The sequence below is a fragment of the Chroicocephalus ridibundus genome, chromosome 3 (genome assembly GCF_963924245.1).
Source record: "Chroicocephalus ridibundus chromosome 3, bChrRid1.1, whole genome shotgun sequence".
NCBI lineage: Eukaryota > Metazoa > Chordata > Aves > Charadriiformes > Laridae > Chroicocephalus > Chroicocephalus ridibundus.
The window spans coordinates 118,501,241-118,572,126 of NC_086286.1; the positions used below are offsets into that span (position 1 = coordinate 118,501,241).

The 70,886-nt window shown below is 48.6% G+C and overlaps 2 protein-coding genes across 3 annotated transcripts; one reads left to right on the forward strand and one right to left on the reverse strand.

Moving 5' to 3' along the window:
• Window positions 1-1,649: 1,649 nt before the first annotated feature.
• LOC134513594 (ras-like GTP-binding protein rhoA) lies at window positions 1,650-5,403 on the reverse strand. 2 transcript variants are annotated; one of them, XM_063330549.1, is made up of 3 exons: window positions 5,280-5,403; window positions 4,016-4,656; window positions 1,650-3,229 (listed from the first exon to the last, which is right to left on the reverse strand). In XM_063330549.1, the coding sequence occupies exon 2, from the start codon at window positions 4,652-4,654 to the stop codon at window positions 4,061-4,063; it is 594 nt and encodes a 197-aa protein (XP_063186619.1). In that variant the 5' UTR covers window positions 4,655-4,656; window positions 5,280-5,403; the 3' UTR covers window positions 1,650-3,229; window positions 4,016-4,060. The 2 variants fall into 2 exon arrangements, with proteins under 2 accessions (XP_063186619.1, XP_063186618.1); XM_063330548.1 differs by lacking the exon at window positions 5,280-5,403 and having other exon boundaries at window positions 4,016-4,917.
• Window positions 5,404-11,143: 5,740 nt separating this feature from the next.
• Window positions 11,144-13,590, forward strand: LOC134513596 (rho-related GTP-binding protein RhoB). The gene has a single exon (XM_063330550.1). It carries the CDS (start codon window positions 11,448-11,450, stop codon window positions 12,036-12,038), a length of 591 nt encoding a protein of 196 aa, XP_063186620.1. The 5' UTR covers window positions 11,144-11,447; the 3' UTR covers window positions 12,039-13,590.
• The last annotated feature ends 57,296 nt before the right edge of the window (window positions 13,591-70,886 follow it).

The window sequence follows — 70,886 nt, forward strand, 5'->3', positions numbered from 1 at the left end:
GCAAGAAATACACGAACTATCTTTGCACTGGAAATGGAGAATTGCTCTCACATATTGCCTTATTATTGTTATGTACTGTTTTTCTTTCTTTTAATTCTACTGAAAGACATCAATATCATTTATTTGCATATTTGCTTCATTGAAATCGCAAAGAAGCTCTTATATAATTGCAACGCATATCACCACGTTCACCTAATATGGTATAAGTGCCCCTGCTGTTTCAATTGGACATCTGTCTCAAACTGTCGTGGCGGGGTGTAAACAGCGTATTTCATCTTAGAAACGGCCCTGCTGAAGGATACGTGAATGCTCAGTTAATTCCCATCTTCCCTTCCACAGTACTTCTTTCCTTTGCTTTTTATTTTCCTTAATAAAAAGTCATATTTAATATTTAAATTCATAGAAGTTAAAAAAAAAAAAGGCTAATAAAACAGTTTGTGATTTTCCTTTCCCTCTCGCTCTCCTTCTTCTCCCCTCCCCTCCAACACTGGAAGAAAGACTTGCATTAGAGGACGGCGCTCCTGGCTCAGGGCTAGCCTGGGGATTGACTGCTGGCAGTTTGCTTCTACGGGGATTCATCACTATTGATTGTTGTTCCGGGTTGAAAATATGGGCATGTATCGCCTTCCCAGCGGCAGTCTCACACAGACTTTCTAGCTCTCCCACAGCTAATAGCTGCGCTCTTCGCAGGAGCACAACCACCATCCCAGCAGGCCTGGGGGTAGGAAGCCTACATCAGCTGGGGGGGGTGCGTGTGTGTGCTGCGGGCTGCAGAGGCTCCCGAAGGCACCGTTTTAAATGGGAAGGATGAACTAGCACCCGCCAAGCTCCAAGCTGCTATTCCTTCTTTTTTTTTTTTTTTTTTTTTTTTGCTATTTATTCCTATTCCGTCCTAAGGATTGCTTCCTTCCAGCCACTTTGCAGTGCAGACATGCAGAGTCTCGTCTGTACGGTCATACAGACCAGAGCTCGTGGTGGAATAGAGACGCAACCCCAGGTACAAATGTCTTAGGCTAATATCGTGACTACTGGGCTATATAGCATGAGGGGTAACTGTTTTAAACTGAAAGAGGGGAGATTTAGATTAGATGTTAAGAAGAAATTCTTTACTCTGAGGGTGGTGAGACACTGGAACAGGTTGCCCAGAGAAGTTGTGGGTGCCCCATCCCTGGAGGTGTTCAAGCCTTTGAGCAGCCTGGTCTAGTGGGAGGTGTCCCTGCCCATGGCAGGGACTTGGAACGAGATGATCTTTAAGGCCTCCTCCAACCCAAATCATTCTATGATTCTACAATTCTATGATATCCCCTTCTTTCTGAATTACAGGCCAATGCTAGAATACAAAAAAAGAGGAAACCATCCAGCCTGTGGATTTTTTATGGGAGGCAGATACCTTAAAATACGGATAGCTGTCCAACAGATTTCTTGAACAGCCACCTAGTAACCTGCTCTTGCAAAAGTGCTCTGAGACAGATAAAAAGGAAGAGCATTTGGATTTTCTGACAAAAGTGGCAAAAAGAGAATTTATACAGCTTTAGCAAAAGGATGATGAAAAACCTCCCACGGATTTCTCTTTCCCAGTTGCAGAGGAGTACACAGTAGAAACATATTGCCAACTTTTTTATTTCACATAAAAACAATAAAAAGGTTAACGTCAAGAAATAGAAACCAAGATGAGTGTAACAACAGTTTGTTTCAGACGTACGTATAGTGAATTCTGGGAATGAAACCATTTACCCTTATCTGGAACAAAGCACCCTTCTGGAGGAAAATACTTGTTTATCTAGGCTGAAGACAGACACCAGTCGATACGCTGAGCAGCGTCCTACTAAGCAAGGGGCAGTGTAAGCTCAGATTCGCCAAAGTGGTCTAAACTTCCCAAGCAGTGGGAGCATTAGGTGCTTAGCATCTTTGCAAAACTGCCTCCCTCCGATCCAACACCCCACATCAGAGGCACCTGAGACACCTGTGTTCTTGAACTTATCTGCAGTCTAACCCTCCCCACCCACACATACACATATAAAATGGAAATAACAATTCAAACCTATCTACATAAATACAGCTCTTTGAAATGCACTAATGTATGTTATTACCTGAACGAGGAGAGCACTTACGCGCAGCACACATTCACATCCAAGTTCCACGGGGAGAAGAGTTTTAAAGTTTGGGTACAATATCAGATTGCGTCGAGGGGATTATTATGGACTGAGAGGAGAGGAAATTTAAGTTAAGAATGGTCCGGGAGGGAAAAGGAAAAGGTCACGGAAAACAAGTTAAGAAAAGGAAAGCAGCAAGAAGTAGATGGTTCACAGTTACTTTAGGCAGCAGTTTAAGTTTCTCAGTTTTGAAAATGGAAATAACACCTACTTATCACCAAGAGATGGATTGGTAATTCATGTTGAAAAGTCCTCAGAGATTCTTGGAAGAAAGGTACTGTTGGAAATGTAAAGTGTCAGCCTCGAAGCATTTGTTATTATGCCATAGTGTGACTGTGGACCTCAAAATTGCTACTAAAAAGTGATGTAGAGGGAAAGCAGCAATAATGAACAATGCAATAATGAATACTTGGCCAACCCCAGTATTTCTACCAGTGATACCATCAATAGACAAATACTGGTGGGAAGAATGGGTAAGAAAAAAATCTTAAGTGTGTGTTTTATTAGGTCTCTCACCTGGAAAAGCTAGTTTGCTAAGTGTACAGCTCCAGGTGGCATAATCAGTTTAGAAATTTGTGTTTAGTCTTGTTTTGTTTTCCCCAGGGAAACTGTAACCAAGCTGCCAGAGTGATGAAACCACCACCGAGGAAGTCAGCAAAAGAAAGTGATAGACTTCCATATTCTCCTAGTTCATGACAGTTATGCTCAATTAGCCCTGTATCTTTACTTCAGGGTCAGAAGGAGTTCACCTTAAAACATTTTTCTGCCCACTTACTGTGTTACAGCATGTGCCTTCAAATCCTGCAGTCACATTATTTGCCTGCTCCCAGACTTGCGCCTTTCATGTCAGTCCATAACTCAGTTCCTTGGGCTGCCAGCAATCAGTGCTTTAGAGAGGGGAGGAGCATGGAGATGCACCCAAAGTCTTTCCATTTTGGTCCATCTCTGTGCCTCTTTGAGATTTTCTCCTTAGGTTGACAGCATGTCTCAGTCTCTTTCCAGATTGTTCGCGACTTGCAAAGCTGCGAGCGTGGTTGTTGGCATTCCCTTTACTTCATGTCTTCCGCCTGCAAGTGCTAAGGAAAGACAGAAAGACTTAAGATACATTCAGACCATAAGGACAAAGAGGTTTAGAAACTGATGTCTGGTCTTTTTTTTTTACTTCTCTCCTTGTAAGGTTGGAATTCTATCAAGAACTGGATTATCCTACCCCAGAGCCAGACTGTTTTACTCCAGTTTATTTACCTGTGCCTGAAGAAGAGGTGGAGATAGCACTGCCTTCACTGTATCCTATGCTATATTTTGCATTCCTAATGCATTTATGGAACCAAGCCCAGGCCAGATACGCATGAATCCCAGAGAAATTCAGACCTGTTCTGCCAGTCAGAAACCCAATGCTATTAGCAGGGCAGACTGCTGGATATGTGTGTGGTGACACCCTTCCCTAAGGACATCCTTCAAGGAAGTGTATGAAAGGGAGCGCGTACTAGGAAACCTTGTTAGCACAGCTGCTTGCCACTAAGCCTTGCAACCAGGAAGGCGGGATTAGATTCACTGAACAACATGTTCTTGTGCTTGTCCCACTACTTCTGTTTTAAGTTCCTGTCCTAGTCTGTGTGCATCTCCCTCGACCAAAAAACATTTGTGGAGAACTGTATGTAGCTTGGTCATTTTCCCTTTCTCAAGACGAGTACTCAGCTCCAACCTGGAATTGTGCTCTTCAGCCTGTTTTGGAGGTGAAGAAGGAAACAAATCCAACTTTTCAAGTATGACACTTTGCAGACATAAGGGATTTTTCCCCTCCTATAACATAAAAGCAGTCCTCATAGCACTCATGCACAGCAACAAAGACATCTACTCACCTTTCTGCATCATGAAATACAACAACAAAACAACGTTCGCTCCTCTTACAAAATTCGGCAGCGCCTGTAGTGCCTCTTTCTCCTCCTTTTCTCATTTAAGGCACATTGGCTAATAATCTCCAGGGCTGTATCAACACCTTCTTTTGTCTTGGCAGAACACTCCAGGTAAGCATATGCCCCAATGCTGGCAGCTAAAGCTTTTCCTTCTGTAGTGTTAATTGACTCGTTGCCTGGAGTAGTTAGTTTCTTTGTAATGCTTTCATCACCCCTTAGTTCTATCTTGGTAGCCACCAGAATAACAGGTACTGTGGGGCAGAACATTTTGATTTCTGGAACCCAAAAATCAAGGATGTTTTGCAGGGAGTCAGGCCTGTCCACGGAAAAGCACATTAAAATAACATCGGTGTCCCTGTAGAACACTGAGCGGAGATTTCGGTAGCTGAATTCATTCTTCCCTGCCACATCGCAGAGAATTAGTTTCATGTCCTTCCCGTCCACCTCCGTGTCAGTGCTGTAAGCATCAAAGATAGTTGGCTCGTAGGACTCAGGAAGCTGTTCATGACGCAGAGCAAAGAGGAGGCATGTCTTACCACTGCGGTCATCTCCGACTACAGTTAGCTTTCTCCTGAGCGCAGCCATCCCTTGAAAACCAAGATGAAGTACAAAATGGATTATTGCCATGCTGGGCCTTTTCATTTTTTTTTAGCTTTTGTGGAGGGTATAAGGAGAAGAGAAATCCCATTAGTTTGGAATTCTTCCCCTCATCTCCTTTTTTTTCTCCATACTCCTGTCTTTCCTTCATTCCCTATTTTTTCCCCTTTTAATCTCTGGTATCAGAATCTTCTGAAATTGTGAGTACCTTGGTCTTGACTATTATTATAGATCAAAAAATGAAGGTATAAATCAAGTCTGGATGTAATTAAGACTCCTGCAGTGCCCTGTATTTCTGTTTTATCATCTGAGACATTGTTTATGGTCAGTGCTCAGTCCATAACAGCCTTCATTTTCTAGATTGAACGACTTAATTTTGTGAGTGAGATGGAGTATAAAACACTGTGCTGTACAAATATCCAAATCGCTTTTATTGACTACTTTTTTCCTGCCATGGTCTGCTAGTAGAATTCTACCAGTGGCGATAGCTATCCTGTGTAAGTCCATGCTGCTTTTGCTCATAGATCTGTTGTCATGTGGGAGTTAAGAAAGTGTTCTTAGTCTTCGTATATACACGGTTAATTTATACGAGATAGAAGTTTGTTAGACTTACAGGATAGTAATTTCCAGCATCAACCTCCTTGTTCTTGATGTTCAGTATTAGATTGGTTTCTTCTAATATTGTTGCCACCTCAGCTTCCTTAGGTCACTGGTTCCCCTGCAGAGAGAACTTACCACCACTCTTCAAAGACTATCATGATGACCACAGTATTTAAAGGAATAGGTTGGTGTTTCTTAATATAGCCACCAATCTACAAAGAGAACCTGATGACATCATTGTTTTTTAAAGAAACCTACTTTACTGGCATTAAAGTGGAAGTTACACAATTCATTAACAAATCACAGCATGTTTACTTTAGAAATTTCCTCATTCCTATTGCAAAAGGCTCATCCTGAGTAAGCATTTCAGTACTGAGTGTGCCAAACTGCTTGTGTGTGTGCGGGCTGACAGTACTAGAGTGTAAAACAGCAGTAGACGTGCCACACAGATCCTCAAGACACCCCTTTCCGGACCCACTGAGTCATTGTAGAGAAACGAATTGCAGAATCAAAGAATGGATGAGGTGGGAAGGGATCACTTAGTCCACCCTGCCCTGCTCAGAGCAGGGTCAACTACAGCAGGCTGCTCAGGACTGTGTCCAGTTGGGTTTTGGGTACCTCCTAGGATGGAGTCTCCCACAGCCTCTCTGGGCAGCCTTTTCCCGTGTTTGATCATCCTCAAAGTAGCGAAATTAAGTCTATCAACTGAAGAGTCTAAAGAGAAAGAACTGTGCAGTGTTAGCTTGGATTCCAGAGATGCTGAATTCCCTGTTATCTTGTTGGCATGGGACAAGACATTTCTACTCTCTCTGTCTCAATTTTCCTGGTAGACTGTAAAGTGTCCGTAACCACTAAAAACTGAGAACAAAGGGAACTGGAGGTGGATTAATTTAGTCTCTGCAGAGAGAACTGTTTCCAAAGGCTTTATTGGTGATGTAGATATGTAACTGCTGATTAGTGTAGTTATGTGGTCAGCCCGTTTATTTCATCTAGCTACAGAAGAGTTCTTCCACTGAGATGAGGGGGTTTAGGTCTAAAAATGTTAACCTAAGGATGAGGAACTTGTTTTTGTTCAACTTGAAGTCAGATGGAGACCCGAGGCTGCTTTAGTTTTCTGTGGTGGTCTAATTTTACTCTTCCAGACCATAATTCCTGAGTCCTGTTCGAGTAGGAATCTGATAGTCTGGCCATAGGAACTTGACAAAATTAAAGTCATCAATTTCTGACTTGCCCCACTTATTCCCTGGAAGAGCAATGCCAGTGGGTGCCATACAGCTCTTTAGGACCATGAAGGCATTTCTTGTTTGGGATGATGTGCTTTTACATGCGCTGGACTTAGCCTAAACCTCTGTCTGAAAATACACAGGTCTCTTTCACCTTCTCTTTTTGTGCCTTGGCATTCCGCTTTCTAGGTAGATCAGTCTAGCTTCTCCAATCACACGGGGATCTGGGAGTTAAATTCTGTTTTTCTTCAGGGATACTGGAAAGCGACGGACCTGCTGTGACATGCCACAAGTGGTCTGGTTCCTATATATGCCAGGAACTCTTAGCAGCTCAGAGAGACAGATATTTACCATTTCTGCCTGTCCTCCCATAGCTACTCAGAGTTTTTTAGCACTCGCCTGTAAACTGCTCATATTTAGCTAGCTCTTGCTTTCCTTACTTCCCTGGGAGGCTTTGCCTGCATGAGGACTGCAGGATGCTTGTTGCTAGCGTTACGAGTCAGCGTGCGGGACTCAGTATGCCATTACTGGCACATACGGCTCCCTCAGCACGTTAAGCCGCAGCAGGCAATGTACTTACTTGCCTACTTATTGACAAAAAGGAGAAAGATTACCTTCCCCACCGAGCTTTCATGCTTTTGGTACAGATTTATGCTTGAACACAAATTATCTGAGTTACAGACATGCCCTTTAGAAAACCTGCTTAGCAAAAAGAGCGGGGACGGGGGAATATAATCTGGAAACAATTTCCAGTAATTGACTGGAATTGTCTTCTCAGCAACAAAAAATGCCAATTGGATTAAATCAAGGAAAAAACAAACGGCTGAGTTTTAATCTCAAAACCACCACCAGCACAAGCAATGAAAGCTAAGAAGTGGTGTCCTCTTTCTGCTACTTCATACTTTCTTCATCAATCATACAGATGTATGTGGTGCAGCAGAACTAATGCTCTGCTTAGAGCATGCACATTTAGGGATTACTGGAAGTTTCAGCTTTCCTAAAGAAGGATAGTTTAGCATATCATGCAAATTTGAGCCGAAGACATAAAAGTTACAACATGAAGTTAAAATTCAGCCCTGAAATATGTGAGCTGGCTACGCTCCCTGGTGCCTTCCGGTCCACGACCATGCTTGAATACAGAATCGGTCCTGTACAAAATTCCCTGCGGACAGGAAAAAGCCACCTCATTCCAGCGCCCCTTTTCATTATTTTCTTTCCAGGTTCTCCACCTCTGCTCTCAGGCAGCACCCCAAGAAGGAAGCCTAAGCACTTCCACAGGTTATTATCCATGGTGCTCATTTACAGTACTCTTCCTGTTGCACTCGCAGCACTGCCATGCTGCTCACATTCCCATCTTCCCTGATGCATTGACGCAAGCAAGAAGAGAAAAGGATTCCTGCGTACAACTCTACCCCTGATTTCCAGTGTTCTTGGAAGTGGCTCACTTCATGCTTTCGTGTATGGGCTGAAGAAAGAATGCTCCAGAGAAGAGAAGCAAATATAGGTAGCTGGAAAGATAATATAAATTAAGGGCATCTTCACTTCAACTTAGAAAGCTCAGGGCAGGTACCACATAGTGCACTGGTATTTATGGGCTAAATTCACTGCAGGAAAAAAGTGACATGTAGCAAATTTACACTAAGTATGAAACGCAGGCCGTGATCAAGTCCCGGATATTACACATTTAAGTATAAATGCGCAATAACCACAGTGACTTAGATGTTCCCTGCAGAGTCCTTTGCTGGAGTACCCTAGGACAGTGAAATGAGCGTGATCTCAGCCTGAGTGAGTCACAGGGCTGGGTCTCCTGATATAAAGCCTCTGAAAAAAAATACAAGACATTTGAAACCCTAGGTCAAGGAATTACATAGACCTTGCTGCAGTCTTTCTTGCAAGGTGAGAAACATCAGGCCCTTTGCCTTCAGCGTAACTGTGTGGAAGGCTACGGATGCAAGACTTCACTAGAAAATTAAGCAGTTACGGCTCAAACCATAACTGTCTGCTGGAACTACACCTGTGCTGTTCAACTGCAAGAAGAGTCCCTGCTATGGGTTCAGCTTGGGTTAGTTGGACCTTTGCAGAGTATTTCCTTAGGATAGTCTGGAAGTTGGGGCCAGTAGACAGTTTGGATGAGGCCACCCTGCTTTGAATTCTGAGTTTAAAGAGGATGAATGCGGGCCACTTAGTTTGCTGTCTCTACGCCGAGGCACACGGCTAGCAGCACTCTGGGTGAACAAGAGCCGTGTGCTTTGAAATGAATAAGTTCCATATTTCCCTACCTTTCACGGCACAGCACAGATCAACATAATTGCTCATTTGGATGATCCCCGTTTCGGTTTAATGAAGTGTTTTGCTCATGAAAAGACAAATCCAAATATCCAGGTATGATTCTTCGCGCCACCCAAAAGTCAAATAAAACTGGATTCAATAGCATATTTAAGCAGCACCTCTCACGGTCTATAAAGTGCTTGCAGCTTTTCCTGCTGCCACCCCAGAGGTGGAGTTTTCCAGCTTTGGAGCCGTAAGGAAGGCGGGTGTCCACGCCGGCGGGGCCGCCGCAAGGTGGCTCTGAACTCCAGTGAAAAATCCACCAGCAGTTCAATAGCGCTGGAGAGCTTCAAGAGACAAAAGCAAACGTATTTAGAAGCCTTACATTATACAGCAAATTATCTGCCTAACAGAATGGCTCTACACGCTTGTCATCATATTTATAGAGAAAATAGCTCCAAGCTGCCAATGCTCCATCGCCAGAAGTACATGCCAGCATGGGGAAGACTTCCCCATAGACAACTTTTTTATGTTTTCATAAGGAATTTAAAACTGTGAGCAGTGACAACAAAGGTAAAGGGACAATGCAAATGAGAAATGTGGCCCATGAAAAGGCCACAGGTACTGTAGAACACTGATGCCTACGGCTACACTTTATTTCTGGCTTTTTTCAAGCATCAGTTTGAACTTACTATGCTCATTCACGTAAAATATGCTGTACAAACTATGTAAGATCAAGGTACAAATCCATCCATCACCATCCAGAGATGTGCTCCTTTGACAGGGAGAAATGGGAATTACAAAAATCTCACAGAAGATGAGTTATATTTCAATGTCTAGGATTAAGTGAACCATTTGCCCTATGGACACACACTTCTGTAAGTTTGCTGCAAGTAACTCGCCAGGCAATCTGATATACTCAGTGATGCATTTGGTCTTCAAGTGGATATTTTTAAATAGCATTTTTAATAATAATCATACTGTTCAAATCACTAATTTTTGGTTTATTCACTAATGCCAGTGCTGGCTAGCAAAAGAGGACACTTTGCATCCAACCCTGAGAGGTGGTAGCCATGGGACATCGTTTAGGTGAAGATGCTTGCAGGGAAAAAGCTTGAGACAACACCCAGCTGAACAGCAATAGCTGCAATGGGGACGTAGCGAGTCGCTACCAGTAATTTCACAGTATGAGACTTTACAATGCACAGCTTTATTAACGCACCCAGCGCAAGCCATCTGTTTCTGTTAAGGTACTTACACCCTATCCTCCAAGCAATCTGAAACTCTGGTCTTTTGCGCTCACTTATTTTCCACACTTGTTTTTTCATTACTGTGGCTTCCGATCTCTCTGTAAATTGAGACCAAAAGGGCATTTCAGTTCAAGTCTGCTACTTCTCCCGGTTTGTAATTCCTCCGTTCCCTTTTGGCCAAAAGCTGGCAGAAGAGATACTCAAACACGATGAATTTTTTCCTTTAAGAAAGGGAAGTGGTCGAGTCCTGTGTTTTTCCAGTAATATCCAGCGAAGGCTTTTGTTTTATTTAACCGCCTGCAATACTCAGTTCCACTTTGCTTGGGCTTTAAAGCCTGCCTCTGGGAGGCAATGATTTTCCCTTTTTTCCTAGATTGCTCACCCAGCCTCATAAGACCGGCCATCCCGAGCAGCAGGGATGGCGGTGGCGCAACCGGGGCCGCGGCAGGGACCTGCCCCACCGCAAAGCCGGCGGGCCGGGACGGCGGCACAAAGCGGGGGTGGTGGTGGGGGAGCCCCTCCGGGGGCTCGGCGCGGCCGGGGGACCTGCCCCGGGCTCCTCCGGGGGTGCGGCACCGTTACCCGCCGAGCGCCGTCAGCCCCCCACGGTGCCCGCCTCAGAGCCCGGCCACACTCGCCTCAGGGCCCCCCCCCCGAGTCGCCTCACTGCCCGGCCTCCGGTCGCCTCACGGCCCGGCCTGCCATCACAGACCGCGGCCTGCCACCTCCCGGCCCGGCCCGGCCCGGCCCGGCCCACCCCCATCCCGGCTCCAGCAGCACCCCAAGCACCAGCCCCGATGCCACCGGCCCGGCCTGGCCCGGTCACCCCCGACCAGGCCCGGTCACCCCCGACCTGGCCTGGCCTGGCCTGGCCTGGCCCGGCCCGGCCCGGCCCGGCCCGGCCCGGCCACTGCCGCTGCCCCCGGCCACCCCCTAGCGCTGCCCCGCCGCCGCGGGCTGGGCGCCGCTCGCCTCGCCCCTTCCCCTCCACCGCCCCTCCGGGCCCCGCCTCCCGGCCGCAGCCCCGAGCCAATCGTGGCGCTCTCCGCCGGCGATGACCTCACTCCCTGCCTTCCCATTGGCCAGCTATATTAAGAAAGTCGCGAGCGCCTTTAAATAGCGGCGCCGGCCGGCAGCTTGCGGCAGTGGTAGCGCGGCGTGGTGTGTGGCGGACCGGCGTCGGCGGCGATTCCCTCTCGAAGGGCCGAGGCAGGCGGGAGCGGCAGCGATCGCTGCGGCCGTATCGCTCCCCTCAGGAGGGGACAGAGGCGCGGTGCCCGTGCGGGGAGAGAGGAGGGTGCGCCCGCCCGCCTGCGTGCGCGGGCCCGGCTCGCCACGGTGCCCTGTGAGAAGCGAGAGGAAGGGGGAGGCGGCGGCCGCGGAGAGGAGGGCGCTGCCATCGTCCTGCTGCACGGCAAGGCCAGCTTGGCGAGCCTGGCCATGGCCGCCATCCGCAAGAAGCTGGTGGTGGTGGGGGACGGCGCTTGTGGCAAGACCTGCCTCCTCATCGTGTTCAGCAAGGATGAGTTCCCCGAGGTCTATGTGCCCACCGTCTTCGAGAACTACGTGGCTGACATCGAGGTGGATGGCAAGCAGGTGGAGCTGGCCCTGTGGGACACGGCTGGCCAGGAAGACTATGACCGCCTGCGCCCTCTTTCCTACCCGGACACTGATGTGATCCTCATGTGCTTCTCTGTGGACAGCCCGGACTCACTGGAGAACATCCCAGAGAAGTGGGTGCCCGAAGTCAAACACTTCTGCCCCAATGTCCCCATCATCCTGGTGGCCAACAAGAAAGACCTGCGCAACGACGAGCACGTGCGGAATGAGCTGGCCCGCATGAAGCAGGAGCCGGTGCGCACCGAGGATGGCCGCGCCATGGCCATTCGCATCCAGGCCTACGACTACCTGGAGTGCTCGGCCAAGACCAAGGAGGGTGTCCGAGAGGTCTTTGAGACGGCCACCCGGGCAGCCTTGCAGAAGCGCTACGGCACCCAGAACGGCTGCATCAACTGCTGCAAAGTCCTATAGGGTGCGGCTGGAGCGCGGCGCTGGGCACAGCGCCTGGGTCACCTGTTGGCAGGCGGAGAGGAGCTGGGTTATGCACACAGACGGCATCTGCCCATCTCCTCCGCTGGGGGCTGGCGGTGGATCGGGTTGGGGGCTTAAGGGAGGGAGCACACTCCCTCAGCCTTGGCCGAAAAGGGTTGTGCTGGCTCAGCCGTGGGGACAGAGGGAGGGGGGGGGATTTGCATGTCCTGAGTTTTGGGAATAAAGTGTGGGGGGGAAAGCCTTCTCCCCCCGCCGGCCCCTGCGAGTTAATCGCAGGCACTCTCAACAACAAAAAGCTGCTGAGACTGGACTGAGGAAACACTGCGCCTGGCTCTTTCCCTTTGCCCGCCACCTGCTGCTGCCAGCTCCCAGACAGCCTCCTCTCCTTTTGCAAGAGGAGAGCGGTGGAGCCGAGATGCTGGAAGGGACTTTTGCCTCCTGCCTGCATGTGCCTCCCCCCAGGGTGGGCTGGGGAAGAGGCTCTGCGTCTCTTGGGCTGCCCACTGCATCCTCGCCTGTCCCACGGATGTCTCGGCCTGAGCCTGACCTGCTGTGGAAGTCCGTGCCCTGAAGACCGAGACCGGGAGGGGAGGGTCATCCCAAGCGAAGCCTGTATATATCTTACCTTTTCTGTCTTGTGCAAACTGGGGTAGTGCAGGGGGTGCTTATTTAAAGTGAGGTGGGGAGGGGGTGCCCAGCTGGGACTTGTGTTGTGCAAAGGAACTTGCCCCGAGTGACTGATGCCTGCTGATAACGCGAGCCTTGAACTGACTCCAGCAGCAGAAGCCACCGGGCTGGAAAGTAAAGCTGACCTGCTCTGTCCTCCTTGCTGGGCATCCTCCTCCTGACGGCCGAGGCAGGATGAGCAAGGGGGAAGGGGATGATATTGCCATATTATGATCTTGGTGCCTGCTCCTTCCTTTAATGTTGTCTTCTGCAAGTGTGTCGATTTGGGTTTATTTAAAAGTTTTATTTTTAAAAAAAAAAAAATTACTTTGCACAACTCGGTGGATTTCTGGTTTGTGTGGTTTTTTTTTTCTTTAAATTAAACACTCAATGCACTTGTCATCTGCATACAACACTGTAGCATTGGAAACATTCTTACTTGGTAACCTCATCTGGGTCTTGTTTTAAATTATGACTTCAACACAAGACGAAATAAAACCACTGTATCTTTTTTGCCTTGGAAAAAATGGGTGAAAGCGCTGTTCCTTATGCAGTGAGTACATCAGACATTAATACAAAAGGGCAATTTAAAGAATCTAGGTTTATTTAAAACTTTATTTTCACAGGGTAGCCAACCCAGGTGAAAATAATCTTGTGTTTCTCTGGTTCAGAGAACAAATGTATCCATTTTTGTTTGTTTACTTTTGTCCCCCTTCCCTCAACAGTGGTACTGAGACTGTTCTGTTTTTGTTTTTAATAAACTGACATGGCAAAAACTGAAATGTATATGATGTTTACATAAAATTATGAACTGTGTATGCAGTTTTTTATGTAAAGTATTAAAAGATTCTATGCCGACCCTCGAGAGAGCGGTGTTGTGATTTACGGAGACTTCTCAGCTTGCAGGAGCAGACCGGCATGGTGTTTACGCCAGAGTTTGCCTGCTGCCTGTGGGCTGCCCTGTTTGTTTTTTTTTTTCCGCTGGCTGAAATACCTGTCTGGCAGCTTCCAGAGGAATGGTGGTTATGTTTTCCTTTGGGGGAGCTGCTTCCTTAATTTCTCTGTACAGATGGCCTGTGGAAGCGTACTCAAAATTCAGGGTGGTGACTAATCCATCCTCGTTGCTGCCGAAGCAGAGAAGCCTCTGTGCCTTGTGTCTGGTGAGCTTGGGCTCGGGCCCCGCTGCTCCTTCACCCGATGCCTGGGGTGAGGTTTGGGCTTGTGTAGCAACAAAACGGGCAGAAAACTGAAAAGCAGCAGAGGCCACAGGGCTTATTTTTCAAGCAATATATTTACATACAAGCAGTTTTTATTAGCGACCTCTCCTTTTCTTGGAGTGCATACCTGTTTGCTGCAGCAGGGCATGCGGAGAGGCTTTGCTCGCTGTTGAATCCGTCTCCTAAGCCGCCTAGCTAGATTTCCTGATTGCTGGCCTCGTTAATTCCCACAGCAATGTAAGGAGTCTGGGCTTCTCCGTGTGGGGGATCCCCGGCAGGGTACAGTGCCGGCCTCCTCCATCGCCCTTTCCCTGCTTCCCGGCGGTGCTGCCTGCGGCAGCGGCTGCTGGCAGGAGAGGTGGCCCTGCTGCAAAACGCATGACATCATTTTTACTCAACAACAAGCCCAAAGTGCTGATGTCTCCCTTTCCCCCTTCACCACCACCCACCCCACCCTCCCCCCGCCTTTTTTTTTCTTTTTCCTGAAAAACTCCCTTACGTACCTATAATCACAGGATTGTTTTATACTTTTGTAAATCCCTCTCGACTCCTTTTGCGGAGGTGTCAGAAAGGAGTGGAGCCTTTTGTTTTTCCGGCCTATGAATATGTGCCGGGGTGCGCTGGACTGTTCAGAGATGCTAACAGATACCAAGGCGAGCAAAACACCAGTTAGTGGCTTTTGCTGGTGCGTTCAGGGAGGGCTCTGCCCAGCCTCCCGACTGAAAGCGGATGGGCCTTTTCCGACAGACTAACATAGAAATGGCGGGCTCCTTATTCGACAACTGGAAAGTCAATCAGAAATAGTGTGGAAAAAGCCTGGGTTTGCATTTTGAAGGCTCAGTCCATGCCGTGACTTTATTGTGTTGTTTCCTGTGATCCGTGATGACAGACAGTGTCATTTTCACTTAGGCAATTTAGCCACGATTCCTTAAAAGGTACCCGAGCCCCATGTTTCGGCTACCTGTCTCCAAGGATTTCAGTTTTCCTGATGCTCAAAGGGCGAGTTTCTTATCTTCAGTTTGAGAATCCTGAAATCACTTTTTGGTCCTAAAACATCCTTTGAAAAAAAAAAAAAAAATCAGTTTTGGATGTTTAAAGGGCCACAGCCAAAGCCCCCATCCTTGCAAAGGCACTCAAAGGCCCGGTTCTGTGCATTGTAGCACCGTTCCGGGCAATATCAACCAGGTATATTAAAATCAGGATGGGAAACTTCTTCCTTAAACTGATTGCGATAGCTACAAAACTTATAAATTCTGCTAGGCTGCAGCAACAACTAATCGTCTCAAAACCCCAAAGGAGAAAGCATTAATATTTGTATTTTAAACACTGGGAAATGAGCTAGCATTGCATCCCTGTATAATTAACTCTACCAATATTTTCCACTAAGGTGCTTACAAGGTAATTACATTCATTATTTCCAATTGGACCTTTGCCCAACTCAGGGCTACGGCATCTGGCCCAAGGCGGGAAAAAAGCTGCAAGAAAACACATTTCGGTTTTAACTGAGTGTGACCTCTCTCTGCTGCTCTGTGAAGCTGTGAGTCAGCCGGCGGGGTGAGATCACCCTGTGGGCGTCCACCCCTCGGGGTCAGATGGTGGGACCAGAGCCACAGCTCATTTTGGCTTTGCGCCACATTGCTGCGCTTGTGCTTGCTCGTTAGCATCACCATCCCGGCGGAGGGGGACACGAGGTGTGGCTCGTCCCACCCTCCTTGACTCAGCCACCCTGACACAGCCAGGCTGACGCTGGGAGATGTCGCGCTGACCACCTCCACCCCATAGCTGCGTCTGCCCAAGTGTAGCGTGGAGGGTCTGCCCACCGCCGGGACCAGCCAGCCACCCCACAACCCACACCAGGCCTTCAGACAGAGGGCTGGTTTCACATGGACCTCCCCTTGCTTGTCTTCATCTGGTCCCCTAGTTCATGTTCACCTGGTCCCACTCTGTCTTCTGTAACCTTTTGACAGGAGAAAAGGTGACGCTGAGCAAGTTAGAGCGTCAAAGGTAGGTCAACAACCAACTCATCTCGCAGTCCCCGTGCACACTGCTGGGCAGCAGAGACTTTCCCAGCTGTGCCCACGTGCCTGCACAGATGTCCTCAGCTGGGGAAAGGCTGCACCTTCCCTTACCCTGTCCAGGCCCAGTGCAACATCTGCAAAAGCTGTTTCTTCTGGTGGGAGCCGGAGCTCCACGGGGAAATTTGCTCCGTACTGGTACCAATGCATCCATAGCAGCAAATCCTGGGAATACAGAAAAGCCTCAATGAAAGTCCTATTCATCTCCATCATTCTCTGTTCAAGCGAGGAGGCCACTTGTGCGCTCACACCCCGAGACCAGGGTGACAGTGTGAGGGTGTCTCACCTGGGCAGCCTGCAAATGAAGCCACCCCAGGGAAGGTCAGGACCACCTCCTCCCCTTCTGGAGATACAGCAACAGCAGCTGTGAGCAGTCCTTGCACGATCGAATAGAGACTCTGGTCAGAAAGCTCACTCTGTAGGGTGTGCCAAACAAAGGATGAGTCATCTTTGGTGGGAGAAAGAAGTCAGGAAAAATCCTTGGTAGTTTTGGCAAAATGGTTTTTAATGCACTTGTTATGCCTTGGAGTTAAGCTACATGTTTTTACTAGTTTTTTTAACTCTCACGGAACTCCACATACTGCAGTGGGGTTGCATGACTGCAAGTGGGTGCAGAATTTGAAGCAATGTCCTCTTACATGGCTTTCTGTTTTCGCAGGAATAACTTAATTAAGGTCCATTTGCCTTACGCTGTGTTGGTCAGGTTGCAAGTCTGTTTTAGCAATTCAATGACGAATTGACCCAAACTCCATGCTGTAAGAGGAAAAAAAAAGTAGTATTTCGAAGAAGTCCACACAAGTATTTTACTAGAATCAGTGCCACTAACTGTAATTCACTCACAGATTTTGTTCCTTGGCTGCAGAAAGTAAAGAATGCCCAGTTTGATCCTTCAGATTTTAGTGGACTGTAGCACCAGTGAATCCAGTTCTTTTGGTTTTGCTGGTTCTGTAACAATACCAATTCGTAAACAGAAATCTCATCAATAATCCATTGAGCTAATTTTAAAGGATGTATCTAAGACAAGCCATTTGCCCCTGCAGCTCTGAAAAGCTGTTTGCAGATCTGGCTAACCCAGCGTGTCTGTGAAGGCAGAGGTGCTCCAGGTGAGGGATTCAAGCCTTCTTCGCAGTTAGGCAGCCAGCAGACGTGGTGGCGGTGGGGGAGCTGATAAGCATCTACTTCAAGGAAGTTTTTGGAGGTTTAGATCTGTTGCTGGAAGAGTCTCTTTGAAACCTTTTGGAGCTCCTTGTGGACATTTTTAGATGTGGAGTTCAAGGGAGGGAAGGATTTCAGCTCACTTCAGCAGTTTCAAAGTTACGTTATCTCATCTAGGTGAGATAACAGGTTCACCTGCTCTCGACGAACCTGCTTTGGCAGGTTGGACTAGATGATCTCCAGAGGCCCCTTCCAACCCCTATCATTCTGTGATTCTATGATTCTGTGATCTAAACTAATTGTCCAACGTGCCTTTAGTGCCAGAAGACAGAAACAGGCAGCTCCAGAGGACCCATCTCCACTGCCTGGGAAGGAGGTGACTCCAGAAGACCTCCCTCCACTGCCTGGGAAGGGACATCCTCACCCTCTGGAAGGACTTGCAGGTGAAGCTGGGTGATATGGGCTTTGCCAACACCACTGCCTGCTCATCTCCCACCAGGCCGTCTCACTCTGCCGCAGGTCTATTCCCACCAGGAGCATTCACCCCCTCCAGTTCTACCTGACGGAATGGGAGGTGTCTGGGCCACGTGTGCTGTTTCCATGCCCTGGTCAGTCAGCAGGAAGAGCAGCGTATGGTCCCATGAATGTCTGGGCACATCCAGCTGCTGCTGCAGGGAAGCAGCAGTTTCTCTGTCGGGCTGGTGAGCTGAGCTGGATCAGTGCAGGGCTCATCCGGCACTGGCACTGGGCCAGGGCAGGCAAGGAGGTGTGGGAGAAGCGTTGTCTGTGGAGGGAGTCTGAGGAGATTGCTACAGCTGGACAAGCAACTCCAGAGAGGACAGATTAGGGTGAGATAGTTCATGAGAATGGTTTGTAGTCTCAACATCATCAAGTCTAGGATTTGGAGGCCGTATGCATTATATGAGAGACACCGGAATAGGTTGCCCAGAGAAGCTGTGGATGCCCCTTCATTGGAAGTGCTCAAGGTCAGGTTGAACGGGGCTTTGAGCAATCTGATCTGGTGAAAGATGTCCGTGCCCATGGCAGGCAAGTTGGACTGGGTGATCTTTAAAGGTCCCTTCCAACCCAAACCACTGTATGGTTTTATGATTCTATGTCTTTAAGCACTTGATTTGAGTAGCTTGATGTAATGAATGGACATTTTTTTCAGTGCCACTAGAGGAAGGGAATGAGTTGCACTTCCCCCTTCTCCCCTACTTCCTTGATTTTTTCCCAGTTCATGTTGAAAACAAGGAGTTTTCTTCAGGTTTGCTCCCAGTGACAGTGGTAAGCCACAGTCTGTGATAAGCAGCAGTCAGGTAGATGAAGTTTCATGGCCAGGCACTCACACTCTGTGCAGAAGGACAGACCACTGTCCAGTTCTTCAGAAGGTCCATGGAGTACTGCATCCAGCTTTGGAGTCCTCAGCACAAGAAGGACATGGACCTGTTGGAGCGGGTCTAGAGGAGGCAACGAAGATGATCCGAGGGCTGGAGCACCTCTGCTATGAGGACAGGCTGAGAGAGTTGGGGTTGTTCAGCCTGGAGAAGAGAAGGCTCTGGAGAGACCTTACAGCGGCCATCCAGTACCTAAAGGGGGCTACAGGAAAGATGGGGAGGGACTTTTTACAAGGGCATGTAGTGATAGCACAAGGGGTAATGACTTGAAACAAGAAGAGGGTAGATTTAGACTAGATATTAGGAAGAAACTCTTTACTGTGAGGGTGGTGAGACACTGGCACAGGTCGCCCAGAGAAGTTGCGGATGCCCCATCCCTGGAGGTGTTCAAGGCCAGGCTGCATGGGGCTTTGGGCAACCTGATCTAGTGGGAGGTGTCCCTGCCCATGGCAGGGGGGTGGAACTGGATGATCTTTAAGGTCCCTTTCAACCTAAACCATTCTATGATTCTATGAAGCGAGAGGCTTTGCGGTTACCTGTAAGAGGTGCCTATATGCGTCAGCAGTGTATTAAGCATCCATAATGCAGCAGCAAGTACCATTTGGTACAATAATAACTACCGTCATATCTGCTTTTCTTACATGATTGAAATATCAGACTCATGCTAAAGGGTGGGCTGTACGAGTCGGCGTGAACACCGGCGGCACTGATGCGATACCTACGCTGAACCGGAGCAGCATAGCGGGAAGAATATTAGATTGGTGCCTACAGCACGTACTAAGTATATGTACATTTTTCCCCTGGCTTGCTAGTCTGTGTGGTTTTTTGTGTGTGCGCTACGTCTTGCTTTCCAAGTCAAGGGGACTAGTGGGTGGGATTTTGTGCTAAATGCCTAATTCCGCTGCTTTTAGGCCATTCATCCTCTTTTGCATTCAAAGCTTGATGTGGCAGGGCTGGAGATAGGAATTTGGAAACAAAGTGGATTTCCTGGTGGGCTCATTTGCATGATAATGTCTCCTTCCCTCCCGGCTCCCAGGAAAGGAGGGTGGTGGCAGCTCCGGTGCCACCGAGGGCTCCCAGGAGGGAGGTGGGGAGGGAGGCGCTGGCAGGGGACAGCCTGGGAAGAGCCTTTTCTCCTGCTCCTAAGCTTTTGTGCAGTGGGTTTTTTTTGATACAATGAGGTTTGAGCCTACAGTCCCTGCTCTGTGGGGCTCTTCCCTCTGACCACAGCAGAACAAGCCAGGAGTGCAGATTCGGGTCCTGCGTTGCAGGATTCTCTAGGGGTTGATGGCAGCAGCCTGACCTTTCCTGGTGGTAGCCGATTTTCTCCTCCCTTGAGTCAGTGAGTTGTAGACCAGGGCTTTTCATAATGTATATGCATAGCTAGATGTAGATAAACTATCTGTGTAAAACTCAAAAAAAGATGAAAATCCAGCCCTCTGCATTTGAGATCCTTATAGGAGTAAAACAGGGCTTTGTATTTTCAGCCTCATCAGCCGTGAAGGTATCAAGGAACATCTACTGCCTGGTGTGCAAGTGCCACTGAATGTCAGTGGTAGAAGTTACACAGCCACCTTGAAAGAGATAGGAAAAGGGGTAACGGTTTCAGACTGAAGGAGGGTAGATTTAGATTGGATAAGAGGAAGAAATTCTTTACTGTGAGGGTGGTGAGACACTGGAACAGGTTGCCCAGGGAAGCTGTGGATTCCCCATCCCCGGAGGTGTTCAAGGCCGGGCTGGATGGGGCTTTGAGCAGCCTGGTCTAGTGGGAGGTGTCCCTGCCCATGGCAGGGGGGTTGGAACTAGGTGATCTTTAAGGTCCCTTCCAACTCTAACCATTCTATGATTCTATGATTCTTTTTTTCTAAATCCTGAGGGGAAAATAATCTGTATGTTTTGGTCTTAAACACCCATGCCCTCGTGAGCATCTGAAAAAAACTCCAAATTTCAGGCTACTCTGAAAGTACTTATAATTTGTTTTCATTTTCTCTGACAGTCAGGTGGGAGGGTCACTAAAGCTGCCAGCATGTAGAGGACCAAGGAGAATGAACGGGAGAGAGCTTGTGCCAAAACAGCCTTGTACCAAACCTGTCTTCCCACGGAGAGGCGATGGGCAGGAGGATGCGTGTCGCTCCCATGTTTGCTGTTTATCTAAGTGTTCCCAAACAAGCGCCCTAAAGCTAGGGAAAGAAATGAGCTCAGTCCCTCCTGGTGGTAACAGGACACTTTGCATGGATGGCGATTGCTGCATCTCACTCAAAACACTCCTCAGGGTTAACTAGCATGAGACACTTGCATGACAAAGACACACATATACTAGTAAAATGGTAAAAAGGCAAGCAAATTGTAGTAGCTGCAAATTCCTCGAGGCTAGGAATTTAGCAATGGTGTGCCTAATGCCTGGGCTCCCGGTGGCCTCTCCTCTTGGGTGGCCTCACTGGTTTAACGCCGTCGTGCGAAATTCGGAGCAACTGTTCTCAGCCTGTATTTAGCGGGGAAGATTGCGGACTGGAGGAAGGGCTTCAGTGCCTGAGGGCTTCTCTGTCTTTTCCAGCTGTACCACTGGGTTTAATAAAAAGCCGTTACTCCCCTGCACATTCTTCATCTAAGAATGTTCTTAATCCTTCATCGTGCCAGGGATGCGGCTAAGGATGACAGGATGCTTCACTCGCATGCTCAGACTGACATGGCCACAGCAGTGGTACTATGTATTCTGAGACCTTGGTTTCAGCCACTTTTTACTCCTCTTAGCATAGGCACGTATTTGCAACGCAACTTCTAAAATTTTACACGTCACATATGAGGCAAAGGAATAAGCCAAACATATTTCTTCCGCATGATCATGAGAAACTGGTGTCCGCAGAGCTGAAGCTTGGCTGTTGAGTTCGGTGTAGGTATCTGGCAGGTTTAGTGACCCCCATTCCTCTGCACAGCCCTGCAGAAAAGCCCAGAGAAGGCTTCTTTCCTAGCTTGCCCCCTAATTGACCCCTACCTCCACCCTGCCAAAGGCTGTGCAAGTGCCAGGGTGGCTGGGGTGGCTGCTGTGCCCTTGCTGGGTGCCCGCAGGCGGCTGGCGCTGGGTGCGTTTGGTGTCGGTGTGGGGTCCCTCCTGCCCTGGGGACATGCTGGCATGCAGCGACCACGGTGCAGCGTTCCCCTATACCATACTGCAGACAAGGTGTAAGTAATGTATTGATTCCCTCAGCTGCTGATACTGAGCTTGGGAACTTTGTTAAACTTTGTGAATAAAGTTTGTTAAACTTTGTGATTCAGTATCTGAAGGGGGCCTATAAGAAAGCTGGAGAGGGACTTTTTACAAGGGCATGTAGTGATAGAACAAGGGGTGATGGCTTCAAACTGGAAGAGGGTAGATTTAGATTAGATATCAGGAAGAAATTTTTCACTATGGGGGTGGTGAGACACTGGAACAGGTTGCCCAGAGAAGCTGTGGACGCCCCATCCCTGGAAGTGTTCAAGGCCAGGCTGGATGGGGCTGTGAGCAGCCTGGTCTAGTGGGAGGTGTCCCTGCCCATGGCAGGGGGGTGGAACTATATGATCTTTACAGTCCCTTCCACCCTAAACCATTCTGGGATTCTATGATTATTATCAATTTATCTCAGGTCAGTTTGTCAGTGTAATCTTCCCATTATCAGCATAATTGTATGACTGCTGTTGCACTGGTAAAACTCCCCATGTGATTAGGAGCGACGTTGCCCTTTTGCAGGTTAGACCCCTCCAAGCAGGAGTGTCCATGCCACAAACTGTGCCATCGGGATGAGGACAGGAGGGTGGAAACACCATCACGCTCCTCCGCAGGCAGCAGCCGGCTGGCTGGCAGCGATGGTTAAACCGGGGAGGCAGCTGAACCTGCAGTGGCTGAAATTTCACTGCAAAAGTTTCTTGTTTCTCATTTTGCTCCTTTGATCCGTTGAAAAAGGATCAAGTTTCAGGGGAAAATCAGCCAGGACAAGCCACAGAGGTCTAGAATTACCGGCATGCAAAGAAGCAGGGCGAGACAAGATACGTTTCAGGCTGCGGCCGGTCCTTACTCAGCTAAAGCTTGAGCCCGGGACAGATGGAGGGCCGCATCGGTTGCTCTTATTGTTAAAGATACAGATGTTTAAAATTAAAAGCAATTGTTTTTTAAGCATTCCCAGATGGCTATTTCATAAAGTAGTCACACACCGGTCTCAGAACTCGCAGCTCTTCCACTGTCAAACCATGTTAATTTTGTACATGAATGGTTTTAATAAACCCAAGAAAAAAATGCATTCTCATGTGTTAATTTTGCAAGGCAGTCCAGCAGCCGTGCTTTAAAAATTAACAAAAAAATAAAACGCCACCCAGAAAGTGCTCACATGCCAAAATTTGCCAGATTGGTGGATGAAATGAAGCGGGGAGGCAGTGACAGAGGGCCCGGGCCGTGGGGCTGGTGGGCTTTTCCAGCCCCAGCTAGTGGACTGGCTACCACTGGCCTCTTGGCATCAGGCTGGGTGGCACCAAGGATCCCTGCAACCTCTGCAAAATGAAGCAGGGGCTTCGGTCCAGGATTCGGTCCCCAACAAACTAAAGCAAATTCAAGTAAATGCTGTGAAAAGATTGCTTGTTCATTCAGAAACGTTTGTTGGGCAATGTATTTGTGAAATTATAATAATATTGTCCTTACAGCTAGTGTGTGCTATTGTTGTTGTTGGGCAGATACAACCTAAATATTTTTTAAGTTTTTAGCCACTCAGGGTAAAGCCCAGGTGGATTTGAGACTGTAACATGTATTTCTGGGTGAGAGAACCGTTGCAGAGAGGGTTATCAAGATGTCTCAGCAGCACTGTAGGTAACACAGATGGGTGATATTTTTCTGGACAAAAATTAGGTCTGCAAAGTCATCTGGAAATAGCTATGTTAACAGGATTTCATCCATAATATCAGCCGGATTTCAGTATTCCAGAATTTGTGACTTTCATAACTGTTCTGCAGAATTTCCTGACATCTCTCATAAAGCTCTTCAGCCTTTTTTGTATTTTAAACAACTCTGATTAGACAACTCCTGTTGTGCTTGAAAACGATGCTATAAAAATAATTAATAGCCCTGAAGATTAAAAAAAAAAAAAGCCGGAAAAAAACAACCCACAAAACCCAACACTTCTCAAAAAAACATTAGATGTTTTCAGCAAAAATCTCCCAGTGTGAAAGGCATCACGCCAGCATTCAGCCGTGCTGTCTGGGCTGCCGCGGTGCTTGCGATGTCTCTGGGACCAGACTCCCATCAAGCTGACTCCCTTGGCTAAGGGTTGTAGATCCTAGAAAGCAGCAGTCCTGCTTTTTCTAATGATGCTTCATTAGAGCATCATTAGATTCCCTTCCCTTCCCTTCCCTTCCCTTCCCTTCCCTTCCCTTCCCTTCCCTTCCCTTCCCTTCCCTTCCCTTCCCTTCCCTTCCCTTCCCTTCCCTTCCCTTCCCTTCCCTTCCCTTCCCTTCCCTTCCCTTCCCTTCCCTTCCCTTCCCTTCCCTTCCCTTCCCTTCCCTTCCCTTCCCTTCCCTTCCCTTCCCTTCCCTTCCCTTCCCTTCCCTTCCCTTCCCTTCCCTTCCCTTCCCTTCCCTTCCCTTCCCTTCCCTTCCCTTCCCTTCCCTTCCCTTCCCTTCCCTTCCCTTCCCTTCCCTTCCCTTCCCTCAGGGTTAGCTGTCACTCACAAAGTTGGGAGGGGGTCAAGCTCATCTTTCACCCATTATTCACTGGGTAGACCTATGCTCAAATATCTCTCCGCCTTGAGGGACAGCGTTGATGTCATGGTGACTATCCTACCCACCACGCTACAGCTTACATGGGTAGTCACCAAGCCGCCATGACCAAAAGCGACCTCCTTCCAACCTGTTAAATTCTGAGGCCATTATTTAAATTGAGGGATGGTGAGTGAGTTTCACAGAGAAACAAGAACCAGAGCATCCAGTCCTCAACCACGTGGGCCATGCATGAGATGAGTGAACTGAGGTGTTGGTGCAGAGCAGTGGACCTTCACCCAGCTTGCTGTGTCCACTGACCGGGGCTTCTCCAGCCCCAGCCCCATACCCTGCACTGGGAAAATGTTTCCTTACCAACCATCAGGGTTTCAGGCTGAGATATTTCCACAGTGTGTGCTCCCACACCTATTTCTATACATCTCTACCAGGATCCCCTGTGCTTGCGTGTTGCGACAGGCAGCGTTTGCAGGAGAGGTGAAGCAGGAAGGTCCACGCCTGTGGCCGGAGCCTCTTCCACAGCTCGTGCAGCTGACAGTGCCCTGCCAGCGGGCAGGGACCTACCGAGCTCAGACCCCTCGCAGCTGGGAGCAGAGCACTGATTTCTGGTGTAAGCAGGGACCGGGTGACTCCCCGTCACCAATACCTAATTACAGCTTTGATTGCCGGCAGACAGACATGCTGCACGATGTCTTTCTCCTCCGGATGGCAGCTGAACACCCAGTGCAATCTCTCTCAGTTGCTGCTTTGCCACGTAATACTGTTTTCCTCTTGTTTTCCATGCGCAGTGCTGACAGCATCCCGCCTGTCATGCGTATCTGGACGGGGATCCGTGTGCTGGAGCCGCGGCTCCTGCTCTTGCGCTGCTCCCTCGGCCGGAGGGGATCACAGGGGACATCAGCCATTCTGCAGACACAGGTCAGGATGCCCCACCAGCCCACCCGCCATGCCGGTTGGTGCCCACCATGGGCATGCACCAGCCCAGCAGCTCCTTCCCATCCAGCCACGGCTGACCCTGGTGTCCAGGTGCTGCCTCTTCACACGGGCATCTGCAGCCAGCGCTGGGCCTCAGAGCCCTGGTCCCGGCTGCGGACCCTGGCTGGATCCCGACTGGGGTATCTGCGTGCTCTCTCCACCCCAGGACATGATAATCCCCTTTGATTTTACCATTTTTATCTAAACCCCTCTGGAAGTCAGTCAGATTTTAAGTTTTTCCTCCCCTGACCTCTACTTCTGGCACCAGAAAGCTGCTCTGAGCATCACCTCCTTGCGCTTGAAATCTGATCTCCAGCCTATTTGTTGCTAATAGATGCCCATTTATTAACATGCCAAGATTAATGAACCTTTCCCTGGTATAGGAAAACCATATTGCTAAATTACTGAATGCGTGTATTTCCCGTCTGGACAAACTGAGAGGGGCTGTTGGATCAAATCAGTTCTTAAATGGGAACCATTTACGACTCTGTGTTGAGAAGATGGTGTTTGTCGCTGGGATTCACGTCTTCCTTGTGCACATCCCAGTCATTCCTGTCTGACCCTGACTGTTGTCCCTCATCCCACGCCTCATAAAGGAGTCCAGACTTTTTTAGAAAGAGGGAAAATGTTCTTTATCCTGGCAAGCACCTGGGTCTTGATCCTTTCCTAAATGTTCTTAGAAGAACTGGAGCCTGATGGATGCCCCCAGCTTTACAGATGGGAAATTTTCAGCTGGACTTTTTTCCTAGGGAGATGTTTCAGTCCTTGTTTTTCTCTTGAGCATCTCTAGGGGAGATTCATCCTCCCTGTGATGCAGCAGCACGTGTGCAACATTTCCCAGTGTAAGCACGAGCAAGCAAGGACTATTAATTTTGACTGTTACCTCCAGCCTTTCTTTTGGCTTCACGTGGAACCGTCTTACCTGCGTTTGACGAAGCTTTTGTCACGGGGAACAGTACAGCCACAAATACAGCACACTCCCCTGCCACTGGGGAAGGCAACCACAGTTTTGGGGGACAACTGAGGTACCTACAGCACAGGGACCTGCAGGCTGTCCCCGCTAGACCCAACGGCACGTGCAGGTGAGGACACAGCCCCGGTGCGCGGCACCGTGTCCACCTGAGGGTGCACCGCGCTCCTGAGCCCCCTTCGCTGCCCGCCCCTCGCCGAACGCCTCCCCCGGCAGCGAGGTGAGAGGGAGCTGAGTCACCACCGATTCTCACGCTCGGCCCGTTTTTGAGGCCAAAACAACCGATTTTATTTTCCATAGCTGTCAGTCATGGAAAGCAGCTTTGTTTTTCTGTTTTAAACGAGGAAGGGCAAACGGCGTTGAAAGCCTGCCACCGCCTATTAGTGATGAGGACTGATGGAGCTAGACTGCGCCTGCAGAACATCTATTCCTCCTACACCTTCAGCAGCTCGGCTTCGTACTGCCAGATCAACAAGTGACTCTGGCAAAACTGCGCCGTCAAGCCCGAGGTGCGTGTCCTCTCCCGGCTCAGGCGGCAGTCACCGCGTAACGCCGTAGCCACCAGTGTAACGAAGGGATGCTTCCTAGGCGAGTTCGTGGATTAAGCGTGTGTAGGGCACTGCCTTCTTTTCAAGCTTGCTCAACAGTCTAATCAGCTCTGGAAGCAGTTTGTACGAGCTTTATCTATCTACCTATTTATTTATTTATTTTAAATTATATATTTATATATATTTTTTAGCAGAGGAAAATACTCAGCCCCTCCAAAGCCAGCAGCGTTCCTCCCGGGCTGCAGAGGATTATCAGCTGGGTCCTCAGCAAGCAGCCGGTGCTGGGGGGGACGTGGGATTCTCCTCCTTTCACATCAAACACGTGGCGTGCCCGCCAAACTTCCGAGCCGCCTGATAACTGGGTAAGAAATGTCACCTCTGTCTGTATCTCTGCACAGCTCTTCTCTGGCCGCAGACACTAACTGCACCAACCCTTCACCCGTGTCACTTTTGTCCGGCTGGGGAAACTCTCGTCTCTCCCTGTTCATGTTTTCTCCCTTGTAGATAAGAAGTATAGGAGGCCGAGGAGGTGCCGGGGACACCTGATTCTCCTCACTCTCCTCATGTTCATTTATAACTGACTCACAAGGGAATTTTTTCCCCTTTCAGTATTTCTTCTTCTCCTTTTGATGACCAAGTGCTTGGTGTTTAGAGGACCCAGAAAATGTGAGGCAAAGGAGGTACCACCATGGCACCACATGAACAGCCTGAAAGGTGTTGGACTTGTGTCTTTCCATCTTATACTTACAATTATTGTTGTCCCCAATTCGTTTCTTCCTTTCAGGCTCTTTAAATCATGCCCTCAGCGCACAGAACTCATACAGAGCCACCCCTCTCCATAGTAACCCCAGCTGGCAGCTAAATATTTACCAGTCTGACAGCATCTTTTTTAGTCATAGAGCTTGTTTTTCTGGGGATTACCCAAACTTGGGGTTGCTACACAGTCTGTTTAATCCAGCAGCTGGTTTCGGGGTCTCTGGGGCCGACCCCCGGTCGCAGGCTCTGCCATGGCAGCTCACGCTGGGCTGTTGGGAGGGTTTGATGCTTTGGAAGTGGTTTTCTGGTGAAAACCTTTTTCTCAGGAGGAATGAGCTGGGCATGAGATGCCCCCTCAATCTTTTCACACCTTGAGGCTGGGGGGCTAATGTTCCTTATAAATGTTTCTCATTACCGGCACGGTTGTGCCCAATACCCTCAGCCACCCTGGACATCTGCTCTGCTCTGCATCCTCCTCAGCAGGCCTGATCACACACAATTCTGGGATTAGTTTCATGTGAAAACTGTTTGGGACAAGGAGGTGATTTAGAAATCCCATGAAATACCCCTATCAGTGCAGCTCAGAGCACGGAGGTGCTATATGCCACTTAGCTCGTCTCCCCCCGACATGGGACTAGCTGCAAGACACAGAATCATTGAACGGTTTGGGTTGGAAGGGACCTTAAAGATCATCTAGTTCCAACCCCCTGCCATGGGCAGGGACACCTCCCACTAGACCAGGCTGCTCAAAGCCCCATCCAGCCTGGCCTTGAACACTTCCAGGGATGGGGCATCCACAGCTTCCCTGGGCAACCTGTTCCAGTGCCTCCATTTATTCCTGCATCACTGCTTCTACAGTACAGGGTTTATATTTCTTCTTGGAGTGCCAATTTCTGTGTGCAGACAAGGTGGAGGGCCTGACTCCGAAACGCTTATGGGGCTGAGTTAATTACGCGTGATGTAGAAAGCGTTTCCTTTTCCACTTTCAGTCCCTTCTGCAGCCCTTGGTTTTGTGTCCTGAGAGTTTGAGGGGTGCAGTGACAGCTGCTGCTCAGCTCCCGGCTCTGGATGGGGCTCAGAAGTTGCCAAAAAGGGCTGCCTTCAGGTGCCGGCACCTGGGCAGTAGCTGCTGGGGCAGAGACAAGCCACTGCCGGCAGCTGTGTCCCTTCCCTGGGCTCCAGCCCGAGTGGGTTTAGCTGGGGAGCGGAGGATGCTCAGAGCCAGCACCAGCAGCTCTCCAGGCCCATCCTCGCTTCCCCGCTCCCTGACGTCTCTCTGGCGCTGCAGGGTTTCCCTCCAATTCTCTCTCTTTCCCTGTTTCCCGGCAGGGACAGACCAAGCCTTGTTTTTTCCTTTTCCCACAGGCAAAATCCAGCAGTGCCAACATCTGCCGAGATGCTCCATTGCAAACTGGCGGCCTGAAGTTGTGTTGAAGCAACAACTACACCTGCTTGGCAGGCATCGTCAGGCAGCTAAAACCCTGCAGTTTGCCATTGCTTAATTTTTTTTAATAAGCTGCTTTCAGGCAGAAAAAGTGTGGCCTACTAGTGCATCGCTGCATGGCATCAGGAGCCATCTGCTCTGCTCCTGGGCTTGATTCTCTTGGGCAAAACACTTCATCCTTTCAGGCCGCCTCTCCCCTCGCACAATTCTTACTGTTCCCATCAGTTCAATCGGTACCTAAGGAAACTGGTGTCTTATTTTTGGGAGGGCCCAATGTAAAACACAGTTGAAAACACTCATGTGTTAGTGCAGTTTTTGCAGTCGAGCCCTCCTCCTGAACACGAGCTGACGTATCACCTCACTGGTGCCTACACCACCGTGGCTACAGCGATGCTACGGCTCCTGTGTGCGTCTCCGCTTCTCCTCCGCAGCTGTGGAACCGCAGCAGCACGTTGACGTCTTTTAAGACCTTGCCAAACCCAGCCAGGCTTGTCGCCGCGGGACAAGGAGCGAGGAACGTCAGGACTCAGGAAACTTGCATGGAGGTATTTATAGCGTGGCTCCTTCCTGGGAGGGAGGGAGGGAGGGAGGGGGATTTATTTCTGAATAGCAGAGAGCAGAAATAGGCCATCTCTGAAGGTGAAAAGGTATGAACTGCTATTTGGGGAACACTGCATGACCAGAGCCGCGTGAAAAGGAAAGGAGCAGCGCGCAGAGACGGCGCAGCCTCTTCTGCCTTGGCTCATGGAACCTTTGGGACCCCAGGGCCAGATTCTCCCCCCTTGGTTCGATGCCGAAACCTGACCTGAATGTAAGGAAGGCAGAATCTGGACGTTCTTTTGGGGATTTCACCCCACTTTTGTGCCTTTAACTAGATCTGTGCTAGGCCCTGAATGTTCCGTGGGAGGGAATCTGTGGGGGTTTAGGTGCTGATGCAAAGCGACAGATCGGCGATGTGCGATCAGAACAAATATCCAGGATTGTGGTGGAGTTTCACCCTGCGTTTGTGACAGCGGATGAAATTACGTATTGGGTACTTACTGCCTTTCCATTAGCTGTGCTATTATTGACTTGGACCAAAGTAGCCCTTTAAGCAAGGGCTGCTAGCCATTTTCACAATTCTGGCTTTTAATCATCGCCAGCTTGTAAATTCCTCCTTCAGAGGCTGAACCTGCTGGAAAGATTTCCAAGGCGCTGACAGAAGTGTTTTATAGAAGCAGCCCCTCTTTTCTCCTGGGGAATTACAACCCTATAAGTCTTCATTTTACTTGACATTCCAATTTGCAGCTTCGATGCCACAAGAAATGCCTTGGTTTTCAGTTTAGTGATGAAACTTGTGATATGGCAAGTGTAACAGAAAAATGAAGATCTGTAAAGGCCTAGTTAAGCTTTCCCTTGCTAATGTACACAGCCAGCCAGACAGGAAGAAAAACCTCTCTTCAGATGAGATATTCAGATATAAACTTATTGTCAAACATGAAAGCCATGGAAACCTGACCGGTGTCTGGCTGTGAATTTGCGGTGAGCCTTGAACAGTCGCAGAGCCTGATGATAGCCCAGACCACGCTGCAGCCCAAGCACAGAAGAGGACAATGTCCCCTGGCCAGGCTGGCTCATGCCCTTGACCAGGTGGCCATGGGCTGCAGGGGCTGGTGCAGCAGCAACGTCTCTGCTCCACGGCCGTCCAGCCTCTGCAGCCCTCGCCGAATTCTCTGTCAGCCCCCTCCTTGCAGCCTGATTGCCACGTACGCCGCATCATCTTTGCTTACTGACGTGAATCCCTTGCAGTCCCCACCATTGCTCTGACGTGTTGCCATGCCCCCGTTAAACACGCCCTGTGATGGGACACTGCTGCTGTAACATCCAGTTGCTTGGTGGACATCTAGGAACAATATATCAGCTCTGTTAGGTCGGACTGACCACAACACAGGGGAAAAGGAAAGTGTGGGAAGCCTTATCTATCCTCAGAAAGGGTGTTCTTTGCTGCCCTATTTTATATTCCCTGTCTGTGGGGACAAGCGCCTTGTTTGCCATCTGTAAAAGCCGGGGTTTGCAAGCATGCAGCTGGAGAGACCAAAGCCTTACACTCCTAATACAACACTTCTCGCTCTTGCGTCTAGAGGACCTTCCTCAGACCCAGGTGGCTGTGCTGAGAAAGCTGCAGTCAGGCAACCATGATTGCAAATGAATTTATGGCTGCCTTCCTGGCCTGAGGGATTCATTTTTATTTTAATCTCCCTTCCTCTTCACTGAAATTTTTACAGGGAATAACATTCAAACTAAAAAGGAGATAAGTTTAATTGTGGGGGAAAATGAGCTCCTATATGGAAGATTTTCCCAAGAAGCCCCAGCACTGGGCTTTCCTCTCCATTGCTCAGCATAGGGATGGTTTGTTACCTCGTGTAAGAAGGGGCAGGATCTGGTTTGGCCCACAAAACATGCTTCTCTCCTGCAATATATATATCTCCTGCAATAGCTCTGGGCTGCTGTAAGCCAGCTGGAGGCACGGACATCCGATTGTCCTTCTGTATTATTTTCTTCCCAGCCACTGGCAACTCACAGCCCCATAAGGGCTGAGTTTCTAGTCAAAGTGAGGGGTGTCTGGGAGGCAGCTGTGCCATGAACGGAGATTTATCTTTCACCTTTTGCTCAGGTAACAGGGAGAACTTGATGCATGGAAACATCCCCTTTCCTCCGTCTCTTGAATCCCTTATTTCAGACCTGCAGAAGGTTTCTGAGGGATTCCCTGCATGCACGGGCCTTTGGGATTGGGTACAGGAATAGAACAATTTTCTCTTGGTGCTGGATTTGTTCTCTGTTTCAAGGCTGTCCAACACGGGAATAGCACTAGTGCAGCTGGCCCTTGCAAACATGACGCCTCTTAGCAGAGGTGCTTTTCCCACTTTTCCCAGCAGGGCAAGGGAGCTGTAATGCTGCTCTGAGTGCTAAGCCCTGTGTTGGATGAGCAAAGTGTTGTGATGCTGTAGCTCTCCCTAACCCTGCCATCCCCACTCATATCTACCAAACCTTTAAGTGGCAGAGATATCTGCTGCCCAGCCATGATCCTCATTTTTCCAGACCATCCTTATTTTTTGCTATGCAGAAGACACGGCAGGAGTAGCTTGAGCAATTAAATGCTAATGAGCCAAGAGTGGGCAGTCACAAAGATGCATGAGCTGGGGACCTTGTCCCAAAGGTATACCTTGCATTTTCCATGCTCTTTACCTTTGGCCTGCTGACCCCCAAAGTAAGAAGAAACGAGCCATTAAAACTGGGATAACACTTTAGTTTTCTTTGCTCTCCAATTCCACAGGGTGAAGGAGGAAACTGTGTAGTGAGGTGGGGCCCCAGGGCTGAAGCTGGTAGCCAGGAATTAGTTCTTTGCCTGAGCCAGTCATTGGTTTCTATTTTTTTCCCTTTATCAAAAGCTGGTGGTGCCTTTGCTGGTGCACCAAGGAAGCTGCGTGAGGAGGCAGGGTGCCTTTTAAAACTCTTCAGACGCTTTGACGTGGCTGATGATTTACGTGCATGTGCTCAGGTGCTAAATGACTTTCCTCTAGTGTTTGAAGCTTGGTGAATAAATAACCATCTCTCACCTGGGCAGGGCAGCAGCCTTTGTGCTATGCTGAGAGCAGTAATGAAATCCGTCCAGGCTTCTCCAGGTGACATGAAAGTGGCTTTACCCCCTCTGACAGCAACCCTAAAACATGTCATTTCCTTCATGTCTGCTCCTGAAAACCCACAGAGCTGATTCTCAGGGCTTTTGTTGCCTGTTGAACCACCATCCCCAGTGCATGCTCACCCTCGTCATTTCCAGGCTGGAGGTGAAACCATCCGGGTCTCCAGGCTCACCTCTCCATGAGCCTTCACCATCCAGGTCTCCAGGCTCACCTCTCCATGAGCCTTCATGGACGAGCTCTCATTTAAGGCAATGGGACACAGTTGAGTCTCTTAGCCCTAAAAACAAGAGGAAGGTATCCTCTGACAAGACAGTACTGTCAGCTGTGGCAAAACTCACATCTCCCCTAAGAAGTGGGGAAATTATGGCCTTGTTTTCAAGACAACATCTAGGTTTATGCATTCAGGGCCGGGTCTCCATCATTGGGTGGCCACACAGTCACTAAGTTTGATACTAGCTGTACGTACACCTGTAAGGAATGAATTTTCCTGATGCCGTGGTGGACTCAGCAGGCGGATAGGTCCGTCTTTCCAGGAAAAGGCAGCATTGTCACATGGTCACAACTACCTGGGATTGTCTCCATCTCTAGAGTTCCTGCAGGCTTTAGAGGAGCGCTGGCTGTCCTAGCCCGCTGACCCTCTGCCATCTGGATCTGCTGAAGCAGCCTCTTCCCAGCCAAAGCACTTCTCTGCTACTGCAGGCAGTCAATATGCCACTGAAGAGGACCAGCAGATGCCTCACGCAGCTCTGTGAGCTGCTGACTTTACGCTGGTTTATTTGTGCTTATGTGAGCCCTGTCTGTAAGTGCAGGTAGCACATGATGAGAGCTTTGCCATGTGCTTGTCCCAAGGATGGAGACCGCTCGGTGCAGTGGCGAGGGAGGGCACCGATCTTCCCAACGCAAGTTACAGCCAGCCACAGGTCGTTGTGTGCTGCCTGGTTTGGAGGTTGGGCTGTTGCCACCGAATTAGGGCTACCAACAACCCAGCTGAGCTCTCAGGAGACTCTGAGCAGATGTGCCAAGGAAGGACAGGCCCTAAAGAGTCGCATGTGCTCTCGTTCCTGAGATCAGTTGCCTTTCACTCAGCACAGGCTCAGACAACTGCACGATCTCTCTGCAAACAGAAATTGCCAGTCTCATACATACCCTAGAGGTATTTAAGAAATGTGTAGATTCGGCACTTCAGGGCATGCTCCAGTGACAGAGATTGTAGGGGTTTTTGTTGTGTGTGTATGGTTGGACTCGATGATCTCAAAGGTCCTTTCCAACCATGAAGCTTCTGTGATTCTATGATTGGCAAACACATCCCTTGGTGGCTTTGCACTCACACAGAAAAGTTGGAGTTCAAACTAAATTGACTTTCCTGCTCCTGTGGGTCAGATGGCTGCAAGTGTATGAGATTATTCCCCCTGTTGCCATGGGAATGCTGTAAAAGATCTTCGCTGTGGAAGACGGGCAGTGTGTGCCCCTGACATGGCCAAAGCCAGTCGCTTGCCCTCAGGAGCCCAGGGGAGCCCTGTGCCGTAGCACAGCCTCTCCAGGCAGAATTTAGCATTACAAAATCTCTGCCTGCCTTAATTAACAAGTTGCATAATGTTTCATTGGGCAAAGAATACCTGAATCGTGAGTTTGCGCAGAAAAAAACTAAGTAGGTGGGTTAAAAAAATGAAACTTCTATAATTAACTTAAATATCTATGCCATGTTATAGTTTGACATGGCAATTTGAACACATGTGCCTAATTTCACTGTGCTTTTTTCAGTCTTTCCTACTTGGTTGTGTATAACAGTAAGCAATGGGCAGGTCCAAGTTGCACAGAAGATGCTTGGGGAAGTGCATGTGAGGAAATACCTGCACCTGAGAGTGACTGATGACAGGCATCATATGTGCCGCGGACTGCATGAGCGTGTTCAGTGCCAGGCTGGGGTTGCAAAAGGAGTCCTGGAGTTCAGTCATACCCACAGCACCTACCTGTTCACTCCGCATCAGGGATCACGTTTGACTTTCTTCCTCCTGATCCACACAATTGTGCCTTTCTCCCGACGCTGGGTGTGCTTGGACAGGAAATCCAGCCTGGGGGAAAAAACAACCAACCACAGGAAACTTCTTTGCTCTACCCTCCCAACTACTGCTATGTTTTAATGCGTGTCTATATCCCAACATCACAGTTCAACCTTCAATGCTTTTGAAGCTTAGAAGTGGTCAGATAACATTTGCAGTTCAGTTTTGTTTGCCTTCCTACTCTTGGCTAAGACCGCCAGCACAGCCGCCACGTTCGCACAAGAGAGGTTTCACTCGTGGCCTGTCTAGCCAGGAAGACACGCAGCAGCGGGCCGGGACTCAACAGGAAAGCCCGGTTGTGTGAGGCTGCCAGCCTTCATTTGCACAGAGAGGGTTCAGAGGGTTCAGACTGATGACCAGATCTCTTATGCTTTTTCCAAACCATAATTCCAAATATTCTGACAATTATGCTTCACTAGACAAATAATCTTGCAGGCACAGTAAGCCAATTAGGTTAGCCTCGCGTTGCTTTTCTGTGAATAATCCTCATTTTCATGTGCGTTTAGGACATTTAAATTCTCACTCCTCTTTGAAGCTCCCTGAAGCTCATACGGACACATCAACAACTTGTGTGTTGAGTTGTGATTATCTGCCGTTGAAGTTGTCCAGAAGACTCCTGCTTTGAACGTGAGTTCTCCTTCGAACAGCAGACTGTGTTCAGACCTTGTCACTAACTCTCTCCAATCTTTAAAATGTCTCTAAAATCAGCTTATTTCTGTTTGTGGAGCTATCTATCAGCTGCCAGCTCTCTGCTTCCTCTGTCCGCAGCAAGTTCCCAGCTGGCAGCTGCTGCCTGGAGACCTCTCCGCTATCCTAGCCCCATACCAGGGACTTCGAGGTGGTCATCAGCACCATCACCGCCTTCCCAGGTACTCGTGTCTTGGGACTTCTGTGTGGCTGAGATGCTGCCAGGAAAAGCAATAGAGAGCACGGCAGTGAGGAAGCCGCTAGGACAGAGATAGAGGATGGAGCCAGCTGAATAAGCTCTGGCAAGGGAGAGGGAAGGAGCTCTGTGAAAGCCAGAGCAGAAGGCACCAACAGCTCCCGCAGCCATCAGCTGCTGCTTTGCCACTGCCCATCCCCGCAGGCTTATGCCTTCCTTAGCTGGGAGAGGGCATGGAAGAGTGAATACGGTCTGTGTTCGTGTGTGTGTGCTGGGGAAATCGGGGAAAACACTCGAGACCTTCTGCAAAGCCTCTTGTTCCCTTTGGGGTCCCCACCAGAGACAGGGAAATGTGTCTCTCCTGGCTGCAGTGCTCCAGGGGCTGCACCTGTGTACGCCCTGAACCTGCGCAAACTGTTTTAGGAAGGTGCTGGAGCCGAAATGAGCTTCTGATTTCCATCTTCACAACCCTGCGAAGTGACTCACCCTCCCTGGGAGCTGCTCCCGGGGGCAGGAGTGGGAGCGAGGTGTCAGAAACTCAGCTCAAACAAAAGTTAGGTTCAGGCCCAAGAAAATTTTCCGCTGCTGCTGTGGGTGGATAATGACACAGCCTCCACCGACACAAGGCAGAGCAGCACAAAACCCAGGCAGCAGGGTGAACACAGGCGAGAACTATTTAAAACGGAGAGGCTGCGCTTTGGATTTTTACGTGAAAGACCTAATTATGGGGACTTGAAATCCTGTCAGAGCAGCTACTTCAGATGATTGAGTGCCAGGTTGCTCACAGCATGGAGGAACGCTCCCAGGTTGTTTCAGACAAAAGTGTTTAAGGGCCTGTTTCTCCATCCCTTTTCACACAGCCAAACCTTTCTTATGCCAACAGCTCACAGAGATCAAGGCTACTGCGCTAGAAAGAGCTGCTCTGCAGAAGCTGATCACTCAACTTGGTTGAAAGGTTTTGGCCTGAGTCTTTTGCTGTTGCATGGGCCGGGGCAAGGCGGGACAGAGACAGCTCTGACACCCGGGTGCAGCACAGTTGGACGCAGCTCCAGCAAGGAGATAAAAGCTGCCTTTTAAGGTGGATTTGATTCAAGCCTTTTAACTCCCTTCAGCAACAGTAGGAGCGTGTGGCAGGTATTAGTAAACTCTTACCCTGGCAGATTTCAAGCTCTTGGGGGTTATTTGGACAGAAATTCAATCAATGCTGCTCTGTGTTATGCTTTGGCGATGCCAGAACAGGATACTGCTGGAAGTAGCTGCTTGCTGTAGAAAAATACCAGGGCTACTAAGAACAGTTGTGGCCTTGTTTCAAATGGTTACTTGCATTACAAAACTGAGATTTGCCTACATCGTACAGCAATCTCCTTGGTTTAAAGGACTTCCCCTTATTTTTTTTCACTCCCTTGTCCCACAACAAAATGCTCTCCCTCCCCCGGCAAGAAACCTTTCTGCGAGTCACCATGACAGCTCCCGCATGGCATGTGCCCCTTTCCCATACCATCAGATACGGGGTTTAGGTGAGGCCACACGTGAGCTTTGCTTTTAGCAGAGCGGAGGATGACACATACACCCAGCACAGATCACCCTGGCCTCCCACTCCCGCTCCCTCTCGGCTGTCCCGCACCGACACCGTCGGCTGAGGATGCTGCGCTCGGTGTAGGCTCAGATATGAATCCAGACAGGCACAGCCCCAGCAGCACAACACCCTGTGAACGGGATTAAGCATAATTAATACTGACACGGGATTAAGCATATCTAGTCTGTCTGAAATCTGTTTATGTCAAGGGGTCTACGCCTGAGCAGGTATGCAATGACCTACCCACAGTTCTCTTGCTGCAAAGATAATTTTGTTTTATCTTTCTCCCACTTTACCTGGGGAATAAGTTGGTATTTTTACATAATTGAAAGCTCCAATATTTAACCCCTTATGCTTCCCCTTTATTAGACAAAATAAGCCCTGGTTCTTCAGCCTTCGCCTGTAGGTCATAGTTTGGAATCCTTTCATCATTCTGGCTGCCGCGCTTCAGTCTCCCCAGTTTATCTATGTTCTTTCTAATTGAGCCACAGCGGGCTAGTTGAGGCTTTTCCAGCGAGGGCCAGAACAGAGTAATTATCTCCTGTCTCACGGAGAGCCTCATATTGTTGATGCATCTTTATTTTCTGATGCATTATAACTCCAGGCCCTCTTTTGCTGCACTGCTGCCAACCTGCGTGTTCCTCATTTGCGTCTGTGCCCCTGGTTCATCCTTCTCAAGTTTAGTATTTTGCAGTGTACGTACTGAATTAAATCTTGCAGAGTTTGGTTCATTTCAGATTTTTCTTCAAGCTTTTTGATCTCTGAACTTATTTACTGGGATGTTTTTGTTGCCAGCAAATTTTTAAAGTATATCATCTTGTTCATCATCCAAACTGTTCACAGAAATATGGAGTAATGCTGGATCTAGAGAAGGCTCCGAGAAGACCTTATAGCAGCCTTCCAGCTCCTAAAGGGTGCTACAGGAAGGATGGGGAGGGACCCTTTATCAGGGAGTGTAATGATAGGACAAGGGGTAATGGCTTCAAACTGAAAGAGGGTAGATTTAGATTGGATATCAGGAAGAAATTCTTTACTCTGAGGGTGGTGAGACACTGGAACAGGTTGCCCAGGGAAGCTGTGGATGCCCCATCCCTGGAAGTGTTCAAGGCCAGGCTGGATGGGGCTTTGAGCAGCCTGGTCTGGTGGGAGGTGTCCCTGCCCATGGCAGGGGGGTTGGAACTAGATGATCTTTAAGGTCCCTTCCAACCCAAACCATTCTGTGATTCTGTGTGATTCTGTGACCTAAAGCAGAGTGCCACAGTACGCATTTTAAATGTCTTTCAAGTTTGGTATACTAGCTGATCACAAACGACCTTTGAGGACAGTGACATGACATACCCTGTTCTATAAATGAAAACCAAACAGTTTTGTAGAAGTATGCTTTGTCTGTGGTACAGACGAGGGATCCCAGATTTTCCTGTTCAGCTGTCAGCATTAGTGGCAGTCTCAGAAACGATGGCACTAGTTGACTGGACAGGCTTCACCATGCAGAGATTTCCTCGTGTGAATCTGAAATACCTCTCACGGTGTATGTGGCACCCTCTGGAAAAGCCTGGCTGGCATTTTTTTGTCCTCAGCCAATTTTCAAATGCCAAAATTCAGCAGGTGCACGGAAGGACCAGGGAAAAGGATGAGAATTCCCCAAAAAAGGAGTGATTTTTTTTTTTTAATGATCTGAACTCACAAGCCAATGTATTACCTTGCAAATGCTCCAAAAATGTATTTCTTGCCTTTGCATGTAGGCTTTTGGAAACCCTTCATGACTCAGACTGGTGGATAACAGACAACTTCAGTGTGTGTTAGCTCTGCTGTTGTGTTAATGGGTGGAGGTTGGGCATCTGAGAAGAAAACTGCCTCTAACTTCTGTGATTTGGATGAGGTGAAATGTATTGGTGATAAAGGGAAATTGAGCCTGAACTGAGAGCAACCAAACACACTCAGTGAGGAGAACTTTCTGGGGAGTGGGGTGGGGTGGGCAGAGCAGAGGACTAAGCGTGGAGCATCATTTGTGGCTGTCAAGGTTCATACTGCATATTCCTCTAGTGGCAGGCGGTGGGTGACTCTTGCTGGAGCTTCTCGGGGGGGTTCTGTGACTGTTTCCCTTTGTAGGGGCAGTGAACTGGTTATCATGGCTCGGTGGAGGACCACTTGTGCAAGAGTCACGCTTTGGTTTTGTTCTGGCCACCATTTTATGGTGGGGCACTGCCATTTTGTTAAACATTTTTAAATGTACATTTGTAACTCAAGTGCTTGCCACTGCTCACGTGCTCCAAGCAGGACTTGAAATTCTGCTAATTTGCAAGTCAGTGCTTGTTGAAAAACAAATTTGCAAGAGATGTTTAGATCCTGCAGTGCTCAGGGTCACGGATCCCCATGGTCTGGAGAAACACTTTTCTGTCTCAAAGTTGAGAGCTCATCCATTTGCCTCAATGTAGTAACTTTGTATTTATAAGTAGGTTGTTAACTTTAGATTTAATCATAGAATCATAGAATCGTTTCGGTTGGAAGAGACCTTTAAGATCATCAAGTCCAACTGTTAACCTAGCTTACCACTTACCAAGCTTACCAAGTTACCACTAAACCATGTCCCTCATCATGACCCCTAGGTGAATATATTGGGTATTAAGAAAGACACTGAAAGAAAAATAACGGGCAGGTGATGTTTTTTCTATGAGATACAGCAGCCCTGTCCATCTTGCGAAACCCAGGTTCTGGTCTGGTCCCAGAGCAACAAGACCCTCTGGGACAGGACATAAGTGTACACCCTTCCTTCTGGCGCACACTCTGGCCAGTGCCTCGGCCGCGTCCCTCGTGCAGCTCAGCCCATGTTGCAGCCACGTCTGGTCCCGTGGCTCCTTCTGCGGTACACTGCCATGGTCAGATTCCTGAGGGGAAGCAGGAGAGCACAGGAGAGGTGTGAGCGAGTGTCCTGAAGTCAGTGGTGAGCTGCAGGAGGGCAGTGGTTTTGCTTTGTTTGTGCATCGTGTAATGGGATGGGATCCCGAGCCACGGCCAAGGGTCTTCAGCATTATTGCACACAAGTTATAATTTTGTCCTGGCTTTATAGAAAGCATCTTACATTACAAACGTCAGGGGGTACCATTGTTTTTATTCATTTCTGACATGTGAAAACAGGCAGACTAACTTAAAAGTTAGTTCAGAGCCGAGCAAGTAACTTCTCTGTGAACTTCTACTCAAACAGAAACAAGTTGCAATTTCTTACAGTAGAGTTATACTGCTGATTCTGCTGTTTGTTGGCTTTTATACCAGGCTCATCTGCTGTTTTGAGCACCTTCTAGCATGGAATTAAGTGTTACAACAAATTCTCACAGGCTCTGAACACAGAGACGTTTATGATACTACCTGAAATGACAGAAATCTGCTGTGCAGCATTTCTAACCAAAACCCAAAGTACTCAATTTGAATGGGGAAGAGTCTTGTGCGTGCCTCCCACAATAAACAGCCTTTGGACTGGTGTGCTAAAGGCAAACAGACAATAACAATAAATCAGGAAATTACAGGAAAAGAAACAGTAATTTCCAGTAAAAAATAGGACAATTTTGGAACATCTGATTGTTAAAAAGTACAAAAGTGAAAATTCTTACTCAGGGTGATAATTTTTCTTTTCTGCTCAGGATCTGCAGGGTCTTTCAAATGCTGATATGACTCTGAAATAGTTCTCTATCTCAATTTGATGGCAATAAGAAATACAGATTTGTGGGTAACTAGCCTGAAGTCAGTGGTGCTCTGTGTAGGAACGGAAAGCTTTCTGCTTTTGAAAGGGATCTAAGACATCCTATTTAAGACTTTAAATCTGGGCTGGTCAGATGGATTCAAATGAGAAAGGGTCTGATAAAATGCACTCTACCTAAGGGCCAGCAAGATTAATTTCTAAACTATTCAGGCTTATTTTATAGAGCTATTGGAGCACGTGAGCAACCTTTACAACTTGTGAAAGGACAGATGTATCATCCATCTTTAAAAGCAGGGAAGAAACAGACCCTGGGAATTTGAGACCAGGAAGTCTCTACTTCAGATCCTGGAAAGCCCCTTCACAGCCCACCAAGACTGGCTCTGTACTCGCTCTACCACCTAACCCTCACCCTCACCTACCCCCTCACCCTAGCCAGAACACAGGTCCAAAACGGACACCCACCACCTAGGGTTCCCATACAGAAGTGGCCAGGACTGAAAGCTGTCGGTGGCCCTCACCTTGCCTTGGCAGCCCTTTCACAGCCCTGCAGGATCAACCCGCTCCAGCTGCTCCATTCATTTCAGCAAAACTGCTCTGGCCACCCAGACAGTGGGTGTATCGCCTGGGATTACAGAAAATCCAGACCACTGGGGCTTCAGCAGTGTGTAGGTTCAGAGGCCTCAGTCCACCTTGCTTAGACAGGGTAATGAGTCTGGACTCAGGTGACGTCTGCACTCAGAACATCCTTACCTGATCTGGAAAAACTTCCAATCCAGAATGGTTTTTTCCCCTTGGAATTGGTATGCTGATGGCTCTGCCCGTTGCTTCCCCTTGGCGAGATCTCTAACGTAGCTGTGTTTGTGGTAGGTTTCCTGCTGCAGATTTCCATGCTGAAGCACTGTGTTCAGCAGAATGTGTAGCTCTCTGAGGACAGGACGCTGGTGTAGATCAGGAGACTGGCACCTTGCGTGGCAGAGAAACTGCTCCAGCACAAGTTGCAGCTTCTTGCTGCCTACAGTAGGCCTTGATGCTGCAACTGCTTCAGTTGTGTTTAGAATTGAGGGAAATCTCCATGTAAATAAAAGGTATTTCTGAATTTCTACTAAAGAATGGTATCTCTGTACATGGCCAGAGATACAAACCACATGCCACTGTGTCTCATCCTATACAGATGAAAGAAATTTGAATGCTCTGAGAAAATTTGGGTCAGCTTGGCCCTGGTCAGTCATCTGCCACAGTTTAAAAAAAAAACCATAAAAGTAGATCACAGCATTTCTTTCAAAGGCAAAGTGCTGTGTCTTAAGAAATGTGCTAAAGTATCTCAACACAGAATGAGCCACGTGAAATGTTCTATCACAATAAAAAGTCCGAGCAAGTGAGGCAGTGAAAATGGCTGGAAAGGAAGCGGGAGCAAACTTCATGGACTGCTTTTTCCAAAAGCTATTAACAGCTCTTACTGCCCAAACTACTGCATGTGTCAAATATTCAGCTATATCCCCCTCCAAAGCTGCTGCCCTGGGAAAGAGTTTGGGCTCCATGGGAAACGCAAGGAAAATCTGGTGCTTTGTCTTCTGACTGCTGTCACTTGGCAAATTAACCATTTGTGGTTTTGTTTTGAAGTCATTTCCATCTTCAAAGACTTGTGTATCTTACCTGTCTCTCTCTGCTTTTGTTCTGTGTATCTCGATGCAGCATCAATGTTCAGACAGTACTCCAGCAGACTTCTGCATGGAGTGAGGTTACTGCAGAATAAGGTGCAGCCTAAGCCTGAAGCATCGCTCTGCATTGGGGTAACTCTGCACAGGCACTGATTTTGGAAGAACCAAGATGCCAACAGCACTCCCAGAACAGCTCTGCTGCTCCAGGGTAGAGTATGCAAAGGCCAGCCCTTTTTTCTATCTTGCCCCATATGGTCTTGGGGAAGAAATGGATTTGTCGATTTTTGTGTGAGCTCTGCGGGGCTCTTCTCCCCGTTTCCTTTGCTTTCAGGGAGCTGAAGTAGCCATAGTTGAGTTGGACATTCACAAACAGAGCTTGACTTCACTGAGGTCAATGGAGGGATGAATGAGGTTTTGTACAATTGCCTGTTGAATGACTTCTAGTTAAGCATGCAAAATAAATATTTTAAAACCACCTTCTTACAACTATTCTGGATCTAGACAGCTGTTTTTAGAAACAAGAGGCCTTTCAGATTACTAGTCAACTCCCCTGCTATCACACAAATCTCTTTTATAAGCTTTTGAAAGAATTCAGCTTGAAAGTCTGTTTTCAAAGAAATGTTATTTCTTGCCTTTGGAAGAGATTCTGATCACTTTAGAGGCAAGAAGCCTTCTAATTTTCAGCCTAAGTATATTTGTGGACAGTCTGTACCTATTTGTTCTCCTGCCAACGCTGTGCTTTAGGTTAAATGAATCCTTTCCTCTCTGTTTGCTTCCCCCTTCCTCCCTGCTGTATTTATAGAAAGCAGTAACAGACCTTTTTAGCCTCTGGTTTCCTAGGCTCAGGAAGCCAAGCTCTGGATGCCACTCAGAAAGCCACGCTTCCTTCATAGATTTGTTCAGACAAACTTGTTACCAGACCTAGCTGGCTGTACAATATGCATACCTGTAATACTGGGGATAGAGGTCATTCAGTTCCTGCTTCAAGTGCATCAGACTCCCTGACTTATTTTCCCCTCAGACTCTGTCCTTTCCAGTCCTGAGTGCTTATTTCCATTTAGCCACCTCGCCTTGTCCACACAATGAACCATGGCATCCTGGTTAAACCATGACAAAGTCTTATTTTTGCTTTCAGGCTTTGCTCGTATTATCCTTAGACGTTAGTTCACACACTTCCTGTTTTGACCCTTTTTGTTTACAAAGTTTATCCCACGTTGGTGTGTGGTGTTTTAGACTCCGCAAGTCCCTTTTTTGCATTCCTGGGAGACTCCCTGCTTGTTCCTAATATCCTTTGAAGCCAAGCCCTCTTCTCACAATTGTCAGGCTGCTCTTCTGATATTTTTTGCAAAGAGTTAAAAGCCTGAGAATCTGAAAGATGCCCTTGTTCATTCAACAGTGAGATTAAATCACCGGGAAAAGTGTTGTGCTTTTGTTCCATCCCTCTGTAGTGCCTTTTAGCGAACCACAAACATGTGCGAGAGCGGTGCCAGATCACGATGACGCCATTCATCTTGTCCATCATCATCCTGTCCCCATTTGGCACCATGTTCCTTTGCGCCAGCCCAGGGATATTTCTGGCTTGCCTTAGTGTGAATGTTTTTCAGTCATGTCATTCTTCTAGAAGCAAGCTGTGTTTTTCTGGTGCGGTGACATTTCTGGGGGGCAAGGGAGGATTTTGTGAGAAAAGTCACTTACATCTTTTGTAAGCGATCACAGCAAGTTTTCAGAGCTGTAGGAGAACCTCTAATATTTGCCACGCTGACATGAAACGCCTCAGATCAGCATGACAGAACTTGATTAGGGCTTCTTTTATCCATGCTACAGGGTGGTTGAAGGCTGAAAGTCATATTGTCCATCCCACTTGTCAGGGACTCTTGGGGTCTTGCAGCAGATGGCTCCTCCTCCTTTGCTTTTTCTCTCTCCTTCATCCGGAGAGGAAATGGTGACATTTGTGTCTCCTTGCCACGAGGGTGGATGGTTTTGCTAAATCATAATTGGTGGCAAAGTTTTCTTTGTCTCATTAGGCATTTTTCTATTGGGTTGCAACTTACTCCTCGTGACATTCAGGTATCTGTGAAATGTGAACCTCTGCTACTTTTACACTCGGAGAACTAGAAAAGCTGGGAAATTCATGTGATTCCTTTCCCCTGATTTGAGATACCACCCTGGGTTTCCATCTTTGCCGATGGAGAGAAAGAGACATTTCAGGGAACAGTTCATGTGACCCAGCTTAGGTGGCTCCTTTAGGATGAGGAGAACAACCCTAAACAAGCCATGGAGGGATTTCTGGATGAATAAAGTAGATACATTTGGTGAGATGAGGCCCACCTCAGCTACTAGTGTAGTGTATGAATGCATTGCAAGAGAGCTTCTCTTCCATACTTTTATAGACCTACGTAGATGGCACTGAGAGGGCAGGGAAGAGGGCAGGGAAGACTTCTGCCATCTTTGAAGGGAATTGTGCTGCAGAGCAGACTTACTTTGCTCAATGAGCTGGAGAGAGGTGTAACACCCACACCCTGGCTTCATTCTCCGGCTTCCTAGTTCAGTCCCTCTAGCGTGAGGCCAAGTTTGTTCTCTCTTATGGCACTATCAGATCCCTGATCCTGCCTTTCTGTCTCATTTCTGGCCATTTCATTGGGCACTGCTGTTTGATTCTGTGCAAGAATTTTAACTAATTCTTGCAACACACTGAATGCCACGCAGTTCTGAGCACGTGGGGAAATGTGGCTTTAGGAAATGACCAGGATCTGATTAGATCGCCATCATCTTCTTGTCAGCAACCTCAGATGTACTTGTTATGCCTTTCCCTCAAGTGGTGACAGATTCTTCCGCTGAACATGTAAACACAGGTATTGGTGACTGACACAAGTTGTTTGCCCTCCTTGCTAGAGCTGGTTCTAATGCCAGAGACACAGAGGTGTCGGCAGGTTAAATGCTGGCAACGTGGTCCTTATCTGTGCAAGTGCTCTGCCCACCTGCAGCGCAGCTGGCTGTTCCCTCAACACCGCCCTTGAAATGGGATATTTCTCGCATGGCTTGCCTTCAGGCGGACTGGAACGAATGCTTCCCCTGCAATGACACTGACCCTCCAGCAAAAAAGCTGTCCTTACCAGCCGCTGCTCCAGTCTTCTGAGAGCTGCTAAACAGGCAAATGAGCAAGCGGTTGTTTTGTAAGTGCTATGGTTTGAAGAACCCACAACAATTTATTGTTGTTTAGACCATTATTCTGTCACAAAATGGTGCCTCCCCACCCAGGAAGGGGAATTGGGGAAAAACAAAGAAATCTGAGGGTTGAAATATAAACAGGTTTAATAGAATCAGACTAAATAATTAACATTAAAAATACTAAAGAACCAATATTGATCCCAATACCAATATAAAATATCCAAGGATTATACTCAGCCCATTCTATCAGCAGGAAGCTGATGGCAGGGACAGCAAATGCGGGACACTGCGGCTTCGGGAGGAAGGGAAGGGCTCAGGGCTCCGGCACAGGGGCAAGGAGTTCTCAGGATCACAACCATCGCAGAAGAGAGAAACTCCTCAGCAAACTTTCTAATTTATATTGAATGTGACCATCATGGTATGAAATAATCCTGTTGGCCAGCTGGGGTCAAGTGCCCAGGTCTCGCTGCTCCTCGTCCCTACACCTGGTGAGCTCGAAAACACCGAGACCTTGGATCCCACGTCCCATAGCTGGCTATAAAGTAAATATTTTCACAAATTCAGACACTAGAGTCTTGCAAAAATGCGGTTTTCCCAAGCATTAGAAGACACCTTACTGAAAAGTAAAATTACTGAAAGGGAAATTAATCCTGTGCTGTTCAACCCAGGACAGTAAGGCTTTTGGTGGGGTCCCAGAAAGATCTGCCAGGCTGAGGTGGAAAGGCACCCACGGCTTCTGGACTGTAGGATCATTCTTCATGAGCAGCCTCTACAACCTTTTTCCTGTGGAGTAGGACCATTGTGCTATTGTCACCGACCGTGCTCTGCCAGCCTGACAGGAAAAGCCAGGGCCAGACAGAGCAGTAAGGCTGTTTAGCAGCTCAGGGAACCCAAAAGCCATTGCACATGTTAGACCTAGTGGGATTAACTGCTTATGTTGGGAATGAATGCCTAGGACAAAGGATAGAGATCAGGAGCTTGCAGAAGGGCCAGCTACACAGCAGTGATCTGGGCTAGTAAGTGAGGGAGGGATGCGCTGTTGTGCAGTTTCAGCTGCTGTCACTTCCACGTTGGGTTTTTTGGGGTTTAGGACTAGTAGAGTGTACCTGCATGACGCAATGTTGTGCAGAGCCCACAGTCTCTTTCTGGAACTAAGAGCAGACCTGCTGCCTCACCATGCTGCAACACCAACCAACCAGCCAAGTTCCTGAAAGGACTGTTACATACCCGCTCTGGGTAGTACAACCTATTTACTGCTTGATGTAGTAGAACAGCTTGCCTGTACCTGGCTTGTGGTGCCTTTCAGGTGATGCCACGGCCTCAGGCAGACATGGCCGACCCTTGTCGTGCCTGATGATGTGGCCGAAGTGAGTTTTATGGTTCCTGCCCCAAGTCCATTTCCGCTTCCTATTGACACAGCCTGGGTGAGGATTTTTGGGTGCCTACCTCCTCAAATCTGCAGGTGTTATTTCATGTGTACGTGGTCCTTAGCCTGATCTTGTCAAAAGATCCCTGTCAGCCTAAAGGTTCTCTGTATGTACATTTTTCAGCCTGCATCCTTCTGACAGAACTGAGCAAGACACAACGTGCACAGTGGTCCTGGCAGATCAGAGGGGCAGGAAATCAACAAGCTTCGGTCATTCTTGAACAGGAAACGTTTGCCGTTTTGCAGCAGTGCCCACTCTACCTGGCAGGAAGGGGAAGGACCATGCACATCCCCTTATATCCCAGGGCCCTGTTCCTTCCCGTCGGTCCCTGGTAGGGTCATCTTGCTGGCCGTGCTGCTGCTGGCTGTTCCCCCATGCTCCCTTTTCTTCCCACAAGCTGCTGGCCCAGAGTGGACCGGAGCCTGCGTCCCCAGCAGGTGTGTGCATCCACAAGCTCTGCGGACTCTTCTTGCAATCCAGGGGGCAGTCCAGGGGGCTGTCCTGCCGACCCCCTGCTCTGGAGAGTGCATGTTTGTCCTGGTTTAAGGTAAAAAAGAAACAATTTTCTGTACAGTAAACTTACTCATCAGCTGAGCCTTTTCAACAAACAGAATTCTCTGAAATTAATGGTGTATTTTTAAGGCTGTAGTCAGCTCCCAGCATAAGACCTGATTGTTTCTAATTTATACCAAGGAATGGTATGCAGAGAGGCTCTTGCTTGTACTTATTGCTATAACAACTAAGGTCAGCTAACTGTATTATCTACCCTGTTGGACGGTAGGAAGCAGAAAAGTGTAGAGGGGTTGCACCTGCAGGGTTGAGCAGACAGGACAGGTGACCCCAAACTGACCAACAGGGTATTCCATCCCATCTGCCTCATGCTCAGTATAAAACCTCAGGGATCAAAAGGGTCAGCCCTCTTTCTTCAATGGCCGGCGTCCGAGGAGGACTCCGTCTGTTCGTCTGCCTTTGATCCCGATCCGTGAATTTGTTGCATTCCATGCATTTGGAATCTGGTTCCAGTCTGTCATGGAATCCAGTTTGGGACTTTCCCCATGCCTGTCGCTGACGTGATAGTCAACCTGGGAGATAGATACGATTTTACATATATCGTATATATTTCCTTATTTTTTTTTTATTATTTTATTAATACTTTCATTACGGTAGTTTAGTTTATTTTTTAAACTCCTACGTCTTGTTCTCTTTCTCCCACCTCTCCTTGGAGAGAGCAGTGCGGGAGAGCATCTGCTGTTCGTTTCAGTGGCCAGTCCAGTCTAAACCACGACAACCTTCCAGTGCTGGAAGGAGGAGCGGTAGGGCAGCCCAGGGTGCTTCTGCAGAGGGAAAGTCGAAGTGGCTTTTTTATCTCAAAACAAGGTTTTCAAAGCTCTGCTCACATTCCAGGAGCCTCGTTTGCAGCCCATAGCACCTCTGTATCTTCATTTTTAAAATGTGATCTTCTAGTTCCCTTTTCACAGCCTCATCCAGGAAAGGCAGGTCCTGCACAGTGCAGACCACCACATCATGCTTTTCTGGTTGGTGGGGTGTTGGAGGAGCTGAAGCTGGAACATTCTGATGAGTCTCCTCCACATTGACTGGCAGGCCCAGTTCCTGCTCCAGTTTGGATTCTGGGATGAGGCCCTCCAAGGTCTCCTGGCCTTCGTTGTGGTGCAGAGCCGTCTCCATTTCCCTGGAGTGGACCTCGGGCACCTCTGGAAGTGCAGTGGGACCACCCAGCTGGTAGTGGGGGGACAGAGACACCTCTGCAGAGGAGCCGTCTTCACAGGCCGTGATGGAAGTTGAAGAGTTATTGCTTCCCTCAGGTATGTCACAGTTGAACCTGTGTGAGGAGGAGGAAGAGGAGGGGAAGCTTAAACCCAGCACTCCCAAGTACCCAGGGGCTCTCCCGCCTGCCCTGAAGGAGGCAGCAGGCTGTGTCATTGCTGTGGGGTTCCACCCAGAGGGTGCCCGAAGCCCCCTCCCTGACTGCCCAGTGTCCCCCTCTGCCCCAGGAAAAGGGGGTGACGCTACCAGCTCTGTGCCACAGGCCCATGGATTTCCCCATGCTCTCCACAAGAAGTTGCCCACGTCCCTGTCCCCGTCCCCTCCTCAGTGGCCTTACGTCTCCAGGTATCTTTCTAGGTCCTTGATGGTCATGTTGAACTGATTGACTGTTTCACACACAACATCCATTTCCGGGTGTATGAGGCAGCTGCAGAGGGGCAGAGGACAATGTTAGCGGGACTTCTCTTGGTGGGGGGATACTGGAGGGGGCTATCACGGTCCAGGGGGGACAGATCTACTTACTCCGTCCTCAAGGACTCTAAAGGCTCTGGGGGGACAAAGACTGCAGACAGAGGAGACGGAGTGAGCAGATGGGGCATCCCCGGATGGGGCAGTGGGTGTGCGGGGATGAGGGGGGCTTTGCAGGGCGCCTGCCCTTGCCCAGGGGATTCTCACCTCTGGCATTCCCCTTGTCACCTCTGCATTGGCCCTCCTCCAATCTCCCTTCCTACAGAAGATGGAAAGCAGTGTGTGAGAGGGGAACGTTCCCCGTCACCTCAGCAACACCAGCAAAGACCCTGAGCCTGCCAGGGCCAGACCTGTGCCTGCCCCGAGCCTCCTGGCTCCGGCTGGCCAGCATCTTGCTGGCAAATGGCCTCCTGTGCCAGGCTGCCCCCCCCACCCCAGACCATTTCTGGGGCTGTTGTTGGGCGCTGCTGACCCCCACCCTGCTGTCCAGGGCTTGGCTCTTCCCCAGCACTGACTCCTACCTGGGGCTTGGTCATGGTCACTACAAGGCAGTAGACAACCAGGGCCACCAGTGACCCCGTGAAAGCAGAGTAGACGATGAAGCCCACTGGGCTCATTCCCCAGGGCATGACAGACATGCCTGTGCTGCTGGCGTGACACACGGCTGTCACCCTTTCAGCAGCTGCGGTGTCTCCAGCACTCAGCTATGGCAACGTTTGTGATGCAAGTGACCCTCCCTGAGCTGATGTGAATTGAGGGAAGTGACAGTCACCCGAATGCTGGACAATGGCCAGCACAGCTGGATCAAGCTCAGCACAGCTGGGCCATGGGCAGCCTACCCTGTCCCGCGGCCTGGATGTACAAAGCCTCTGGCCTGTCACTAGGAAGGGCCAAATCCCAGGTCCTGGCCTGCACTGCCCCTTTGGGAGCCTGTGAACGGCCTGCTGGCCCTCTCAAGTCCCACTCAGCCTGGACCCACAACCTGTGTGGTGCCCAATGTCCATAGCTGGGGCTTTCCACACAAGCTCCCCGCCTGCCCTGCTCCCTGGCTGGGGCGGTGGGACAGGCCCTGCCTGCCCGGCCCTGCCTTTACTGTCCCCCTGGCTCTGCCAGCCCTCCCTGCTGTCTTCCGCCTGGTTCCTGGCTGGGGACTCTGCTCATCTCCTCTTCCTCCTCTTCCTCAACATCAGTTACCCCAGTGACTGAGGGGAGCTGCTCTGCAGCCGCCCCGACCCCCAGCAGATTGGCAGATCTGGGCACACAGGGGATTTTCCTGAGGTAGGGAAACACCAGGGCACTGGAGAAACCCACCAGGAGCCGGCAGCTCTCTGTGGAGATGCTGTGGATGCTGGGGGGTGTGCACCATCTACCCCAGAGGTGGCCAATGCCACCACTCAGACAGAGCTGCTGAAGGCAGAGGCTGCAGTGCAGACCTCAGGCTGCAGGACGCACCTAGACCTCTCTGCTGGGGCAGGAATGGGCAGCAGACCTGCCTGCCAAAGGTGGGCACAGGCGGAGGACCTCCTGCAGCAGGTGGCTGAGCTGTAGGAGGTGGTGAGGAGGGTGCGTAGCATCAGGGAGGCTGAGAAGGAGTTCAATAGCTGGTTCCAAGCGCAGTCTGCAGTGGAGCCACAGCCAAACAACCAAGAGCTCACCCAGTGGCACACACAGAAGGGAGGGGGGCCAATAATGCACAAGAATGGAAGCTTGCAACAGCATGGACAAGCAGGAGGAAGAGACTTCCCCCAAAACCGGAGATGTCCTTGCAGAACTGCTTCACCACTCTGCAGAGTGAAGAGGAAAGACCAGTCACATCAGGAGAGACGCTGGAGCTGAGTAAAGCAGCCCAGTCTGCTCCCTGTATAACAACCAGTGCAACTAAGAAAAAGTGATGGGGGATAGTAGTAGGTGACTCTCTTCTGAGAGCTATGGAGGCTCTCAGTTTACCAACCTGACGCGTTCTCTAGAGAGCTGTGTTGGTTTACTAGGGAATCCTATCAGGGATGGCACCGGGAGTCTACCAAGCCTCATGCAGTCATCTGGCTGTTATCCACTGCTGTTCTTTCACGTGGGCACCAGTGGTACCACCAAGAGCGGGCTGAGAAATATCCCTGGGAGTGGCAGTAAAGGACTCTGGAGCGCAGGTAGTTTTTTCATCAATATTCCTGGCCAAAGGGAAGGGATTTGAAAGGGCCAATTGAATCTGGCAAGTCAACAAATGGTTACAGGACTGGTGACACAACCAGGGGATTGACTACTCAGACCCTGGGACTTGCTTTGAGAAACCTGGTCTACTGGGGCTGATGGGATGCACCTGTCAGAGAAGGGGAAGAGCATCTTCACTCTAAGGCTTGTCAAGCTCGTGAAGAGGGCTTTAAACTAGACCTGCCAGGGGAGGGGAACCTGAATCCATCCCCGCTCCTACCAGTTTGATGCCAGTGCCAGCAATAGATGCCCAGAGCCTGGAGAAGGATCACAAGTCACCAGAAGAGCACCTGGGGTGCAGCACAAACAAACTCCAGCCGCTCCAGCCAGTAAGTGAGCTTCATCGGGGGCCCAACTTAAATGCCTCTATGCAAATGTACGCAGCATGGGGAATAAACAACAGGAGTTACCAATGCGCGCACACCTGCAGGGTTATGATCTTATTGGCATCGCAGAGACGTGGTGGAACGGCTCTTATGACTGGAGTGCTGGAATGGAAGGAAACAGGCTCTGCGCCACAGAGGACAATCCCTCTGTAAGGACATCACCCTCACAATTTAGGACCATGGATTTCACCATGCTCTCCCCAAGCAGTAGCCACCAGCCATGCCCCCTGTCTCTGTCCCCAACCCCTCCTCAGTGGCCTATCATGTCCAGGTACCTGATTAGGTTCTCGAGCATCCTTTTGAACTGATGGACTATTTTGCACACGCCATCCATCTCTGGGTGTATGGGGCAGCTGCAGCCCGGCAGCCTGTGGCATGGGGCTTTGCTGCACATGAGGCAGTGTCTCCTGGAGCCTGCTCTGTGCTGGGTGCTTCCCTTGCCCTTCTGCACTGGTCTCTGAGCTGGGCCTCAGTCAGCTTGTCTCGGTCCCCAGACGTGGCCCTGTGCAGGGCCAGTCAAGGCCTCTGGCCTCTCACTAGGAACGTCCAAATTCCAGGTCCTGAGTTCTGATTCCCCTTCTGAAAGCTCGTAAACTGCCCCTGCAAGCCCTCTCGAGTCCAGCAAGGAGACAAGGGTGATGCAGTGATGACACGGGGTTGTTACACTTCCGCAGGCAGCGCTGAGAGCTCAGGAAAAGCACAGCAGCGCTGTGAGGCAGCTGCTCCCCAAAGAGGGATCTCGTCAGATGGGAGCCACCCCTGGGGAAGCGTTACCGAGGGCAGCTGACTGGCAACAATCCCTGCCCCAGCCACGCCATAGTGGTGACAGTGTCCAGCTCCTCACAGTCCTGCCTTGCCTGGCCATGGGCCTCACTGAGCCGCACACTAGGAAGGGCAAACATTCCACCCAACCTTGGCCCGGACCCTCACAGTGAAGAAGTTTTTCCTCATGTTCAGATGGAATTTCCTGTGTCCCAGTTCGTACCTGTTGCCACTTTTCCTGTTCCCGGGCACCACTCAAAAGAGTCTGGCCCCATCCTCCGGATACCTGCCCTTTAGAGATCTATAAGCATCGATGAGATCCCCCCTCAGTTTTCTCCAGGCTAAACAGACCCAGGTCTCTCAGCCTTTCCTCATAAGAGAGGAGCTCCGTCCCCTGATCATCTGTGTAGCCCTCTGCTGGACTCTCTCCAGCAGTTCCCTGTCCTTCTCGAACTGGGGAGCCCAGAACGGGACACAGTACTGCAGATGTGGCCTCACCAGGCCAGAGCAGAGTGGGAGGATGACCTCCCTCGACCTGCTGGCTGCGCTCTTTTTAATGCACACCAGGAGACTACTGGCCTTGGCCACAAGGCCACATTGCTGGCGCATGGTCACCTTGTCCACCAGGACTCCCAGGTCCCTCTGCAGAAGAAGGGCCTTCTCTCTGCCCAGGTGCATTCCCTCAGGGCAACGCCCACTCCTCCCATTGGCTCGCAGCCCTCAATGAATGCCGCTGATTGGCTGAACTCTGTGTCCGTTGCAGAACATTCTGGAACCGGCTGTGACTGGCGCAGGGCAGCCCTGGCCTCCCCCCAGCAGCTCCCTGCGCCAGCCGCCCCGCGCCCCTGCAGAGCAGAGACCCCAGACCTGCCGCTGGAGCGGTCGCTGGTGACAGACTGTGCCCTCAGCGCCATCACCACCTCCACAGACTCGTGCTGGGAGCGCGGCCCGCCGCTTGTGGGGAACTGGGGTGACCGCAGGGACAAGGCTTCCCGGCTCCCAGCAAACCTTGCCCCCCGTCCCTGAAAGGCACAGAAAGACGGAGGGTTGCAGCAGGTGGAGCATCAGTTCATTACAACCTCCACCTCTTCTTGCTACCAAACACACGTCCAAGAAGACCTCCAGCCGTTTGAATGGTCCCGTGTCACAGGTTTCACGCTTCATCCCTCCCAGGGGGCTGCTTCTTGGCAGAAACTGCAGGCTGCGGTGCATGGCAGCGCACAGCCCTCTCTCAGCCGAAGCCAAAGCTTTGCTCCCTCCCACGGGGCAGCACTGACCTGTGGCAGAAGCCCCCAGGTTCCCACAGCAAGGGTCTCTCCAGCCATCGGCTGCACCCCGGCTGCCAGGGCATCGATCTCCCTGGGGGCGGTGCCGAGAGGCTGTGCTGCACCTTGCATGGCAGGCAGAGAAGGGCACTTTGGGAGCTGCTCTGTGACTCACAGCACAGAGGACCTCCAGGAACCCAGGCAGCCCGTGGTGCCTCTGGAAGCCTAAGGCATAAGGCAAGCCCCAGGTGCCCATCCTCAGGGACCTGGTTGAGGGCCATTGTGGTCCTCTCCAGAGAAGCTGCAAGAGAGCTGCTGCCCACCTTGGCTGTGCAACCAGGGGCGAGGAGGGAGCAGGGGATGGAGCTGCTGCTCCTCCCCAGGAAAGAAGACATTCCCATGAGGTCAATTAAAGAAAAAGATGTTTATTGGGAGAGCTTCTGCTCCTGGTAGGGCGTGGAGGGGATGTGCTGCCCGCTGAGTCCGTACCCCGCTGGGCCCTGCTGCCCCTGGACACCTGCAAGGGGAAGAGCACGGTCACATTCTGAGGGGCTGAGCTTTTTGTGCTCCCAGCTAGCAGCATGGGGACAGGTTCCCCACAAGCAAGTGGAGCTGTTGTCCCCAGGGCTGCTTCAACCCTGGCTCTGCCCCTGGCTTCACGGGCACCATGTCCTGATGGCAGCTGTCTCTCCCAATGAGCAAGCCTCACCCTGAGATTCCAATGAGTCCTTCCTCATCACCTCCCAAGGTGGACACAGGCTTTCTCTTTCCCCCAGGAGTCCAGACCATCTCCAAGCCCCATAACAGCCTGTGACCAGCCCAACCCACCTAAAGAGCGTGGTGCCCTCAGCCTGGTGGGCACTGAGGATCTGCTTCCTATCCGCTTTGTCCTCTTCCCTTGGGTCTTCTCACTTCTCTCCTCACCTCTCTTCTGTTCTCCTCCTCTCTTCTCTCTTCCATGAGGTGGAAGAGGGTGGCCTCTCTTCCCACCCTGTCCCGAGGCCTGGCCCTGTGCATCAACGTACAAAGCCTCTGGCCTGTCACTAGGAAGGGCCAAATCCCAGGTCCGGGCCTGTGTTGTCCCTTTGGGAGCCCGTGAACAGTCTGCTGCCCCTCTCAAGTCCCACCCACCCTGGCCCCACAACCTGTGTGGTGACCAATGCCCGTAGCTGGGCCTATGGAGAGAGGCACATGGGAAATAAGGAGGTGATTAGTAAGAGCCAACATGACTTTCACCAATTGTGCTTGGTAAATTTGGTGGCTTTCGGTGACTTGGTTACAGCGTTGGTGGATAAGGGGAGATCAACTGACATTACCTACCTTTACTTGTGCAAAGCGTTTGATGCTGTCCCACACGACATCCTAGTCTCTAAATTGGAAAAGCATGGATTTGACGTATGGACCACTTGGTGAATGAGGCACTGTCTAGATGTCTGCACTCAAAGAGTTGTGATCAATGTCTCAATGTCCAAATGGAAACCAGTGATGAGTGACGTTCCTCAGGGGTCGGTACTGGGACGAGTGCTGTTCAACATCTTTGTTGGTGACATTGACAGTGGGATTGAGTGCACCCTCAGCAAGCTTGCCGATGACACCAAGCTGTGTGGTGTGGTCAGCATGCTGGAGGGAAGGGTTGGGATGCCATCCAGAGGGACCTTGACAGGCTTGAGAGGTGCGCCCATGCCAGCCTGATGAATTTCAATGGATCCAAGTGCAAGGTTCTGCACACAGGCTGGGGCAATCCCAAGCAGAAATACAGGCTGGGTGAAGAATGGATTGAGAGCAGCCCTGAGGAGAAGGACTTTGAGGTGTTTGGGATGAGAAGCTCAACATGAGCCAACAATGTGCGCTCACAGCACAGAAAGCCAACTGCATCAAAAGCTGCGTGGCCAGCAGGTCGAGGGAGGTGATTCTGCCCCTCTAATCTGCTCTGGTGAGACCCCACCTGGAGTCCTGTGTCCAGCTCTGGCCCTCCCTGAGGGCAGCTGCCTGGCATCAGTCTCTGCCCCAGCCACGCCATAGCGGTGCCAGTCTCCAGCTCCTCACAGTCCTGCTGTGCCTGGCCATGGGCCCACTGAGCTGCACCCTAGGAAGGGCAAACTTCCCACCTGGCCTCGGCCCATTCCCCTCCCCAGGACGGTGCCTGATGTCTGTGCTAGGGCTTGTGGAGGATTTGAGGAGGTGGTGACAGGGCTCCCTGCCTGCCGGGCTCCCTGGCTGGGTTGGTGAGATGAGCCTTGGGTGTAGGCCCTGCCCTTCCACTGTGGGGAGCCCCTTCTGGTCATTTCTCCTGGTCTACAGGTAGCCACTGGCCCATATGATGCGTTAACTTCACATTCTGTCTCAAAGTCGTGCATCTACCCCCTCATGTGTTGGAGAAACAATTTTTCATTAACCGAGGTACTTTTTGGCAGATGTGTTTGATGTCACGCTATAGCTGTAGAATTTGTAGATATTTTATCGACAGTTCCCCCTCAGATGTCATCTTGGTTATGCAGCTGTTTCACAGCCCCTCCTCAAAGGTGTTCGTAATGGCAGCATGGCTTCCTCAGTGATTGTCAGTTGGTGGCAGGATACTTCTCCAAACAGTGTATACAACCTATATCATTTCCCTAGGTGCTTGCATGTTGGTTATGGAAAGTTTGCTGCTTGTGTTCACTATTTGTGTTCACCACATCGACTCAAGCCCATGTACTTTGCACACACTTCCATAAGACAATAGGTACTTTGACCAAGAAGTACTTCTATCATGGCCAAGATCACGAGGAGGAAGAAGCTGAGCACCAGGATCAGGAACCCCAAGAGATGTAAGTAGGAGACAGAGTGCATGGAGGTGGGCAACAATCTCATTCCCCAGATACCAGACATCCCTGTAACACGCCAGAGCTTCAGGCAGGTGAAGGATGACCTTCTCGATTGTGGAGCGAAGGAAGTATTGTTGCTTCAGCTACTGCTTTCACAGCCTCCTCAAATCCTCCACAAACAGCCGGGATTCTTTGTCCCAGTAGTTAAGAGAAGACTGATACCCTGAGTCCACATTCTCTGATGAGGAAATCCTGAGCAAGATTCCTGTGTCTCTGAGCAAACAGCCACCGTCCAAACTCTTGACAGCTGCCAGCACAGCCAGGAGTAGGGACAGTCAGCAGAGCTCCTCAGTGGAGCCAGTCTACCACCAGCCCACTCCAGTCGCAAGACATGGCACTGTGCAAGCGAATAAAAAACCTGTGGCCTGTCACAAGGAAGGGCAATTTCCTAGTTCCTGGCCTATGCCATAGCCAAAGATGTTTCGTCATCATAGGTATTACTCAGTGGTCAGCGCACTGAAGAGAGTGTGACAGCTCTTGCATGGGCCAACTCTCATGTCTCATGTCTCTATCACAGTGCAAATCTCTTCATCCTTTCACAGGAGGTAAGCTCTCAGATCACTGAAATGAGCAAAGAGACTAATCACAGCATAGTTTGAAGTTCCGGGAGCCCTGTGGAGATCCTCTAGTCAGCTCTTCTTGCTCAAGTTGGGTCAGCTAGAGGAGGTTGCCGAAGACTTTGTGCAGTCAGGTTTTTGATATATCCAAGGACAGAGACTCCCCAACTTCTCTTGGCACTCTCTTCCAGTGTTCACCCACTTGCACATTAAAAATTATTTCATATCTTCAGAGTTTTTCTTTGTTTCGATTTGTGTCCATTATCTCGCTTCCTGTTACTGGCACCACAGAGATGTGTCTTTGTCATCTTTACACACTCCCATCAGATATTTCTATACATTGGTAAGACTTGCCATGATTATTTGGAAGTCCAGTTAACATGCGTACTTGGACTCTTAAACTGTAAAAATATTTGTGGCCAAGGACTCCAGTTTTGGTTGAGAACTCTGAAATGCACACATGAAAATCTTGCACTTCAGCAAGGTAACCATTTTGCAGTACACCAACTTGCATTTGGAGTACTGGTACCATCAGATAAAAAGGGATTTTGGAAGTTTCAGCCTCAATGCATGGTTCCTGAAATCAGATTGGTTTTGCTCTTCCTTAACTTAGCAATTCTGCTGATACTTTTAGCCACACCAGCTTTGTGTGATTGTATGTGCCAAAGCGTTCTTGAAATGGTTCTCATCCTGGAGCTAAATTTGTTCTTTTGAGCACAAATGTCACAAACATACTTTCTCACTTCTTCCACACACAACTCCTATGTTGGGCAAGAGCTAGCGTAACATTTAACAAGAATGCTTGGGCTTCAAGCCTTTTGGGTTTTTGGTGTGTTTTGGTTTGGTTTGCTTTTGGGGTTTTTTTGCCATGTCATTCAATACTTCTTCTTTTCTGACCATGAATGGTTGCATCTTGCCATTCTGTTCAGAAAAACACCACGTGTTTCTGACTGGCTACACAGCTTTGGCACAGTCCAGCCTTCTGTGGTGAATTTTACATTCTCGCAAAAGCTCACAAACTGCTGCACCTTGGGGTTCTCAGTGCAAATTAATTGTTTTTAATAACCACTTCTGTGACCTGATTTCATTTATCAAAATCTCTTTGTAGAAAAACCTCAGCAAACTGAAAAGCAGCAAACTGTTATTTCAGGTCAATAACTTACAGCTTTGCTCTTTTTCTGTGCCACATCTTAGCTCTCTTCCCCACCCTTGGAAGTGAATGGTAGCTGGACTCCCAGCTTTTCTTCTGTCCTGAAGCAGTGCTTCTGCCATAGTGTTTGTGGGAGAAGTGCTTACATCATTATCTTCAGTCAGTCTTGACCTGAGCGTCCCCAGCTTTCTTGCTTGTGCTACTTTTGTGGCTTTCGTAGGCAGTTTGTGAAATATTCCCTCTTAGGAGTAGTTTTGATGATACAGCTCTTTCAGAGGCTGCCCTTGAAGGCATTCCCAATACAGAATCACACTGTAATTGTCACTGAAGCTGCTGATACTCCGGAGAATGGTTTATAGAAAATGCATCGTATTTGTTTACCAAAGTGTTGCTCCTTGTCCTCATTGTATGTTAGCATCACGTATGTTATAGGTTGCTACAAGTGGTTGTTAAACAGTGGTTAGAAGTCAGACACGTGGACTTTGTGTTCACTTCCACAAAACGGTAGATACTTCTGACTTTCTTCAGAAATACGTGGGTGTCTAGCTGAATGAAGATGTGGGGAGATTTTTGGGTAATATGTAAGCATAGAGAAGAGCTGTAAGACTCAGGCTGGCCGTGCCTGGCTGGAGAAGAAGAATGGTGCAGAAGTACCGGGATGCCCATGGTGAAGGCTCCATGCTGTGCCACACCGTGAGGGTATCAGGGATTAAGTCTGAGGTAGCCTGGGGAATCTCTGCAGGATGCTTCGCTGTGCAGCATCCAGAGATCCTCCCATCAGGGAAGACAAGTAAAACTGTTCTGTGGGCAAGCGTCAACTTGTGGTTTTGCTTCCACCACGTGCCCGTGAGGACAGAACAACAGTGACCATTTCCTGGTGTTTCCTTTCCAAAGCAGGAAGAATGGAGCTATGAATGGGGCCAGGTCGCATTTTTAGTCAATGAAGCTAAAGAACTTAAGCTGAGAAAAGAGAAGGCCTCCGACAGGAAGCCATGCAGATTAAACCAATTTCCTGATCCCTGCCAAATGGCAGTATTTTTCAGGTAACGCAAATGACCAGCTAGCCTCCTAATTTAATCTCTTTTGAAGCAGTAACCTAATCTGAAATTTTTGTGATGCATTAGCAATTTCTTAAGCCACCCAACTGCACTCCCTGAACAAGTATTTTATGAGATAGCTGAGAAGAAGCATAGAGATCCTCGAGGGACCACTAAATGCTAAACATGTAAGCTGTGACATAAATGCAAGCAGTTAATCCAAAGAGTTATTAATTAAGTGTCCAAGTGATATACTGGCTATGGGAGAGAACTCAGGCAGGATTATGAATTTTAGGGCAACAATACAATTGGGAATGAGAAAATGGAGAAATATATACATTTTTATTTCTTCTTGGCAAAAAAAACCCATTAAGTTGGGTCTATAAACAAAAGTGCATGAAAGCATCAGTTGTTCTAACAGATAAATGACTAAATGTGCTCTGCTCTGTCTTGGCATTGTAGGAACAAAGGAATAACTTCACAAACGCATTTCAGAATCACAGGAGAGTAGAGACTTGTCTTTAAACTAGCCTTCCAGGGTAGATGTTTCGTGATCCTTGTAGATGTAGGAAGGACATCTTCCCTCTCATACCATGGAGAAAGTGCCTGGATTGTGCTAGTGTTGTTCCCCTGAAACAGCATCAGCCTGAAGGGCCTGCCAGCTGTCTAAACCACATTTAGTCTTTAGAACAGCTGTGCAAATCTCCTGAGTGTGCCTTGCTGTGATTCAGGCCTGTCGACACTGCTCAGAAAGGACTGAACTTTTCATTCCCTTTGCATAAGGAGCAAACAATCATGACAGGGCATGATGGAAACTGCTGAGTAACAGGGAACAAATCTGACATGGGGGTGTCACTCTTCCTACAACACTTCAGTCTCCTTATGTGAATTCTGCACCATCAGGGTTTGAGGAGGGACAAACCAGACTAAAAGGAGTAGAGCTGGGAAACAAGATTTCACAGGTCTTTTAAGGGAAGATCCAGCAGGGTCAGAGTAACATGGAAACGTGCTTACTTGTGCAGCGTGAGCCCATCCCCATCTGTTACCTGTGCAACACAGGTATATTTTCCCTTGTTTTCCACAGTAGGAGACACTTCTATTCACCTCCTGGCACAAGGCACGATGCTGTCCCACTTCTGCATCTAATATGAATCAAACGTAGAATCACTGTCGCTGCAGTATTCAACTAACAAACATTGGAAAATGCAGGTGGGTTGGTGAGATAGCAAATAACAATGTGAACAGAGCTGCTGCACAAGTTTCTGAATTGTTTTGGTGGCAAGATCGATGCTAATGGAAAGTAAAGGTTAAGCCCACAAATGGGGATCTACTGCCTCCTGATGTGTCTCTGGGAAGAAGTTAGGTACAGCTGGCAACATAATGGAATCTCCATAGGGAAATTCAAGCACCTCACAATCTTCTTTCTTTACCTAGTGATTACAAGGTGAGACTGGTACAGTGAAACTAGGAACAGATCTGCTCTCTATATTTTGAAAATGATGCTGAAAACCTGGAGAAGGTGCAGAGGAATCATTTGAGGTACAGAAATCATTCAAGAACTGTATACAAAAAACTCAGAGAGTACAAGATTTTAAAGAGTTAAATCTCTGTCTTACAAAGAAAAAGACTGAGGTCAGGATTGTAAACCTAATGAAGGAAAAAATGTTGCATATATATAAACCAAATAATCCAGCAGAAAAACACAGAACAAGAACCTAGAGCTGCATTGCTGACGCCAAAGATTTTCTACTCGCAGAGCACCTTTTTCTAAGAGATAGTGAAAAACATTGATGCTGACTATCAGTGGGCACAGTAGATGGCTGTTCTTGATTTCTGCAAGAATGAAGTCTTTCTGGAAGACACACTTTGTCAAGCACAGGCTTGTAGTCCTGGTGTGAGAGTGGCTGAGTTAAGTGTAAAAGTCTGGGATATTCCAGAAGCCAAAATGATTGTTCACATAGCCCTTTCTGGTATTAAATTTAGTGTACAATCAGAGATGAATCTATCTAACATTATTTATGAGCTCTGGGTTAACAACATAGATGTGCAACAGCGTGTATCAGTGCAGCGCTTATACTTGGAAAGATCAGATCCATTTTCAGCGCCTAATGACCGATTTCATTAAGTGTGTCAGCTTTAAGTTTTCACTTTACCTGAGGGGTTGTCCCCTTTGTCCTTACTCTCTGTTGTACTTATTCCTACACAGGGAAGAAGAAGATGCTTCAGCCTAACAGAAGGGAGGCTTCAAAGAACAGGCTGCTTGTGGGTACCAGAGTCAGTATTTTTAGAAAGAAAGGCTGAGAAATATTTAGATATGATGCTGCAGCGTGTAGGCAAAGGATAAACTTCCAGGCAAATAAGAGTGGATGGGATTATGCAAATAATCAAGCAGTTGTATACAGCTCTCAATTCTTGTTTGTGTTTTCACAGAATCATTGGAGTGCTGGTTGTAAGGAATCTCAGAAGGTCTCTAGTGCATCTCAAGCTGAAGGCAGGACTATTGCCAACATAGGCAAAGCCATGGCCAGTCTGATTTACATTTCATCTCTAAGGATGAAGACTCCACCACCCCTCTGTATAGGAGAGACGTATTGTTCCTGGACTGCATTGTTCTTCTGTTTAAGAAGTTTCCTAGGGCACAATCTGATCCTCCCAAGGTGCAATTTCTCGTCATTGTCATCTTGAACCTCAATATTCTCCAGGTTCGTTTTCTGACTTAGTCTTAGGGTTTTTTTGAGTTAACCTATTCTTGCTTTCTTCACCAGCGGAGATCAGCATGAACCTCGTTCTTTGCAGTGTTATTGGAGATGTTACAACCTTCCAATATTAAATCATGCTAGACTTGAAATTCTAGCTGTTCTGTCCATGCCATAGGAGAAAGTTGCATCTGCTCATGTGTGTGTTGATAAGAGGAATCGGGTCCCCCTCAGCATCCCAGCACACTCACTGAGGAGGATCCACAGACACAACGAAGAGTGAAAGCATGACTAGACTGGTGGTTGGTGGCATCCACTAAGCCACCAGGTGGGATGATCTTGTTGAATGTGACACACACTATTGGTGGATGTGCAAGCCACAGTTTATGCAGCAAATGGGTAGTGCTGGGGGCAGATGGGACTTGTCTGTGCATACAGTTAGGTCTTCTCCTCTGCAGTTCTGCCCACGGAACGTTTGGGAGTCCTGCCTTGGAACATTGCCTCCTGTGGGCATGGTGAAAGTTGATCTGTTGTGTGGACATTGAGAAGGAAGAGAGGCAGGAGGAGAAAAGAAACAGCTCCAGCCTTCCCTTTGTCAAACTTGTCATGATGTTGCTGCATTGGCTGAGACCCTTGAAGAACCTTGTGGCCTATTCTTGGCTCCATGTCCAGTGATTGTGTCATGCCGGCCTAGGACATGGCCTCCTTAACACCTTACCAGGACAGCACGGCAAAGCTGCTCACCAAGTGTGCAGCTTGTGTTAGGCCAACCAGCGTGTAATGGCAGGGTGTGAGGTTTGGAGTGGGGGTTCTTCACAGTTCTATTGCCATTTATATTTCTGCATAATCTGTGGCTGGCAACCAAGTTACTGGGTCTTGTAAGGTAGCACAGTGTGGGAGAACAGCAAGGGAAAATGTGGGAGTGTATTTCTGACACCAGTGCTAGGCGGTTAGTTCATTTTGATTTTTGTGTGCAGGGAAATAGAGGGATTTTTTTTGTTGTTCAGGGCTTCTACACAGGCACACACTGAAAATTTCATTTTTGAAAAGGCAGAGACGGGAGCAGCATACCAAAGTTAAAATGACTTGTGCTGAAGACTGTAATAACTGAAATAATGGATAAAAAAAAGTCTCAAAGCCTGAGTGACACCATGACTCAGGGTTAGAATTGGAGGAAGAACATTTTCTTTACAAAAGTTATCTTAGATTTTTGCAGACATTTCTTTATTTTACCTCAACATTTTTTTTAAGGTGAAAAGTAGAGACATTATTTTGTTGGACAATTTTTCTGGTGCATGTGGAAGGGTGGGGGTGAAATGACTGAAAAAACCCCACCTCTAGCCCTGCTTAGGAGAATTTGGCATGGAACTTTTCAGTGGGTAAGAGTTAACCTAATTTATGTAGTCCTTAGGATGATTAGACAGATAGGCAAATATTAGGAAAAGATAAAAACAAATACGTTTGAAATTTTAAATGCATTTGGCCTGACTTACACTCGTCTTTGTGCTTGTTGCCTACAAACATCTTGGCAAACAATTTACTAGCAGGAGTGTTTGCTGAAAGAGCAATCTCTAGCGCTGTGCTGCAGAACGCTCAGGGAGACTGCATTTACAGTCAGGCATATTAGAAAACTTGATTCTGTTCATTAGGTCAGTGGCGTCACAGCAGCTAGTAGGTCCGAAATAGGAAATCCTGCACATTCCATCAGTAAGATGGGAAGAGAGCATGGTGCTGGGCCACACCTGGAGAGCCTGTGGCCTGTCACAGGCAACAACTCAAATAAGAAATGAGTTCGTGAAGATTATAACCTGTTCATTCTAAGCTGGAATAAAAGTAGAGAGCTCCTAATTATTCCCATCCACATCGGAATGCAGATAGGTATGCACACATCCCACTTTGCTGAGCAGTTTCCATGTGGTCAGGAACTTAAATTAAATTGAAAGTCGGTACATCTTAAAAAAAGCCTGGAAATCGGGCGCCCACCAGACAGGCTTCACTAAAGAAGAGCTGTAGTGGAGAAGCCTACTGCTCAGCTCTTAACCGCTCTGGGCACAGGGAAGTTTCTCCTTGGCTCACTCAACAGCGTTGCTGGTTCAAGTCTGGCCTGGAGTGGTTTGAGGGATGCACGCACAGGAACTGTGGCTACCTCACGGAGGAAATGCTGGAAATTGGCTAATTCCGCTTCAGCGCCTGGTCTCCTTCTAGCACACATGGCACGAGCACCTGTGTAAAGCAAAAGCAAATTGCGCTGAGACTTCCTACAGCCTCCAGACAAACCTTAGCAAAACAGTCCGCTCCCCCCAGCCTCCCAAACAAGTCTGCAGGCGTAAGCTGCGTCTTTGTGTGGTCTCTGCCGTCAGGCATGCCTGGCATCGCTCTGTGGCTGCTTCTTTGAGGAGAGATGGGCGATTTCCTGGGGAAGCTCCTTGATAATAGCCTTGAGCAGACAAATTCTTATAGAGAAGGAAGTTGCAGGCAAAACAGGTTCGACTCGGGGAATTTCTACTTATTTATTTCCAAACAGCACAAATTTCCGATTACTGATTAGGGTATTGACAAAAAAAAACCAAAAAAGACACAAACAAACACCTTTTGTCTTCATTCCCCTGACTCACCCCAAAATCAAACAGTTATCATCCCCCCTTCCTTGCTTCAATTTGCAGACTTTTACCCCATGTTACACTTGGCCTGTCCCAATTTCTATGGTGGCATAAGAGCTTGGGGCCATGTCTGGAACTGTTTCTTGCTGCTGCTTTTTGTTTATTCATTACCTCTGCCACCATTTGCTTCGTTAGTTTTTTCTCTACTGCACTTTGCTTCTAACTCGTTCTCATGGAGCTGTTTCTTAACGTCCTCATATGGTGTGGGTCACCTATAGCTGCAGTCCCTCAGGGACGTTCCTACAATGGCGCGGGTCCCCCATGGCTGCAGTCCCACAGGGGTGTCCCCACATCATTGTGGGGGCTCACAAGCGCAGCCCCTCGGGGTGCACTTACCCCCGTTGCCATGGGGACCTCCCGCAGGCGTCCATCTCCATCAGCCCCCTGTTTCGTTTCTCACTCTGTGCTAGAGAAGAGCAAATTGTCTTTTGACGAATCTGCTTAGCCGTGGAGGTGCTCCTGGGCTTGGTTTTGCTCTGCCCATGAGGATGGTGTGCCCCTGTGCTGAGCGTGTACCTTCTGTGTGTCCTTCTTTGCATTCCCTATATTGAGGGCTTTTTTTCTTTTCATATAGCTTTTAGCAGTGATATATGAGATTTGCAAATAAACACGAACCAGGTCTTGGGAGACCTCACAAGGAACTTTATTCACTTCAGCAAATGACGGAAAGGAATGTATTTGATAGAAATACCTGCGTAATGTTTTAACAAAACTGCTTATGAAAGGCACGTGACTTTTATTACTGCAATAAACTGCTTAAGTAACTCTGTAATATGTTCAGTTTGTAGTTGGAGCTGGGGAGGTGAGGTAACATGCAGATTTTAAAATCAACACCTTATCAGCCATTAGAGAAGATAGCGTGCGCTGACAGCAGGCATTTCTAGAGGATGCAAGGTCATCTCAGTGGTGCATCAGGTGATCGTAACGCTGCTGCCCTTCCTGCTGAAATGGCCCCAAAGTAATACCTGACTTGCAGTCATGGATAACATACACCTATAGCAGGGTGGACATGCCCTGCTCGCAAATGGCTGGAGAAATAGAATGATCTGGGGAACAAATGATACACTTGCAACACTTTTTTGAGAGCTGATTTTCCACAATGAAGTCTCTGGTGTTTAGTATTTGTTTTGCTCCTACCAGGGAGCTTGTGAGAGTAACAAGAGACCGCCAGGAGTTTTGTTGTGATAAAACGCTTACTTGATCTTTGCATTAGTGTTAAAATTCCATCTCCCCTCTGCCTGCTGTGCAAACGTATGATATTTTCTACAACTTTCATGAAGAGCTGTAAAAGGAGACGATGAAGTAAGAAATAGGTAATGTACATCTGTTTTTTCTGGCAGTCAGTGTTGCAGGCAGTGTACGGAGTGGGTGTAATGACCTTGGAAATGGATGGCTGTCCAACTGAACTGCAAGGGGGAGGCTGTGGGTAGCGGGAAGTGACAAGAGGCTCCAGAGCAGGGATGGCGTGGGCGGGTTCAGTGGTGGGTGGAGGCTGGCTTGTTTGAAGAGAAGTCCTCAGGACAAGCTTGCTGCTCTCTGGAGTGGGTGTCTGTCCAGCCACTGCCTGGCCTGAAGCATTTCACTTGCAGGCTGAGCGTTTGTCCCGGAGGTACTCATTCAGTACCTCTCACAGACACTGCTGGCTTGTTTCAAAGGTACCGAGTGCTCAGAAGCTCCCATAAGACCAAGCTATACATTTGAATCCTCAGGCCGCATTTGTTGTTAATCCTGAGTAGAAAATGGTCCTTTTGCACTGAACCTCTGCTGTATCGTACTGACTCGGCTCAAAATATGTAATCAGAGAATCATAGAATAGTTTGGATTGGAAGGAACCTTTAAAGGTCATCTAGTCAAACCTCCCTGCAATGAGCAGGGACATCTTCAACTAGATCAGGTTGCTCAGAGCCCCATCTGACCTGACCCTGAATGTTTCCAGGGATGGGGCATCAACCACCTCTCTGGGCAACCTGGGCCAGTGTTTCACCACCCTCATTGTAAAAAATTTCCTTCCTTATATCTAGTCTAAATCTGCCCTCTTTTGGTTTAAAACCATTATCCCTTGTCCTATTGCAACAGGCCCTGATAATGAGTCCCTCCCCATCCTTTCTGTAGGCCCCCTTTAAGTACTGAAAGGCCACAATAAGGTGTCCCCGGAGCCTTCTTTTCTCCAGGCTCAACAACCCCAACTCTCTCAGCCTGTCCTCATAGGAGAAGTGCTCCAGCCCTATCATCATCTTTGTGGGCCTCCTCTGGACCTGCTCCAACAGGTCCATGTGTTTCCTGTGCTGAGGGCTTCAGAGGTCCAGACCTGGATGCAGTATGGGACACTTATTTAAAATAGCTAAGGCTGGGCTGTGTTGCTACCCTCAGTGACAGCATTTTTGCTTCTAAATAGTTTTTTCCCACTATAATATTGGTGATGCCCCAGCAGCCAGATAACAAGATAAACATCATCTAAAGTGCTGGTCATGTTTCTGGAGTATATGGTCATATTCTGGAGTCTATGTATAGCTTAGAGGCAATGTGTGTTTGAGGTCTACATATCCTTTGAAAGACTCTAGAGATCTGGAGGTGTTATGCACATCTATGAAACTGATGGGCATGTACGTCAGCTAGAACTACTACTGATAAAGCCAGGGTTATTAGTAATAGGTATGCCGTGTGTGTCCTGAACAAGAATTCACTGTTAGCTATCTTAAGAGACATTTGCCTGCCCCACAGAACTAGTTTTGCTATGGGGTTTATTTACTTTGGTTGAATGTTTCTACCCCCCACATATGAAACACTGGCTCATGCAAACAAACTTAAAAACCTGACGTGAAATGTGAAGAGCTGTTGTGATGAACAGTGTGGTAGCTGACTGCTTGAGGAATATATCCAGTTCTGTAGTAAATACCATTAAGTGAGAGTAAGAAGAGAGGAAGAGAGCTAAAAAAGCAGTAGAAGTGAACTCGCTCAGGCGGAGCATAGCACTGCCTCAAGTCCATTTGTTGTTTATCTGTAGTGCTTGTTCCCTGCCTCTGACAGTGCAGGGATTGCACTGCTGTTGGGACAAATCTCATGGTGTTTCTGAGTCCCAGACTTCTCTCCACAGGAACATGGAGCTTTATCCTCCCAGGCCTGGGATAAATTCCAGTGTGGTTAGAGTTACATGCAACGCCAAACATTAAATTAGCAGAGAAACAGGAAGCTAAGCAAGGAACTGACTGCCAGCTTCTGAACTTGAGGAGCATAAGAATGTAGAAAGGCAAAGAGAGACAGAACCAACTGGAGAACACCAGTTTCCACTTCTGAAACCTCCTGGAGCGATGGGCGAGACTCCTCTTTGGTTGTGCTGCCTTCTCCATTGCGAAGGCAGCTGCTCCAAGGATCCCCTAGAATGTCTCTAGAGGCCTGTTTGAGAGAGATTTTCTGCAGAAAACTTCATCACTGAAGGAAGGCTTGGTAGTACTATGCTGAGACCCAACCAGGTGATTTGAAAACCTCCTTGCGTTGAATTAGATCTTTAGACCATCCTCTGCCGTAGTCTAAACTCAATACTGTATGCTGTGCCCTATGAGTCAAGCAGCTGGATATCCACAATTTTCATAGAGTAATAATTGCAGAGGCTAATAAATCTCGTCATTCAGAATGGCTTTGGAAGAGTCCTGTCTTCTTTCTCTCTGTTTTTTTCCTATCTGCTCTGACCAGCATAAACAAACCCCTTCCCTATTTTGTATTTACACAGTCAGTTGCTCGGAGATGCTTATCTTGGTCCCTTCTGCATGCAGGCTGCCACTCAGCCGCGACATCGTCATGACTTGGAGGAAGGCGTGTGGTGGACTCCTGAGGAAGACTAAGAAGACTTGCGGTGGACTTCTGAGGAAGCTGCTGCAAAGTACATGAAAGGAGGCTAAAGTCAGCTCTTAAGATTAAGATCAATGGTTTCTCAACATTTCAAAACATACCTATTAAGTGAATACGCACATTGCTTGTCTGGGCTGGTTTCTGGGAATGGGGTGCGATGCTTTTTCCTTATCTGCCTGGATTTTCCTGCATAGACGGTGTGTCTGTCTTCAGTCAGAAGAAAGTGGCAGGTTGTTTAACATGCACCTGAAAAGCGCAACACTCATCTGTGATTCAAATTGGATAATAGGCCATAACACTCAGGGTAACAGAGAGGTCAAAAGGAGAGCCGTTGTTCAAAAAGGGGAGGTTTAATGCAATTTTTAACCATTATGTTCACTGAAAGATGATGATGGTAGTCTACAGGACAAACGATTAAAGACCTCCTGAATTGTTAATCTGTTATAAAGGAGTTGAACTTTATCTGACCTTTCCACCAGGAGCTAAAATCAGCCGGATTTGCTGACTACATGCTCCTTTTTGCAGCTCTCATTGAGAGAAAGCAGAATTAAGGATCATCTCAATGTGGATAGCATGCAGAATTTGGTACTCTTGACTACTTCAAAGCATAATTTTATATTTCCCCTTAGAAAATCAAACTGATATTACCAAAATAAAAGAAGAAAAAGAAAAAGAAAGGATTTTCATGCTGCCTGGAGTGTTAAAAATAAAATCTTAGGCACGTATTTAAAGCAAACTAACCTTCAGAAACCACTAGGGTTGATATTTGCTAGAATATCTGCCACTGAAATGTGAATCAGCTCTTTCAAGTACCAGTTCAGTGCATTTTTGCATAGCTATATCCTTATTAATGGTATTCTCTTCCCATTAAAAGGAAACCCGCAAGCGGACACTCACACACAGACATGCATGGAAATGTTTAACATCTTCCAGCAAAACCTGGGGATGTGGTAAAACTTATGAGGCAGGATTAATCTGGCTGAAAGTAAATACCACCGGTATGGATGTTTATATCAGAACTAATCACCCTGGAGAGAAACAGGCGTTGCTGATGTGTGATTCATCTCCTGCTGAAGTAGATGTCTGAAATGGGTCAGACATTTATTTCTGTCGTTATTTTCAAAGGCTGCCTTTGGTGTCTAGCTCAGAAAGAGAGATCTGTATAATAGACATCCAAGAATGGGTGAGATGAGCATGAGTCATCAGTGTGTCCTTACAGTGAAGGCAGCTACCTGCATCCTGAGCTGTGTTAGAAAGAGCTCAGCAGCAGGTCCAGGGAGGTGGTTATTGACCGAGCTTTGAGCAGGTGGTTGGACTAGATGACCTCCCCAAGTCCTTTCCAACCTGAATCACCCTGTCAACCTGTTCTTCTCTATTTAGCACTTGTGATACTGCATCTGGAGTACCATGTCCTGTTCTGGGCTTCCCATTCCACAAAGGCTTTGATGAAAAGGAGTCCAGCAACGGCCACCGAGCTAGTCAGGGAGCTGGACCACAAGGCTGGAGCATATGTTGGATGTCTCAGAGAGGCTGAAACAAGTGGGTTTGTTCAGGCTTAAGTAGAGAAAGATAATGGGGAATCCTGCAACTTTCTTCAGCTGCCTGTGGGAGGAGATAGGGAAGACATAGTCAGACTCTTCTTAGAGGTGCCCAGTGAAATGATGACAGGCAACAAACAAAAGCTGGAACATGAGAAATTCCAATTAGCTAGAAGGGAGTTTTTTCTCACCCTGTGCATGGTCAAACACTGGCACAGGTTGCCCAGAGAGGTTGGACACACTCAAACCTCAAACGGACAAAGTGCCAAGGTTCTAGGTTTGCCTTGCTTGGAGGAGGCAGCTGGATGAGATGACCAGCAGATATCCCTTCCAGTCTGTGTGTTCTATAAATCATACTATACAGATACGTTTTTGGGATAAGGCTGGTCCTTGGTAGAATCTAGGCTGTTGCTTTCTCTTCCCAACTTTTATTTTTTTATCTGTAGTCTCCTTCTCTGGAGGTACTCAAAACCCACCTGGATGCGTTCCTGTCCAGCCTGCTCTAGGTGAACCTACTTCGGCAATG

Coding starts and splice junctions, on each gene's coding strand:
- LOC134513594 (XM_063330548.1), bottom strand. CDS start 4,711: ATGAAAAGGCCCAGCATGGCAATAATCCATTTTGTACTTCATCTTGGT.
- LOC134513596 (XM_063330550.1), top strand. CDS start 11,448: ATGGCCGCCATCCGCAAGAAGCTGGTGGTGGTGGGGGACGGCGCTTGT.